Source organism: Cornus florida, unplaced genomic scaffold (genome assembly GCF_030987335.1).
Source record: "Cornus florida cultivar Cherokee Brave unplaced genomic scaffold, ASM3098733v1 CherokeeBrave_3.0.0_Hap2_Chr06, whole genome shotgun sequence".
In the NCBI taxonomy this organism is placed as follows: domain Eukaryota; kingdom Viridiplantae; phylum Streptophyta; class Magnoliopsida; order Cornales; family Cornaceae; genus Cornus; species Cornus florida.
Genome location: NW_026775576.1, coordinates 54,980,177 through 55,052,265, shown reverse-complemented (window position 1 = coordinate 55,052,265; position 72,089 = coordinate 54,980,177). Strand labels below are relative to the sequence as shown.

The 72,089-nt window shown below is 33.9% G+C and overlaps 4 protein-coding genes and 1 non-coding gene across 5 annotated transcripts; 2 read left to right on the top strand and 3 right to left on the bottom strand.

Moving 5' to 3' along the window:
- Positions 1-7,875: 7,875 nt before the first annotated feature.
- On the top strand, positions 7,876-9,106 carry LOC132314122 (protein FAR-RED IMPAIRED RESPONSE 1-like). The gene is made up of 4 exons (XM_059813022.1): positions 7,876-7,962; positions 8,086-8,742; positions 8,842-8,907; positions 8,978-9,106. Exons 1-4 carry the CDS (start codon positions 7,876-7,878, stop codon positions 9,104-9,106), a joined length of 939 nt encoding a protein of 312 aa, XP_059669005.1.
- A 5,839-nt stretch (positions 9,107-14,945) lies between these two features.
- LOC132311554 (F-box/LRR-repeat/kelch-repeat protein At2g27520-like) lies at positions 14,946-25,286 on the bottom strand. The gene is made up of 2 exons (XM_059809493.1): positions 24,854-25,286; positions 14,946-16,408 (listed from the first exon to the last, which is right to left on the bottom strand). The coding sequence occupies exon 2, from the start codon at positions 16,400-16,402 to the stop codon at positions 15,260-15,262; it is 1,143 nt and encodes a 380-aa protein (XP_059665476.1). The 5' UTR covers positions 16,403-16,408; positions 24,854-25,286; the 3' UTR covers positions 14,946-15,259.
- Positions 25,287-41,441: 16,155 nt separating this feature from the next.
- Positions 41,442-41,514, bottom strand: TRNAA-UGC (transfer RNA alanine (anticodon UGC)). Its single transcript has one exon. It is a non-coding gene; the product is annotated as a tRNA-Ala (tRNA).
- A 72-nt stretch (positions 41,515-41,586) lies between these two features.
- LOC132311553 (uncharacterized) lies at positions 41,587-48,621 on the top strand. Its single transcript, XM_059809492.1, has 13 exons — positions 41,587-41,738; positions 41,867-41,962; positions 42,210-42,287; positions 45,501-45,581; positions 45,671-45,890; positions 45,979-46,037; positions 46,544-46,593; positions 46,695-46,782; positions 46,962-47,222; positions 47,350-47,442; positions 47,670-47,774; positions 47,992-48,108; positions 48,183-48,621. The coding sequence occupies exons 1-13, from the start codon at positions 41,673-41,675 to the stop codon at positions 48,264-48,266; spliced, it is 1,398 nt and encodes a 465-aa protein (XP_059665475.1). The 5' UTR covers positions 41,587-41,672; the 3' UTR covers positions 48,267-48,621.
- Positions 48,622-49,529: 908 nt separating this feature from the next.
- LOC132311552 (cysteine desulfurase 1, chloroplastic-like) lies at positions 49,530-59,729 on the bottom strand. Its single transcript, XM_059809491.1, has 10 exons — positions 59,453-59,729; positions 57,206-57,339; positions 56,789-56,948; positions 55,957-56,143; positions 55,047-55,192; positions 54,897-54,969; positions 54,609-54,672; positions 51,801-51,900; positions 50,115-50,273; positions 49,530-49,961 (listed from the first exon to the last, which is right to left on the bottom strand). Exons 1-10 carry the CDS (start codon positions 59,702-59,704, stop codon positions 49,791-49,793), a joined length of 1,446 nt encoding a protein of 481 aa, XP_059665474.1. The 5' UTR covers positions 59,705-59,729; the 3' UTR covers positions 49,530-49,790.
- Between the last annotated feature and the right edge of the window lie 12,360 nt (positions 59,730-72,089).

Below are 72,089 nucleotides of genomic sequence, written 5' to 3'. Positions count from 1 at the left end.
AAGGACCAGTGCATTATTGGGAGAAAGGTGACTTGTATCTCATAATGAAAACGTGCATCATCATTCACAATATGATCATAAAAGATGAGCGTCACGCAAATGTTGGAAGATGGACTATGCCACCGGAGGATGCAATCCCGATTCCCACTTTAAGTCAATGCCCATCGGTTTTAATGGCACACATATTCTCTGTCCAACTTTAGATTCGCAATAGAGAGACAAATACACAGTTGAGGAATGATTTGATGGAAATTTTATGGAACCGCTATGGTGATGAAGATGTTTAATTTATTTTACATTTTGTTTGCTTTTAAGATGTTATGACATTTCGTGTACTAGAACTTTTATTATGTAATAGTTTTTAAGATTAAAAAAAATGAATTGGAATAAAAAAAAATAAGGATTACAAAATCCTATAGGAATAAGAAAATGAATTTTTAATTTGAATTGTTTTTTTAAAAAGTATTAAAAAATTGAATTTCTTAAACTTTTTTTTAAAAAAATTATAGCCATTAAGGCACTGTTTGTGTCAGCCAAACGGTGCCTTAATGGCCAAATGTACTGTTTGTGGCAGAAATTTAAAATTTAAAGTAAAAAATTTTTTTAAAATATCAAATTTTAAGGGGGGGAAAAATAATTTTTTTTAAATTTATTTTTGGCCCAAATCAATTTTTTTTCGACAAAGAGTGCCTAAACAATATATTTTTTATTTAATGAATTTTGTTTTATTTTTTAAAAAATAAATGAGCTCAAAATAACCTATTTTTGGATTTTTTTTTTCCAAAAAAAACCATGCTAAGGCACTGTTCCTGAGTTCTGAATTAGTTAGCCCAAAACATCGGCGTTTTGGCAAAGGAAAAAGATAGAAAATAAATAAATAAAAATACCCCAATCGGGCTTGGGCTCGCTGTATTCTGTGAGCAAGGTTGTAAGCCCATGTGGGCCCGCCCAATTACTATGAGCGTGTGTGGGCTGCCCCTCGCGGAAAGGCCCGTTTGGCCAGCGCGCTGCAGATGCTCTTAGTAGTTGATGGGTTTAAAAAAAAAAACCCATAACTATTCGTGCAGAGCATTGAAGAGGAGCATTTAAGGTGTCATGGCCACTCTTGACAATCATTTTGTTCTTTTGTTGTTCCTGTTCCATATAGTTGATTGTAAAACAACAAATCCCCCCAAAATCCAACCAAATTAACAAGAAAAAAAAATTTCTTTAACAATGAAAATTTTCAAATTATAGAGTTGAAAACCCTTTGAATCTCACCATTACAATACTTTTAAGTTGCTTCTCAGCTCAATAAAAAACTCAACTTGTTCATCGATTAACTCCGGAGATCAAGAAAAGATCAAGACATATGTCCAGCGTTATTGAAGTCCTTTATCCTTTTTTTGTTCTTTTTTTTATAAAAAAAAAATTATTTATCTATGGGCATATATGTAATTTTATCTCATCGTTTAACATCGTATTAGTCTCCTTTTAGCCAAAAGATGGTGATTTGCAACTAAATTTGAATATTGGAGGTGTTTGTGGTCCCCAAAAAAAAAGTAAAATGGTATCATGAACCAATTGAAACTAAGGGGTTTAGTACACAAAGGTCATTTTTTAATATTATTTCTTTTAATAATACACATGTCAAAATCTTATTGTGCCACATACCCTAACTGAAAAAAGAGTTATGGGCAAGTTGCCCAGAAGCATTTTCAAAAAAATATTGGGTTAATTTCACTCACCCCCCTCAGGTTTGGCCAATTTTCACCCTCAAATATCTTTCGAAAATAACTATCACTCACATTGCGAACTTTTGTTCCATTTTTCACTCACACCCCAACCATTACTTGAACTATTATAACACGATGTAAAATGACTTAAATACCCTTTACTTTTGTCACAACAACACTTTAACCTAAAAATTATATTAAATGACTAAAATATCCCTAACAGTTTTGTAAATTTACATATATATATATATATATATGTGTGTGTGTGTGTATATATAAACATATATATACACACACATACATATATATTGTAGTACACACCACCACTAACACTGGCGCAGGAGACGGCGGCGGGGCAGGCGTAGGAGACGATGGTAGCAAGCAACCCATCATGGTGACGAGATCCCGAGCGGCGACGACGAGGATGATTGAGCAGTACCTGAAAGAGCGCTGCTGCTGGGAGTTGGAATTCGGCCAATTTTGCCCTCAAATCAAAAGATGATGATGGAAGAGAAGACGTCGAAAGTGATGTAAAGGACTCCGGCGGCATCGACAATGACGGTCCAGGTCTTGCATTTTTGTCTCTATCTCTCTCTAAAATTTTCCCTATCTGGAAATTTCGGTTGTGGTGATGGCTGATTCGTTATTAGATTTGGGGATTTCGTGGTGATGGTTGATTCGTTCTTAGTTCTGTCTACAAATTTTGATTTGGTTATGATTCGTTCTTAGATTTGGGGATTTCGTGCTTTTGCCTCTTACGATTTTGGGATTTCGTGGTTGTGGTGATGTTGACGATTTAGGGTTCCGGTGATTATGAGAGGTGAGTTACTGCGGTGAAGGGGTGGAGATGGTTGTTTTGTATGGTGTTGTGAGCAGTGGTGGAGGTATCGATTGTGGGTGGTGGTGGTGGAGGTGCCGATTGTGGGTGGTGGCACAAGGTTAGAGAGAGATGAGAGGACAGGTGGTGGGCGGCGGCCATGGTGGTCACGGTGAGGGTGATGGATGTTATGGTGGTGGTGGTGGTTGGTGAGTGTAGGGGTGTAATGGTCATTTAAGCAACATGATATTTTGGACTAAATGGGATTAAAAAATTATGGGCAAAATTATCTTTTCTCATGTATTTAACGGAGCCTTTAACAGAAAAATAGAAATTGACCTAAGTAATAGTTATTTTCGAAAGATGTTTGGGAGGTGAAAATTGTCCAAACCTGAGGAGGTGTGAGTGAAATTAACCCTTTTTTTTAATAGATGCACCATTAATTTTTTTTTTCTCCCTAGAAATAAGACTTAACAACATTATGCCAAATGAGTTAACTTCCAAAAAAAACATTATGCCAAATGAGTTATGTTTATTAATTTTAATCTTATATTAAGAGGGCACTATTTTTAAAAACTTATTTTAAGTGACATTCATGATTATAACATCATTTTTGAAACAATTGAATTGATAATTCAAGGGATTCTACTGTTTGTGCCAAAAATTGGAAGTAGAGGGAGGTTTTGTATAATTTGCCCTTAGAATAATTTAGAATTTAATTATAAAGGAAATATTTCATTTACCGTTTTATCTTTTCTCATTAGAATTGAAATCTTATCTTCCACGAGAAAAGGCAAATTAAAAAATTGATTAAAAAAAAAAACTCATCAGATTACACAAATTTGAGACAGTGTATTTGGGATTCAAATCATATGAAATATAATTCCAATTTAAATTTATAATGCCGAGTTGGAAATAATGGATTCTGTGTTTTGAAATTAAAGTTTAAGAAATTTAGTTCAAATTACGTACTCCTATTTTAGGAATTCAAATTCCACCAAATTTAAATTTATAATGCTGAATTGGAACGAATGGATTCTGTGTTTTGAAATTAAATTTTTAAAAATTTAGTTCAAATTACATACTCCTTATTAAGTTGCAGATTTTGTGTTTTGAAATTAAATTTTAAAAAAATTAGTTTAAATTGCATACTTCTATTTTAGAAAGAGCAATGATAGGGGAACCGAAAGATATCCCCCGAAAAAACGACCGAATCTTTCGTGGCAAAGCCATGTTAGATTCTCACCCCTCTTACATAATGGAGTAAAAGAATCCATCACGTGCAGATAAAAGAAATAAAAAATAAAAAAGAAGAAGGGAGGGAAGGTGATTGTATATCGCGGGAAACTCAAGAGTCCCCAAAATTATAAAGAGCTCATGTTTAGAGAAAAACTCTACAAATCTTACATGTAATTCAGACCCTAAACAAGATTGAAGGTATGATTTACAATTTTTTCCAATCTATTTTTTGTATTTTGATTTAGTCTTATTATTCGTATTATTTTAATATGTCGATGAAAAAACAAAAGAAGAGTTGGGAAGATATTTTCTGTATTTTGATTTAGTCTTATTATTCGTATTCTTTTAATATGTTGATGAGAAAACAAGAGAAGAGTTGGGAAGAACATGGATTGTTCCACTTATATTTATCCTTTATGGACTTATCTTTATCTTGTTATATATGTAGTATAGTTTAAATTTTACACTGATACATCAAATTAAATCACTATTATACCTTACACTTTGCTGGAAGAATTCTTGCAAGAGTAACAATCTCCTACGCTTAAATTTTATGAACGAAACAGGTGAAAGAAACAGTCCAAATGAACTAAAACTACGTACCATAGACACTTTGTCAAACAAAAGTAATTATTTTGAATGTAATTTATTGGCTTACAAAGAGGATTGTAGATCCAATCTACAACAATTGCTAGCAAAACTCTGACCCTAAAGAATTATCTTATTTCTCCTAAATTATTTAGGGATTGTTTGGTTGTTTATGATTATTGCATTGTTATATTATGTTAAAATAGCATTTGAACGTACAACTTGTAGTGTGATATGTATAGATTTATTAAATTTGTTTAATGAGATTAGGTTATGAAGGATAAGTTTTAATTAAACAAATGTTGAGAAAAATAAAAAACACAATAAGACTCAATAGATTCTCTGATTAAAAAAAGAAAAAAAGAGGAAACATTACTATTTTTTTAATCTTGACTTAGAACAATGGGCGATATGAATCTAACACGACCAATGGATGTTTGTCCTTTTCTTGTCCCTTTTTATTTTTTGTTTTTTGTCAGTATTGTAATTATATGAATGTATGGTTTGGGAAATATTCATCGCCAAACTAAAAATATGTCCCTAAGTTAGAGGAAATGGAAACCAAAACTTGCATATAAAAGGACTTGAATGTTGCTAGTTCAATTCAGATTATTAGGTGTTTGGCATAAGCCTAATTTTTGTGATTTATTTTTGTTGGTACACATGTTAATCTTGGTCCTCTTTTTGAACAATATAATGATACTATTATAGTTAATTTCTCAAAAACTGTGTCACATTTATGTGAAACATTGTTAATGCTTCAAAACCATGTTAATGAATTATATTATTGATGGCTAGTGCAGGGCATTGCTCTTTCGCATTGTATGCAGTTATTTAGGTGATCAATTATTTCTTTGATTTTCATAAGAAATGGAGAACAATTCTCATGTGGCAATGCCATATGAAGAAGATGCATATATGCCTTGCAATTTGGAGAGTCCTAATAATGATAAAGTGAATGATCAAAAGTTGGAAAAGCAAATAGTTGATGATGAAGTGGAAATTCCCAAATAGGGATGACTTTTGAGTCTGAGGAAGAGGTTCGTAATTATTTTAAGAAGTATGCAAAGCATTAGGGTTTTGGTGTAACAAAGAAAAGTGCAAAAAATAGAAGTGATGGAAAGTCAAGTTACTTTTTATTTGTTTGTTCACGGAATGGTAACACAATATCAAAGGTAAAGGACCCTTTTCATCCAAGGCCTTCAAGTAAGACAAACTATAAGGCCAAAATCAATGTTATAGTTAAAGATGACGGAAGGTTCATCATTAGTGGTGTCTATCTGGATCATAATCATGCATTAAGTCCAGGAAAGGCTCAACATTATAGATGTAACAAAGTATTAGATTCTCATGTAAAAAAAAAAAAAATTGGAGTTGAATGATTTAGCAGGCATAACTCTAACTAAAAATTACCATTCACTTGTTGTTGAAGGTGGTGGGTATGAGAACTTACCATTTGGTGAGAGGGAGTGTAGGAACTACATTGCAAAAGCAAGACAGTCGAGACTTGGCATTGGAGATGCGGAGGCCCTTCTTAACTATTTTTGTCACATGCAAAATAGGAATCCAAACTTCTTTTACATGATTGATACGGATGAGGAAGGGCGCTTAAGGAATGTTTTTTGGGCTGATGCTAGATGTCGAGCCATATATGAATCTTTTGGAGATGTTATTAGTTTTGATACAACTTACTTGACAAATAAATATGACATGCCTTTTGCTCCTTTTATTTGGGTGAATCATCATGGGCAATCTATTTTATTTGGTTGTGGCTTGCTATCTAATGAGGATGCTGATACTTATATTTGGTTGTTTGAGTCTTAGTTGACATGTATGTCAAGTCGTGCTCCAAAAGCTATTATCACCATCAGTGCAAAGCTATTCAAGCAGCTGTTGCAAAGGTGTTTCCAAAATCTTCTCATCGATTGTGCCTTTGGCATATAATGCAAAAGATTCCAATGAAGTTGGGTGGACTTAGGGGCGGAGCTAGGATTCCAAAGTGGGGCAGGCTAAAGATAAAAAAAATTACCTATAGAGCTGGAGCAGGAAAAAGAAAAAAAAAAAAAAAAAAATTATTGAGGTCTGTATATTGTCAAAGAAATGAGAAACTTGTATTGAAATTTTATTTCAACTCACTCTAACTCACACACATACAAAACAAACAAATGTATGCAAATCTATCATACTTTTATATTATTTTCTCATAATTTGTCTCTATTCACAGAACTCATTGTTTTTCATTGTTGGGCTGTGTTTCTGTTTAATACCACCATTAATAAACATTCACCTTATGGCTTTGTGATCTTCTATAATCATCTATGTTGTGTTTGGGTGCACCAAACAAGGCTTTGAAATTGGAATTGTAACAAAAAAAAAAAAATTTATTATTATTTTTTCCTGTGTTAATTTCGGTGGACCTCTTGGTCTATGGGTTTGTGTATTAAATTATTAATCTCAATTAATCATCATCAATTTGGCTTAGGGTTTTTGGTTTCAAACTTTCATTGCATAGAATCTGAATTTCTCTCTCTATTATTTTGCTTTCATCTATATATATATATATATATATATGAAAGTATTTGAGTGGTTAGAACATTATTTTATTATAACTACACAATCTACACACAACATAGCACACGAGAGTCGAGACCCAATTCCAATTTCCAAACTATCTCATGTATAAAAGCCTAAGTTTCAATTCTGCCAAAAAATAAAAAAATCCCAAATTTAAAGTAACTGAAACCCTAGATTAAAGTATGCAAATCTATATATATATTAATATATATCTATTTTTATATTTGAAAGATAGATTTAATATGCACAATTTGTCAATTTCATATACAAATAACAAATTCATATATATATAAAATATATAGATGTATCTACAATCTAAATTTGAGCACTTACAAGATGATTTTCGGATTTTTCCATTTCAATCTGACTCTTCAAGTCTTCAATCCTCTGGTCCAATTCCGAAGCTCAAGTGGGTGATTCATGGGATTTAGGGTTTCAGTATTCAAACCCTTGTATATAGTTGTATGATTTGTTTCAGTTCACAGTTCGTGTATTCTGTATACATTCGTGTATGCGCTGAATAGTTACTTAGGTTGATATATAAGCTTCTGTTTGTTGAATTGTTGGGCTAGTGCCTAGTGGGCTGGGCCATTTATCATGGATTAGGAAAGTTGGGCTGGGCTATAGCTGCTAGGTAATAGTACTAGTAAATTTTTTTTTTTTTTTTGGACCTGGGCTACAGCCCAGGTTAGCCCACAGGTGGCTTCGCCCTTTGGTGGACTTGCCCAATATAAAGAAATGAAGAGCATCTTAAAAAGTATTGTGTATGAATCGATGAATTGTGATGAGTTTGAAAGGAGTTGGATGAAATTGATTGAAGAATACAAGCTTCAAAATAATGAATGGTTGAAGTCATTATATAAAGATCGTCATCGTTGGGTTCTAGTATATGTGAGATGCACCTTTTGGGCTGGAATGTCAACTACCCAATGAAGTGAAAGCATGAATGCTTTCTTTGATGGGTATGTTCACTCAAAGACATCCTTGAAGCAATTTGTTGAACAATATGATAATGCCTTAAAGAGCAAGGTTGAAAAAGAAAATAAAGCAGATTTTGCTTCTTTCAGTTCTGCCATTCCAATGATAACTGAGTTCTACATTGAGAAATAATTCCAAGATGTTTACACCCATGCTATTTTCAAACTTGTTCAGGATGAATTGAAGGGATTGGTTTATTGCAATACATCTCTTATTAAGAGAGAAAAGTATACTTCTACATTTGAAGTCAGAGAACAAAAATTTGGAACAGGTGGTGTTTTTTGGAAAGAGGTAACTTATGAGGTTTTCTACAACGCAATTGAATGTGAAGTACGATGCTTATGCCATTTGTTTGAGTTTCGAGGGATTCTATGTAGGCATGCGATCTCTGTGATAATGCAAGAAAAGGTATACGAGGTTCCATCTCATTACATACTAGAGCGTTGGCGAAAGGACATCAAGCGTGGATATACTTTTGTCAAAAAAAATTATGATGATTTCAGTAATAGTGAACAAAGGCAGCGAAATAATATTTTAAGGCCACTGTTATATGAATTGCAAGAGCTTGGAGTAGAGTCAGATGAGAAATGTGAGTTTTTATTGAAGCAATTAAAGGAGACAAAGAAAAAGCTCCTTAGCTTTGACTCAGGTTGCTTCAATAGTCAAGAAAGTGTTATATGTCAACCTGCAAATGAGTGTAGTAGTATGATTCATGAACTATCAGGTTCTCAGAAGAAAGTACTTACTCCTATAAAAGCAAAAACTAAAGGTCGTCCTCCTTCAAAGAGGATACAATCTGTCATTGAAAAAACGGTTAAAAAGGGAAAAAAGGTATGTACTTATTATTTTTTTGTAATATACCACCTTCATTAATTTTGTTGTTTTTTCATTAATCAATATTTAGTTTCTATTTGTATAATTTGTTTACAGGCCCTTAAAGGAAAACAAAAAGGGCAACTTGATCAAAATGATTTGCAAGTGCAAAAAAGGAGAAAGGTAGTATAAGATTATTAAAAAGTTATTGTCACGTAAATTAATGTGCAATCCACAAATATTTCACTTGCAGGCTCTACAAAGCATTCCAAGTGTTGTAAATGATGTTGTTCCACCAACCATAAGTCCTACCGCTTCAAAATTTCTTGATAAGATGGCAACCCAAGAAATTCACGCTGTAATTGAATTGCTCATATCCTAATAATTTTAGATTTTATACATGTATACATCTAAATCGAGGAAATGAAAGTTTGTATTTTATTTATTAAGATTTACCTTTTTTTATTAAATAGATTAATCCATCTCATCATTGGAATGAAATGTTAATGATTTCTCCAACCTTTCAGAGCAGTCATTTGAGGTAATTGAACTTGTATCACCCTTTAATGACCTTTCAACATTGTACATTTTAGTGTGGATGATTTTTATTTTTTATTTTTCAATGTACTAGATACATCCAGCCCATTACATGCATATGAGCAATTCACCTTTGCAGAATCTTAGCTTTGGGCAACTTCTACAGGTTTTTTTAATGTACCTGTTAATTACATGTATGCTTATTCATGCATTTTTTTTTTTTTTTTTTTAAAAAAAAATTATACACCATCCATTGTGCTTTACAGAATGGAGAAAGATTTGGGTTCAATAGCTCAACTTATGGTTGCTCTTTTACTGGAGAAGTTAATATGGACCCAATGGTTTAGTTTTAAAGGTATAATTTTATGAAAAGCTTTAGTTATGAATAAAAAGTAGGTACTTATCAAATGCATTTTAACTTATTAAAACTACTTTGTTGTCAATGCTTTTGCAGGTTCTCATACCTTCACAATTTCATGCTTTTGGATATATTTTTTGAAGTGCTTCCAAGGACATCCATTTTGATACAAAAATTTGGAGAAATTGATACCCCACAAGTTGTTTTTCCTCTCCTTTTTATCCCTTTTGTTTTCTTCTGTACTACATTGTGGTGGCAAATGTATTTTTTTTTAAGTTACTTTTTTTAATCTTTTGAGTCGCTTTTAATATAATTGAGATTTTGTAATGCAAGAGTTGGTGGCTAAATATTTGAGCCATTTGGATATTCTGTTCTCCAAAAGAGTCTTTGTTATATTATTTATTTGGTGAAGCTTTGATTTCCAACTTGACACCATAATAGGAGGTCAGAATCTATCCTGACAATTGGCTTTTAGTTCAGCAAGCTCAAACCAATCTGTTTGGTTGTTTTTGTCATAGGAAGCAGAAAGATGGAAACTTAGTAAACAATTGATGATTCAAACTGGTTGCCTACAACATTTTATGCACAACTTAATTTGAACCATTGAAGCCTTCTATACATAAGTGATGGTAGTTTGAATATATTACACTTTGGTTAGCAGCTCCTCCCTGTAAAGGAGAAAATTCCATTATAATATAGAAATTTCAGTGAAAATCTTTGCCGGATCAGAAAACATAGGTTTAAGCATAGTTTTTAATAAAGTGACATTGTTCAAATTTCAATATAATGAACTTGAAAACGAAGATTAGGCAATGAGCTTATCAGGTTCGGAACTCGGATATATTCCGAACCAATGTATGATTCAACTAGAGCAAATTTATCCCCAAACTTCTAATATACCAAAACAAAAAAAGGATCTTGATGTTGTAGTAGATCTCTGAAAAAAAAAAAAAAAAATCTTGTAGCAGATGGTGGAGGAAGCTCTATCTCAAGAGTAAATCAGTCTCTCTCCGAAACGATTGTTTTTTATGACGCACCGAACTATCATCCTAACATAGGCGATCAGATCCATTGCCATGAACTCTCAACCCTATAAGCTTTAGAGGATGAATTACCCAACGATTTATTGTCTATGCTGGAAAGGATGCAATTACCTAACGATTTTACTGGCCAAAGACTCCGCAATCAGGATTCAAAAGAAATTCGATTAAGGGCCTCTCTTCAATTGATCGCGGAACATCTTCTCTTAGAAAACCCAGTGAACATTAATTACAAAAAGAGTTCCGGCAGGCACGGGAGGATCAGAGAAGGGCCGCCATCCAGCGGTCATCACTACTAAACCGCCTTCATCGTATTCTTCTCAAACAATTTTTCTTTTTCAATTTATTTTTTGGGGTGAGGTAAGCAGGTGGCTATTTTACTCACGTGCAAAATCGACATAGCAAATGAGGTTGTGTGGATTAGTTCAGGAGCTACACTAGGTGAACTTTTCTATAAAATTACTGAGAAGAGCAGAGTTCATGGCTTCCCATCTGGTGTTTGTCAAACAGTGGGTGTTGGGCATGGGAATCTGATGAGAAAGTATGGACTCTCGATTGATAATGTCGTTGACGCAATTGTTGTTGACGTGAATGGCAGAGTTTTGAACAGAGAATCAATGGGTGAAGATCAGTTTTGGGCTATTAGAGGTGGAGGCGCTACTTTTGAAGGCAGAGCCAACCTTTTCAAAGCTTGGAATAGCGAACTTTTAAATAAAGAAAATCTTGAAAAGAGCAACAGGTTTTATAGAATCTGATATGGATTTGCCACGAAAGATTCGGTCGATTTTTCGGGGGTATGCTTATTCATGCATTCGTTCTTAGTTTTGTCTACAAATTTCGATTTGGTTATGATTCGTTCTTAGATTTTGGGATTTCGTGCTTTTGCCTCTTTATGATTTTGGGATTTCGTGGTTGTGGTGATGTTGACGATTTAGGGTTCCGGTGATTATGAGAGGTGAGTTACTGCGGTGAAGGGGTGGAGATGGTTGTTTTGTATGGTGTTGTGAGCAGTGGTGGAGGTATCGATTGTGGGTGGTGGTGGTGGAGGTGCCGATTGTGGGTGGTGGCACAAGGTTGGAGAGAGATGAGAGGACTGGTGGTGGCGGCGGCCATGGTGGTCACGGTGAGGGTGATGGATGTTGTGGTGGTGGTGGTGGTGGTTGGTGAGTGTAGGGGTATAATGGTCATTTAAGCAATATGATATTTTGGACTAAATGGGATTAAAAAATTATGGGCAAAATTATCTTTTCTCATGTATTTAACGGAGCCTTTAACAGAAAAATAGAAATTGACCTAAGTAATAGTTATTTTCGAAAGATGTTTGGGAGGTGAAAATTGGCCAAACCTGAGGAGGTGTGAGTAAAATTAACCTTTTTTTTTAATAGATGCACCATTAATTTTTTTTTCTCCCTAGAAATAAGACTTAACAACATTATGCCAAATGAGTTAACTTCCAAAAAAATAAATTATGCCAAATGAGTTATGTTTATTAATTTTAATCTTATATTAAGAGGGCACCATTTTTTAAAACTTATTTTAAGTGACATTCATGATTATAACATCATTTTTGAAACAATTGAATTGATAATTCAAGGGATTCTACTGTTTGTGCCAAAAATTGGAAGTAGAGGGAGGTTTTGTATAATTTGCCCTTAGAATAATTTAGAATTTAATTATAAAGAAAATATTTCATTTACCGTTTTATCTTTTCTCAATAGAATTGAAATCTTATCTTCCACGAGAAAAGGCAAATTAAAAAATTTACAAACTAATAAATTGATTAAAAAAAAAAAAAAAAACCTCATCAGATTACACAAATTTGAGACAGTATATTTGGGATTCAAATCATATGAAATATAATTCCAATTTAAATTTATAATGCCGAGTTGGAAATAATGGATACATATTCCTTCTTAATTTCTACAACGTAAACCCTAACTCTAACCTTGCTCTGATACCCATTGTTGGGTTTTGATAAAATAATTTACTTGTAGAAATCAGGAATACTACAATTAATTAAAGAGATAATTTAGACTCGTACCTGATTGATGCCACTTGCAAATAATCCAAATGGGGGTATTTATAGAAATAAAAATGCCTTTCCGATTGGGTGTATCTCTTTATTATTAGACACAACCATTGCAATAGGTTGCAAAGATCTAAGAAGTATAAGATACATGTTCAAAACATCAAGTATTGGATACATGTTCAAATTTAAAAACATATATATATATATATATATAGCACTTGTTGGCTTGGACGGTTGACAAGTGTAGGCTTAGGATTAAGCCTAGGAAGGAGCCATGGATTAGTGACAAGTGTAGACTTAATATCAAGCCTTGGATGATTACTTAGGATGGTGACAAGTATAGGCACCATATTTTGTCTTGCATTTATGTGTGTATGAGAGGTAGTACAAGAGCACATAGTGAGTGGAAAATCCCACCACATTTGTGTTTTGAAATTAAAGTTTAAGAAATTTAGTTCAAATTACGTACTCCTATTTTAGGAATTCAAATTCCACCAAATTTAAATTTATAATGCTGAATTGGAACAAATGGATTCTGTGTTTTGAAATTAAATTTTTAAAAATTTAGTTTCAAAACACATACTCCTTATTAAGTTGCGGATTATGTGTTTTGAAATTAAATTTTAAAAAAATTAGTTTAAATTGCATACTTCTATTTTAGAAATTCAAATTTCACCAAAAGTTTTTTTTTTTTTTGGTTGAAAAACAGAGTTTTAATATGTCGCCTATTTTTAACATTTCATCATTTAAATGATGGATTTTGGGAAGATAGAATTAGATGATGGGAATGTTTGGCTGGGGTTGTGTCTAATGGTAATAGAAGGACACTATGGTCTTTTGACCTTTTAGGCGGGCTGTATGGTCATTTAATTAAGTTTGGGTTGCTTAACGATCAAAACTAATCCCCAATTGCCTATTGGTTTGGCAGAATAGACGTAGTAGTCCACGTAAGCAACTTTTCTTTTTTGTTTCTTCGATGAAGCGGGTAAAGCTGCCAAACAACTAAAAAACAGGAAAAGAAAAGGGATTTTGCTGGACTAACTTGTGGGCTTGATTTGCTTGAAGAGGAGCAGAGATTTTGCTGTGTTAAACTGCCATAAGATTTTTTTTCTTTTCCGATCTTGATATTTCAGATCGCCGTGCGTCGGCGAGCTTGGGTTGCGATTCAAAAAAAAGAAAAATTGCAGAGATCGCGTTATCGCTGTTTGCCACCGACGGAGCCATCACGTGTTGTTGGTTGTTTTTTGTTTGGGGCTTCGCTGTTTAGTGGCCTCAGTTCTCCATATTTTTCGTCTTTGTTGTCATTCGGATCGCCTCAACAATCTCTCTCGTAACAGAGTTGTTTGCTCCAAGAGGAACAGAGTCGATTGCCAATTTTTTTTCACCAAAGACCTTCAATTTCCGGTCGCCGAGAAGTCTGCATGAACTAATAGTCCTGTTTATCCCATCGACGACCCCTCTGCTGCTGTCGCCAGTTGTCGTCGCCTGTGTCTTCGTTTGGTGACTGAAATTGTGAAGAAGATGAAGGGTGTTTGACTACACGCGCATTATTTTTGCCAGCTAGACGCCACTGATAGGAAATCAGCCAAACCGATCGACATAAATATCATTTTCCAAAAAATAATTTTGCATTGACACGCTACGTTGACTAACGAATAACATTTTGAAACCCTAAATTTCAGGTTATCAATAAGTTCAACAACCTCACCAGCTTGTTGGGAGATAGTCAGATAGATGATCACCCTATACAACGTGTGGTTAGTGGGGATGAACGCAATCCTCCAAAAATCATCTTATCTTTAACTTATGCAAATCACGAGGTATGTAAAAGTGTACGTAAAAGTTATTGCGATTCATCGAATTCAATACCTTACAACCGTCAGAATATCCTCGGCACCACACCAACCCAACGCGGGTGAAATAATCTCCATTGTTTGGGCAGATAAATATCACATTAGGTGAAATAATCTCCATTGAGTAGCTTTCCGACAAAACCTGATAGATACAGGTCTCTTTTAAACAAAGGTTATTATGGACATGTCCAAATTAGTAGCAATAGTAAAGAGAAAGAAACCAATACATGTTGAAAATACATTGTGAAACTAGTGGTCAGAGGGTAGAATAACCATTCAAAAGTTAAGTCTATTTTGTATTGTTAACCTAGGTCAATTGAACAAGGTCAGTGTATTTATGCTCTAAAATGAAAACTAGCATAATAAAACTTACCAATCAATGACGTATTCCAGAAACAAATGAATCCATTATAAAACTGAATCTTTTTAGAATTTATGGAAGTAGAGAAATTGTTTCCGATGAGAGATAATAGCTCTTGGAAAAAAAAGAGTCATGACATATATAAGAGGACCCACAAATAAGCAGGGTAACTATAGATTTCTCCTCAAGATACCAGTACCCATCACATTTGGGTAACAAATGTTCAAAAAAATAAATAAATGAAAATAAAACAAAACTGAATCCCTAACCATGAAGAAGGAAGGACAATATATAGGACCCTTGCATTTCTGTGGAGATCAATTAATCTGCTTTCCAAACCTAGGCAAAAGACCGGAACTAAGAGAAATCCAATGAAACCAAGCTGTTGACATGGCATCTATATGTGTTATATCTGTCACAATTTTCTACCACAAAAGAAGAAACTTCTCCTGTCTTGAGGTTGTAAACAAGGTATGTCTTAAATAGATCTACACCACGGAAGATCACCAACTCCCCATTTTTTAACGAGGCAATAGGAACCAAACAACGATCCAGAGACCATTCACCATTCGGGACGTCAAATATTTGCTCAATCATGCATCTTTGACCTCTCAAGTCAATGCTAAAAATCCTGGTCCACCCTCCTGTATTCAATTCCGTCAAGGCCCAAAGCTCCCAAACAAATCCAGCACAATAAGCTACTAAAGCTAGAAAGCTTTTCCACACTATATAAGTGCATCTTATTGCCTTGTGGTAGACATTTGGAACAAGAAATTGATGAAAAATTTCAGCTTCAGCATCCAAAGCAAAAATATGAGAAGCACCATCACAAGTAAAATAAAAGTACCCTCCAGTAGAAAATGATGACTTAGAATATAACGCATAGTGATCAAAGTTTGGCAAATGTTTAGTCTCAATCAATCTCCAAGCATTATCAGTACCCACAGTTGATATTAAACAGACATCGTGCTTATTTTCATCAGGGCTAATAAGCATCACTTTGTATCTCCCAATAGAGCGAACATATGTTAAACGAGGAGAACATATACGATTTGTCTTAAATAAAGGCGGGAGGGTCACTACTTGCTTCGTAATAGGATTCCCAACATACAAGATACGCTTATCACGGCAGTTAGACAAAACTAAACCATCACAACTACCAAAAACGTGCAGAGGAAACCCGTATCTTAACTGTCTTATCTGAATATCACAATTATTTATCTCCACAAAACAAACTGAATCTACAAAGTTGGAACTATGGATTAAGAGGCCATCAGTTGATTTTTGAAGATGTGCATTAATGAAACCAGGGTCATTGATCACATTATACCACTCTCGGCAAACATACCTCATCACATTGTATAGAACCTCAGCAGGTAACCAAAGCAGGATGTTGAATATGATCTCTTCAGGAAGAAAAGATGCGCTGTTTTTCAACTTTCTTCCACTTGAACAAACAACCACCTTGAAATTATTAGAGATATGATTAACTCCAGCCATCTGCAACTTTAGAAAGGAATTTTTTTACCCCAAAAAAAAAATGCATATTTAGATAGGATCTAAAAGAACAAATTCATAATACGAAATTCACAAAAATATAGAATCTAAAAAAATAAATAAATAAACCAACCAGGGAGAACTGTACTATTTTAAAAACAGCACACATAAGACATTTGTAGTAGAACATCTATACTTGAAGAAAGCAAAGAACATAGATTTAAAAGGATATGCCATTCTAATAAAAAAATCTTCTTCAACCAAAATCAACAAAATAAATCTATGCACACAATTGTATGGAAGCCAAAAAAGGATAAAATTCTTTAGCTATGGTCTTCACCAAAGGCGAAGCCTAAGTCTTTAAAAAAAATTTACACTATTCCATTTCAAGAAACAAGTATTGAGCATACTAATTCAACATTCAGGTAATTTAATTTCTATACGTGTTCAATCCAATATACAACTCTGACTTGGATGCTTCAATTGAAAATCATATAGTGAATCCTAAATACCAACAGGCAAGTGGCCTAGCGGTACCAAGCTTCTACTTCCCAAAGGGAGGTCAGAGGTTCAAGCCTCAGTGGAGGCATGTGTGTGTGAGTACCAATTAGGAAAAAAAAAAAAGTGAATCCTGAATATCGAAGATAGTAAAAATACATTCTATTTACAACTTCTTAGAACAATGCATTTAGTTTTTTCCCCGGAAATTAATGTTGTAGAAGGATATAATTATTAAAGTAGCATCTCTCTAATAGCTTAAGCTTTTGGAGTATATGGTTGTTAACATGGTATCAGAACCAAAGGCCTCGAGTTTAAACATCACCATCACCCTAATAAAATTAAAAAAAACATGTGTTGGACCAAAGAGAAAGCCACACGTGAGGGTGGCGAGTTGAAAGATATAAATATTAAAGTTTCACCCTCTCTAATAGCTTGAGCTTTTGGAGTATATGGTTGTTAACAAATGCAATAAATAGGTTGGGAATTGGTCAAATATGGACATGGTGGATTGTTCTTATCATCCTTATTTAAGAGGGATAGGCTAGCGAAGTTAGTTATTCACAGGTCATAATGTTTAAAGGCGAAGACAGTGTCAACTTCCAGAGCATCTAAGTGACTCAAATTATGTAAACTCAACTGTAGTAATATTACCAAAGTGCTTTCACAAGGATCTATTCATATTGCGGACAATGAATAACACCATTCTTAAACTTTTACTTTGGTATGGTAAAGTGGGATCACATGTAGAATGCGCAAATAAAAGAAACTGCATAGCAAGTTTTTTAACACTAGCTCGCTAATTAACCTGGATTACAAAGTCAGAATGTCTAGCATTTTTCCCAAGAAACAATAAAACTCCTTAAAATATTCTTAAATCCCACATAAAATTTAATAACACAATTATCTTCAAGGGTGATAAGAGAATTTAAGCTGTGAGGTGCTTTGAGTTGGGGTATGTAAGAGTAATTGATGTGTGAGGTGTAAAAAGTACTTGAGTTATGAGCTGTGGAAGTGCTTTTAAGAGAGAATTGTATTATCCCCTCTACAAGAAAAAAAATAAAACAAGTGCAATCCAACTCAGGAGAGATGCCATTGCACTTTCCTTCTTGCTTTCATTTTTTTAAGAAAATGATATTCAAATTTCTCCAAAGCATTTTTACACTCCAATTAATTTTTTAATGAATAAAAAGATGCAAATAATCCTCAAATTTGAGATGTATTGATAGGAACAGAAAGGAACATAAGATCACAATTAACTTAGTGAAAGCCCTTAACTAAACCAAAAATGGTTGAGTTGTAATCATAATGACATTTCCTCTTCTCAAGCAAAGCTAACATTAACATTACATCACATCCACCACAAAAAACACAATGTGAAGAAAATCAAACCTCAATTAACATTACAGAATATATATATATATATATATATATATATATATATATATATATATATCAAGTAATTCAACTGACCTACGTAATCTACTATGAAGAGGTAATTGGTGTTGGGAGCAGCACCACTGATTCGAAACAGCTCAAGTTGGTCATGGTACTAGCTGGCCATGGATGTCGCCACATATGGTGACCGGACACTTCACCGGCTGTACGTTCCATACCTCAACCAAGCTGTTGTATCATTGCTTGAGTTTTAGGGATAAATGTTTTTTTCCCCTGTATCAATTCCAGGATCCACCCACCAAAAGAATAACCTTAAAAATGACAGTCTATGTAACTACATCCCAAGAATCCCCAACCCTTCAGTTGGGCATTTAATTGAAAAGTTAGTTTGCAAAAACCAAAAATTTTACAATTTACGCAACATTGTAACAAAACCTCTTTTAAACTCATCCTGATTGATACAGGTTCTTTTAAATAAAGGCTAGTAAGAACATGTCCAATTAGTTATAGTAGCAATAGTAATGAAAAAGAAACATATGTTTAGTCAGTATAATAACTATTCAAAAAGTCAAGACTGTCTATTTTGTAAAGTTAACCCAAGTCAATTGAACAAGGTCGGTGTATTTATGCTCTAAAATGAAAATTAGGATAACAAAACTTATGAATCGATGAAGTAATCCAAAAACAAATGATTCCATTATAAAACCAAATCTTGCTAGAATTTATGAAAAATAGAGCTATTGTCTCTAATGAGAGATAACTACTCGGGAAAAAAATAAGTCATGACATATAAAATTCTCCTCAGGACACCAGTACTCGTCACCTTTGGTTAAAAAAATAAAATTAAAAATAGAAAAACAAATTTGAATCTAGGTAAAAGACAGGAACTAAGAGACTTCCAAGGAAACCAAGCTGTTGGCATGGCATCCGTATCTATGTCTCTCACAATTTCTTACCACAAATGAAGAAACTTCACCTGTCTTCAGGTTGTAAACAAGGTAAATTTTAATGGATCTACACCACGGAAGATCACCAACTCTCCATTTTTAAACCAAACAATAGGAACCAAACAACGATCTAGAGAAGTTTTTTTTTTTTTTTGACAAATAATTATTTAGAGACCATTCACCATTCAGGACATCAAATATTTGCTCAATCATATATCTTTGACCTCTAAAGTCAATGCTAAAAATCCTGGTCCACTCTCCTGATTCAATTCCGTCAAGGCCCAAACTTCCCAAACAAATCCAGCACAATGAGCCCCCAAAGCTAGAAAGATTTTCCACTCTATATAGCTACCACTTAGTGCCTTGTGGTAGACCCTTGGAACAAGAAATTGGTGAAATATTAAAGCTTCAGCATGCAAAGCAAAAATTTGAGCAGCACCATCACAAGTCAAATAAATATACCTTCCGGTAGAAAATGACTCAGATGGTAACAAACAATGATCAAAGTTTGGCAATTGTGTAGTATCAATACATCTCCAGGCAATATCAGTAACCATAGTTAATTAAACAGACATCATCACTATTTTCATCGAGGATGATAAGCATCACTTTGTATCTCCTTGTAGAGCGAACATATGTTATACGAGGAGAACTTATCCACTATGTATTAGAAAATGGTGAGGAGGCCACTAGTTGCTTTGTAATAGGATTCGTAACATAGTAGATACGCTTATCATTGCAGTGAGAGAAAACTAAACCATCACAACTACCAAAAAACATGCAGAGGAAACCCTTATCTTAACTATCTTATCTGAATATCATAATTGCGTATCTCCACAAAACAGACCGATTTTGAAATGTTGCAACTTCCAATTAAGAGGCCATCAACTAATTTTTGAAGGTGTGCACTTTAATGGAACAGGGAATGATCACAGTATAGCACATTGCATAGAACCTCAGCAGGTAAACAAATCAAGATGTTGAATATGACCTCTACAAGAAGAAAAGGTGCACTTATTTTTTCATCTTTCTTCTACTTGAACAAGCAACAACCTTGAAATAATGGGAGATACTATTAACTCTAGCCATCAGCAACTTTAGAAAGGACTATTTTTTATAAAAAAAATATGCAACTTCAAAAAGGATCTCAAAGAACCAACTCATAATATGAAATTCACAAGAATATAAACGAAAAAAGTAAGAAGAAAAAGAAAAAGAGACCTATACTATTTTTAAAAGAGCTCACCTAAGAAATTTGTAGTAGAACATCCATAATTGAAGAAAGCAAAGAACAAAAATTAAAAGGATATGCGTCTCTCATAATAATTTTTTTTTTTTTTAAAAAAGGCAACACCTTTAACCAAATTTTAAAAAAAAATAAATAAATCTCTATGCAGAAGTGGATGCTAGTCAAAGATGGGCAAAATTCTTTAGCTATGGTCTTCACCAAAGGTAAAGCCTAAGACTTTCTAAAAAAATTACACTATTTAATTTCAAGAAATAATTATGGAGCACACTAATTCAACATCCAGGAATTTTAATTTCTATACGTGTTCAGTCCAATATACAATTCTGACATGGATCCCTTAGTTGCAAATCATACACTAGTACAACTAGTTTTACATAAAGAAAATTGGATCATGTATATCTAATCTAAGATAATAAAAATGTGTTCCACTTACAACTTCTTAGATCAATGCAATAAGTAGTTTGAGAATAGGAAAAATATGGACATGATGCATCGTTATTATCATCCTTATTTAAGAGGGTTAGGCTACCAGTGTTAGTTATTAGTGTGAGACGTTTATTTTTAATGTTGGCAAATTTCGGTATCAAAACTTGTTGATCGAGTTGCAATTTTAATTTATTTTGGGTCTCGATCGTGGAGCTGAATAGCAAGCATCTCAATACCATGGAATTAGAGGAATACATCATTTAGATTAGGTATGTATGTCAGTATGTGAGTGAGGACACAATGCACAAAAAGTTTGGTTGGATTGGGACTTCGAAAAAAATTGTTTTTAAATATTATTTTTCATTTTTTCTGTAAGTCCAACGGGTTGGTAAATTACCAATGCATTGGAGTTTCTCAGAATTCGCAATAATCCATAAAAGTCAAACAGGTTGGCAAATTACCAATGGATTGAAGTGCTCTCCAGAATTGTACACTTTTACCTACCTGTAGAGTCCTACGGGTTAATAAATTACAAACGGATTGGAGTGCTCTTGGGAATTGGGCACTTTTGCCTACCTGCACAGTCCAACGGGTTGGAAAATTACCAACCAGTTGACTTATCAAAAATAAATAAATTTACTAACCAGTTGGACTTAACCAGATATATGCGGGATTCTATGTTTTTTTTATAAAATTTTGATTACTATTTTCACCAAAATTCTAGGACATCAAATTGGATTTTAACATCACTTTTTCCACTTTTATTTGTACTACCTTAAGTATTTCAACTTTTGTCCAGCACATGTAGAGACTTTGGGGAAAAACACATAAAATATTTTACACACCATTGTTGGAGAAACAGTTGATGAGTTGAGGGAAAAACATTTTTATATTTGAGAGCACACACATACATGTGAGAATTTTAGGTGATACTCTTCATCTGATCAAAGGGATTTTCAAAGTCTATATCAATTCAATCAGAGCAGCAGATTTTCCCTTACATATTTGCATTAGTGAGTGATAGGAGGGCAAGATCATCGTGAGGCGATTACGTTGGCATGGAATGGTGTTTCGGATTATTTCCAATGCATTACGAGTGGGGAACAGTTTCGAAGGAAACGAAACTAGTTGTACTCTTTCTCTAACACAGTGGAATGATTTGCCAGAGATGGCTAGTCTCCATGGTTTTTTCCTTGATGAGGTTTTTCCACATTACAAAAATATAGTGTGTTCTTTCCTTTACTTGCTTTACTTTATTGTTTATTTTGTGATTGGTTTGGATATAACTATTAATCGGCGTGGGTTATTAATCAATCATAAAAATTGAGCAAGAAAACCTATTCACCCTCCTCTAAGTCTTAGGAACATCTAATTTCACTAAATTAACAAACCACTTCTGCACCGCGCAACTCACACTTGACATGTAATACTGTTTGGAGGTGAAGGCATTGTCAACTAACAGAAAACCTAAGTGGCTGAAACAGTTAAAACTCAATTGTAGTAATATTACCAAAGTAATTCCACAAGGATACATTCATATTGCACACAGTGAATTACCACTCCATCCTCCAAACAGATATGCACCTTATGGATTAATCTCATATCATAAATAGCATATTACAAAATTGATTTTTAAATTTGAAGCCTTAGTGCGCTTAAACTCTCAAGAGTAACCTTGAAAATGATGATGAGCAAAGTAACTAAATCACTATCTTCCACAAAGCCCCCTTTTCTTTTGAAAAACTAACAAATCGCCTATTGACATGAGAACTAACTGTGTATTTATTCAAGTTCTTTTTCTCTATTTTACATGATTTTCCCTTTCTCGCCCCCAATCACTCTATACACACACATGTATATACTTTTCACTTGTTGAGTCAAAAGCCTTCCAATTGATACCATCGCATTTCTCATATTATTTCTTCCAATTTCTTTAAGGAAGAGTTGTGGTATACATATCAAAACTGTAAGCAGACTACACTTAAAATTTCACTAATTGGTAAGGAGGGATCACAAGTAGAGTCCACTAACAAAAGAAACTGCATAGTAAGTTTTTTAAAACTAGCTTGGTAACATACCTGGATTACAAGTTGGAATGGTTAGCATTTTTCTCAAGAAACGATATGTACCCCCTTAAAATATTTTTTAAAATCCACTCAAATTTTAATAGCACGATTATCCTCAAAAGTGTGATAAGAGTATTTACGCTGTAAGGTGATTTGAGTTGGAGGATGTAAGAGTGCTTGACATGTGAGGTGTAAAGAGTACTTGAGTTGTCGGATGTTGAAATGCTTTTGAGAAAGAATTGTATTATAATATCTAAGCAAGAAAAAAATAAAACATGTGAAATAGTGAACTGTGATGATCTGAAAGAATAATATTGCGCATTCCTTTTTGTTTTTATTTTTTTTTAAGAAAATGACACTCACATTCTCCAAAACTTGTTTACTATCCAACTAATTTTTTAATGAACAATATGACACAAATAATCCGCAAAAATAAGATGTAAGAGCACATGAAGTACAGTTGGAATCCATGAATTCTGAGTTTTAGGTTACATTTTAGAATCTTTTGACTTTTATGGGAACTCAAAGGATTGCAGATGCTAAATATCTAATTTATAACACTATGAAGCTATCTTTCATAATAGAATTCAGAATTACAGTTTTTCAAATAGGCTCAGACTGTGACAAAGCTCTCTAGAAGGCTGGTTGTCAATTGACTATTTTGGATCACATCCCAATTGATTTTTAATTTTTGATTTTTCTTTGTTGCCTACATCCCAATTGATTTACCCTTCTAAGTTATCACATTTTAGTTGATTTAGGAGTTTATCTTGATCCTTATTTATCATTTGATTTGTTATTTGCTAAGAAAATAAATAAATTAATACTATATTTGAAAGTACTGAATTAATATTTGATGTGACATAAATTTAGAATTAAATAAAAATTTAATTAATTATAAAAAAAGTTTAAATATGAAATACACTACAATTTTTCAAATTTCAAACATTGTCCAATCAGGCTATTAATAAGAGGAAAATAGATGTCGATTTTTATAAATGGAGCAGGTAGTTATTGTTGGGTGGCCCAATAAAAGCCAAAGCCCACAACCTTATCGTTCTATTATGTGCATATTCTATTATGAAAGAAGAATGTTAAATATGATTGCTCCATGAAAAGAAGATAACAACCTTACAATTCCCAGTAGTATAATTGCTTCAGCTATTTGCAACTTCTTTAATGGAGAACATATATAGGAAAACAAATGATAACATGAATTAAAAATAAAATACCTTTCAAACATTTAAACATCATCACTTTCATCAAAAACCAAAATGATAGGAGTATGCACACAATCAGAGTTGAGTAGTACATGGTTAAAAGGTGTCACCAAAGGCTTTCACCGAAAACTAATGTTTTTAAGTAGTATTGACCCGAAAATCACCATACCCATGTTTTAACTCCTCAAATAATTAAAGAAGAATTAATATGAATAACAACTAATACATAAAAAAAAAATTAAGTTGCCAACTTGCATTAGATATGCTTCGAACAAGTTTGCTTATGCACAGCACCAAAAAGTACCATAAAATGTAACCTAAAGGATTTGGTTAATCAATTTCAGGAACCTAACCCCCCAAGACAACAACTTTAAAAACGGCAATCACCTATGTAACTACATCCCAAGAATCCCCATCACTTCAGTTGGGCATTTATCCGAGCAGCTTGTATGCATCAACCAGAAATTTTACAATTTATCCATACATAGACGCATCAATTTAACAAAAAAAAAGCCTAGTGCTTCATAACATAAACTATCTAGAATAATCAACAAAATATTCAGCAAAAAGATTCACTATATAATCAAAATCAAATAAAATATGTCATGATTATAATATGTATGTGTAGGAAGAGGGAAAGAGAAAGTTACCTCTTTTAGCTTAGGAGAATCTGCGTCGCCATCAGTATTTAAGCCAGAGCCAGTCTGACCCTTGCAGATGATGGCACGCTAAGCAATTCGAGCAGATCTTCTGCGTTCAATTTTCATCAGCATTTAAGCCAGAATCTACTCGTGAATATTGTGATTTCTTTGGCTTTGTTTGGAGTTTCGAATGTCAGACCACTCTTAAAATAATGAAATTTTAAAAATAGGCGCTATGCGCGTTTTTTTTTTTTTTGGTGAAATATTAAGACTGTGTTCGGAATGCCTAGATTTGGGGGAATTTGAATTTCTAAAACAGGAGTATGTAATTTCAACTAAATTTTTAAAATTTAAATTTCAAAACACAGAATCCATTATTTCCAACTCAGCATAATAAATTTAGATTCAGTGGAATTTGAATTCCTAAAATAGGAGTATGTAATTTGAACTAAATTTTTGAAATTTAATTCCAAAACACAGAATCCATTATTTCCAACTCAGCCTTATTAATTTAAAATTGGGATTATATTTCATATGATTTGAATCCCAAATATATCGTCTAAAATTTGCATATATATATATATATATGGAAGCTCTCTTCTAAATTCCTAATAACTAAAAAATAAGGTTATGTGTGCATCTAAATTCCTAATATTTAAAATTCAGAATAAATTGTTTATATATATATATATATATATATATAAACTCCAAAATACCCTTAATAAAACCCCCAATATTTATTTTATTTTAAATATTTATTACAAGGGCTTTTTAAATATTTAAACCTTCAAATTGAAAAAAGAGAAATGTTTATTGCAGTCGCGCAAGCGACTATTCATTCATAGTCGGAGTTAGGATTGTATGTATGTATGTATGTATGTATAATAATAATTAATGTGATGTGAATGGATGCTAAAAAAAGGCGAAAAAAAAAAATTAGATAAGATAATTCATTCACAAGAAATGAATTCTGAGTAAAAAAAAAAAGGGATAAAAAAAAATCGAAAAAGAAGAAAAAAAGAATAAGATAGATTTTGAGATTTAAAAAAGATATACACAAAATTAGTTTTATATACGTATATATTTCTTTTTTGGTGAATAAATTATTTTCTTTTTTTTATTTTTTTTGTTTTCCTTAAAATTCAGTTATAGAAGGATAGTTATAAAAATAAAAACAAAAAGAAGCACATATATATATATATATATATATAAAAGAAAAAACAAAAAAGGAAATTAGATAATTTAAAAGAACTTTTTTTTTTTCGTCTAAAAAGTAATATTAGTCGAGTCCTATAAAAATTAAAAATTAAAATAATTAATACATTTAAAATTAAGACCTATCCTAATTGTAACAGTCAATGAACAATTGTTTGCGTGACTGCAATCAACGCACCTCAAAACAAAAACAAAAAAAAATTCTCCTTCTTTTGTAGTGTCCTCGTACACAGGCGGAAAGATTAACTAAACAGAATCCATGTGCGTCCAGCTGGCAAAAAAAATTAATCCTATACGCTTACATCATCACTCCGGCGTTACAAGTACAACGGCAACTATGGTACACCGGCGGGTAACCAAAGCACACGGCGACAAGCTTGACCCCAGCTGTAACAACCTACCACGAGGAAGGACTACTTGGAGTCGAGAATCGGTTGCAGTTTTCCATGAATAATTTTTTGTATAAATTTCTTTCTTTTAGACACAAGCATGAAATTGAGATCTATTTTATTTTCTTTTTCTTTTCTTTTTCCTCCCAGAATTCAGTAGATGCACAAGAACTTAAAATTCCATATCCGTGGCTAGTTTTCAATGAAACAGTGAAAGTGAATTCAGCGTTTCTCCGTTATTTAACACACCGTCAACAACACCTAAACTCTTCAGTGATTATCGCCAATCAGTCCTTCCCGACTCCAGCCACCGCGAAATTAATACTTTGGAAGAGAGATCTATTGGATGCAAATCGAAAGAGATAGAAAGATCCGATTTTCACTCAAAGGATAGGATTCCGTCACCGAACAAACCTCTGGCGCCGACACCACCATCAATTGATCGGAGTTCTGCTGCCGACACCACCATCGATTGATCTTTGACACCCCTGATGAGCTCAAATCTGGCATTATGGCCACCATTGTTCGCACCAACATCATCCAAAGACAGCCACCCGTTGCTTGCACCTGCATACGCCGATGAAGCTGGAGATAGAGAAAGGGGGAAAATAAGACCCATGCGCCGTTGTCTGACCTGAGAGGTTTTAGATAGAGAGTGGAGAGAAGGGAAGATGAATTGATCGCAAGCAAATTTTTTTGCCACCTGGACTGCCACCTAGGATTCTGCCTAAGTAATCGGCCAAATCCACGGGTGGATTATTTTTACACATCTTTGTATATAATTAGGTTTCTTGCACTTTGCCATTGTATTAACGGTTGGTTACTTGCATTTGCCTTTACTGGTAAAAGGCCGGAATGTTTTGTAACTTATTTTATTATTTGATAAATTATTTTATTAAATAATTATTTACTTTATTTATTTTTTAGTTATTTAAATAATAATTTGTAATTCATTTTATATCAATAAATTCTTTACACTTTTAATAATAGTATGAAGATATAGATACAGATATATACACTCACAAATATATGTTTTATTTATAGATCTTTGCATATATAACGATACATATTTGTTTGTTTGTGTGATATGTTTGTATTTATTTTAGGAAAAATTACATATAAATGGAGTCAAAGTTCCATATTTACTTAGAGACGGAGTCAAAGTTCCATATTTCTCTAAAATGGATTGCTGAGGTGGCACATGGTTTTTTACGGTTTAAAAAATTGTGGTGCCTAAAATGCCATTCCCTAACAAAAAAGTAGTACCTTCAGTTCAAAAAAGTAGTACCTTTAATTCAAAAAAATAGTACATTCGGAGAAAAAGTAGTACATTCGCGGGTGTTTAAAAAACATGGTACCTGGACGTCAAAAAGTAGTACCTTCAGTTCAAAAAAGTAGTACCTTCGAAGAAAAAGTAGTACATTCGCGGAAGGGTATTTTAGGCACCACAATTTCTAAACAGTAAAAAACCATGTGCCACCTCAGCAATCTATTTTAGAGAAATATGGAACTTTGACTCAGCCTCTAAGTAAATATGGAACTTTGACTCCATTTATATGTAATTTTCCCTTTATTTTATGTATAAAGTAATAAATTCTTTTAGATTTTATATTAATATGGAAATACTGAATTTTGAAATTGGTGGTAGAGTTTGAGTTTTGTAAATTTCTAAATTCAATTAATAAATATTTTATATATTAATAATTCTTTTCCAATTAGATTTTATTTTATTAAAAAACTCATAATAAATAGATAATGAGACAGATTTTTATAGAAAATAAAACAGCTAATTAGTGGTAGATTTTATGTAAATTTTTTTATTTTTTTTAAATATATTCTTGTTTAATTATATCTTCTTTAATTAAAAAAAACTCATAACAAATAGATAAATAGGTAATATATGTTACAGTTTTATATAATAACTTTTAAAAACACTTTTTATATAAATTAATAAATATCTTTATATATTAATAATTCTTGTCTAATTTGATTACCTTTTATTAAAATAAAATATAAAAAAACTCATAATAAAAGATAATTTGTAGTAGAGTTTTAGAAAAATTACTATATTTTGTATATCAATTAAAAAATATTTTTATATTAATAATTTTTGTCTAATTAGATTTTCTTTTATTAAAAAAGTCATAATAAATAAATAAATAAATAGGTAATTTGTGTTAGAGTTTAATAGAAACACTTTTAAAAACTCTTTTTGTATCAATTAATAAATATTTTTTATATTAATAATTTTTCTCTAATTAGATTTTCTTTTATTAAAAAACTCAAAATAAATAGATAAATAGGAAATTTGTGTTCGAGTTTTATTGAAACTTGTTTAAAACATCTTTTTTATTTCAATTAATAAATAAATTTTATATTAATAATACTTGTCTAATTAGATTTTCTTTTATTAAAAAACTCATAATAAGTAGATAAATAGGTAATTTGTGTTAGAGTTTTAGAAACTCAAGAAAAATGAATTTTATTAGGTAATTTGTAATTTGAATTAAACTCTTTAAATAATTTTTAGGTAATTTTTTGTTTATAAAAACTCTTTTATATATTAATAAATAAATACTGAAATATTGGGACAAGAGAAATGAATTTGATTAGGTAATTTTTAATTTGAATTAAACTATTTAAATTAATTTTTATGAATTTTATTAGGTAATTTGTAATTTGAATTAGACTCTTTAAATTATTTAAAAGGTTAGCCAAAAGGCCGAAAAAGTAAGACTACGCTTGATCTTAGCCAAAAGGCCGAGATAGTTGTTATTATTATTTCTTTAGGTCTATAATTTTATAAGAGGCTTCTATTTAATTATTTATAACTCAAAACCGATGTTGGACAAGAAAAATGAATTTTATTAGGTAATTTGTAATTTGAATTAAACTCTTTTAATTAATTTTTATGCTGTTTAAATTCATATTTATGAATTTTATTAGGTAATTTGAAATATATTTCGTGTTAGGGTTTTAATAAATATTTTATTTGAATTTATTTAGGTAACAAAATTTTATATTTTATTTGAATTTTTTTAGGTAATAATTTTTAGAGTTTCTATAATTTGAAATATATTTCATGTTAGAGTTTTAATAAATATTTTATTTGAATTTTATTAGGTAATAATTTCTAGAGTTTCTATAATTTGTGTTAGAGTTAAAATATATTTTGTATTAGAGTTTAATATAAACTCTTTTAAAATCTCCTTTTATATCCATTAATAAATATTTTTTTATATTAATAATTCTTGTCTAATTAGATTTTCTTTTATTAAAAAAACTCATAATAAATAGATAAATAGGTAATTTATGTTAGAGTTTTATTGGAACTCTTTTAAAATTAACCTCTTTTTATATCAATTAATAAATAATTTTTATATTAATAACCCTTGTCAAATTAGATTTAATCTTATTAAAAAAAACTCATAATAAATAGATAAATAGATAATTTGTGTTAGAATAATTTTTAGACTTTTATGTTACTGTTTTAATAAATATTTTATTTGAATTTTATTAAGTAATAATTTTTAGAGATTCTATAATTTGAAATATATAATTTGAAATGTATTTCTTATTAGAGGTTTATTAAATATTTTATTCGAACTTTATTAGGTAATAATTCTTATATTTTATTTGAATTTTATTAGGTAATAATAAGGCCAAGAAAGTAGTACTACACTTGATCTCAACCAAAAGGCCGAGAAAGGTTAGCCAAAAAACCGACTCAAAAAAAATTAGTACTTCACTTGATCTTAGCCAAAAGGCCGAAAAAAGTTAGTCAAAAGGTCGAGAAAGTAGTACTACATTTGATCTTAGCCAAAAGGCTGAGAAAGTAGTATTACACTTGATCTTAGCAAAAAAGACTAAGAAAGGTTAGTCAAAAGGCTACACTTAATCTTTAACAAAAGGCCGAGAAATAATAGCCAAAAGGCCGAGAAATGTGTGATTATTATTTCTTTAGGTCTATAGTTTATAAGAGGCTTCCATGTAATCCTTTTTACTTAAAACCAATGTGGGAAATGTGTGATTATTATTTCTTTAGGTCTATAATTTTATAAGAGGCTTTCATGTAATCATTTTTACTTATAACAATTGCGGGACAAGAAATATGAATTTTATTAGATAATTTGTAATTTGAATTAAACTCTTTAAATTAATTTTTATAAATTTTATTAGGTAATTTGTAATTTGAATTAAACTCTTTAAATAATTTTTAGGTAATTTTTTGTTTATAAAAACTCTTTTTTTATATTAGTAAATAAATGCTGAAAGATTGAAACTATTTTTTATATCAATTAATAAATAATTTTTATATTAATAATACTTGTCAAATTAGATTTTATTTTATTAAAAAAACTCAAATAGGTAATTTGTGTTAGAATAATTTTTAGAGTTTTATGTTGGAGTTTTAATAAATATTTAATTTGAATTTTATTAGGTAATAATTTTAAGAGTTTCTATAATTTGAAATGTATTTCTTGTTAGAGTTTTAATAAATATTTTATTTGAATTTTATTAGGTAATAATTTTTATATTTTATTTAAATTTTATTAGGTAATAATAAGGCCGAGAAAATAGTATTACACTTGATCTTAGTCAAAAGGGAGAGAATGGTTTGCAAAAAGGCCGACCCAAAAAAAATTAGTACTTCACTTAATCTTAGCCAAAAGGCCGAGAAAGGTTAGCCAAAAGGCCGAGAAAGTAATACTACACTTGATCTTAGCATGATTTTAGCCAAAAGGCCGACACTCTTGATCTTAGCATGATCTTAGCCAAAAGGCCGAAAAAGGTTGACCAAAAGGTCGAGAAAGTAGTACTACACTTGATTTAAGCCAAAAGATCAAGAAATGTTAGCCAAAAGGCCAACCCAAAAAAATTTAGTACTACACTTGATCTTAGTCAAAAGGTCGAGAAAGGTTAGCTGAAAGGTTAGCCGAAAGGCCGAGAAAGGTGTGATTATTATTTCTTTAGGTTTATAGTTTTATAAAAGGTTTTCATATAATCCTTTTTACTTAAAACTAATGTGGGACAAGAAAAATGAATTTATTAGGTAATTTGTAATTTGAATTAAACTATTTAAATTAATTTTTATAAATTTTATTAGGTAATTTGTAATTTGAATTAAACTCTTTAAATAATTTTTAGGTAATTTTTTGTTTATAAAAACTCTTTTTTTATATTAATAAATAAATACTGAAATACTCAAACACTGAAAATCTTTACACATTTTTATTAAAATAATTCTTGTCTAATTAGATTTTATTTTATTAAAAAACTCATAATAAATAGATAAATAGGTAATTTATGTTAGAGTTTTATAGAAACTCTTTTAAAATTATCCTCTTTTTATATCAATTAATAAATAATTTTTATATTAATAATCCTTGTCAAATTAATTTCATTTTATTAAAAAAACTCATAATAAATAGATAAATAGGTAATTTTTGTTAGAATAATTTTTAGACTTTTATGTTAGAGTTTTAATAAATATTTTATTTGAATTTTATTAGGTAATAATTTTTAGAGATTCTATAATTTGAAATATATAATTTGAAATGTATTTCTTGTTAATTTCTTTCTCTGCTGTTTGTCATTTTGTCTCTGGAAATGTAATTTCCTTAGCTCGCCCCTAGTTATGACACTATCATTATTGGGATGAATATTAGAGGTTTACTTTAGTTTTTACCACAAAAAAAAGTTTAAAAAAAAGTAGAAGTATCCAGGTATACAATTCACGTAAGCAAACTTCGTACTATAAATGCGTACATAAATATCTTCACAAAACACATGTACTGTGAGGCATTATAAGGCTTCAAAACTATCACCAACTGATTAACAGGTTTAATAAATATTTTATTTAAATTTTATTAGATAATAATTTTTATATTTTATTTGAATTTTATTTGGTAATAATAAGGCCGAGAAAGTAGTATTACACTTGATCTTAGCCAAAAAGATTAAGAAAGGTTAGCCAAAAGATCGACCCAAAAAAATTAGTACTTCACTTGATCTTAGCTGAAAGGTCAAGAAAGGTTAGCAAAAAGGTGAGAAAGTAGTACTACACTTGATCTTAGCATGATCTTAGCCAAAAGGCCAAGAAAGTTTAACCAAAGGCTGAGAAAGTAGTACTACGCTTGATCTTAGCCAAAAGACCAAGAAAGGCTAGCCAAAAGACCGACCCAAAGAAATTTAATACTACACTTGATCTTAGCTAAAAGACCGAGAAAGATTAACCAAAAGACCGAGAAATGTGTGATTATTATTTCTTTAGGTGTGACACCCTCGGATTTTCGGATGCGGTTTGGTCAGGCCCACGCCCGAATACCCGAGGATCTCAAAACAAATTGATAATAAACGAACACAGAGTACAATTTTAAAGTAAATAAGAATAAATAAAATTTGCTGAATAGAAAACTAAAATGATAATCTATTGAATGAAATCCCGAAATAAAATTTCATTAGTAAACAACCTTTACGATACAACTGATCCTCCATATACAACTCGGGAATCCATCTAGTGGACCCCTATTCAAATCCCAACTGTATTCAAAAGAACTGGAAATAAAACTCAATTCTACCACATGAAATACAATCCTATGCCAACAGTGGAGTGAATGACTGTATCTGCTCAGCACGATCCAGCTCTATGACTGGAGTTAACGAACACCTGAAAAAAATAATAGAAGGGTGGGTCAGGCCCACGAGCAAGTTCTAATCTAACTACAATCCATACAATGACCCGATATGCAGATACACCGTAGATACCTTACAATATCTATCTAGTCCATACATATATATATCCACACTATGGGACATTCACTGAACTACAATAGGGGTCTCAACCTGAATAGAAGGTAACATGCGAAAACGCACCCAAAGGTGGGCATGAATACCTAGACCTAACAGGGTACACCTCAACCATCATATCCAGCTATGCATCCCAATGCATATACGCTCCCTAACCAACGACTCTGAGACTCATGCCCATATCGTGGTGCCATAACATATATATAAAGTCCGTCTAACCCAAGGTATGCCATTTTATTGTTTATTGAATTGACATAAGAATTTTAATCCAGTTTAGTCATTCAACTTAATCAGTCGATCTGACTCAAACACAACCAACATTTAATCCAGGTAGTCATTCAACTTAATCAGTCGATCCGACTACACACAAACACAATTAATCCAGATAGTCTTTCAACTTAATCAGTCGATCTGACTAAACAAGGTTTAGGATTCAATGTTTTACAATCCTTCCCTTAAATCCAATAGGTTAGGTTTATGCGTTTTGAGCTAAACCATCCCTAGTATGACACCGTCCCATACCGGTTCATACCATCCTCCACAACCATGTAATTGATGGAATATATTAATTCAGCAATTAAAATTCCACATATATATAATCCAAAACCAATATCCAAGTAATTGCAGGAAAACATTTAAAGTTCAGCAATTAAATTCAAGCATTAAACCATATAGTTGCAGGAGATGATTTAATAAATCAACAACTAACATCCAGAGCCTGCATAGATCACATCTAACACATCAATGACCCTATAATATATTTAAAACCATTTTATAAATATATTAAATCCCACTGGAATGCCTAAAAATAAGCTTAAGTATTTAAAATTTCATCTATCCACTAACCATATACAATGTACATAAGTGTTATACAGTTTGATCCGTTAATTTAGAATTAACCTTAAATCAATTTAGGGTCTTAATAACACCCAAAAATTAACTATTTAATCCCTCCGTGAAGTCTCATTAAATTTCTAAAATTTAATCAAGCCATTTAGTTCCTTTCTTCTGTTAGTAGCATACACTGTTGTATATTTTTACACTGCTACATCCTTTGTCTTAGAGACTTAAACTATGCAACAATAAGTTTAATAGCACTTAGAATTAACTACTTAGATCCTCTGTTAAGTCCCTACAGTTCATTAGAATCACTCAAAAGCTCAAACACTGCTCAAAACACCAAACAGAGCCCTAGAAAACACTTTCTGGACGTAAAACAAATTGGAGCCGGCTCTTGGAATGGAAGAGCCGGCTCTTCCCCTATTGGAGCCGGCTCCAATTCCCTAGGAGCCGGCTCTTGCTGAAGGGGAGCCAGCTCTTGACTTTCTAGAGCCGGCTCTCTCCCTCTTGAGAGCCGTCTGTCCGTCTGTGACTTCTGCGACCTTCTTCTTCAACGCCGGCCGCTTCCCACCCGTTCTATTTAGTTTTAGACTGTTCCCAAGGTTCCTAACTATGTCCAGTATAATCCCCATGGAGTGTTTACAACAGTTGAAATCAAAAACAAAAATTACAAGTTCCACAGACAAATCATGCTTAGGAAAAACAACTACTGTAATGAACTTTCAAAAACCCATCACCGAATTTATTCAAGGAAAAGATAAGGTTAAATTGACATATAAAAACATGCTTAATTCAATTATTGATCCATTAAAACCCTATAGTATATCTAGGTGCACAGAACACAGGCCAACGGGAAGGAGGAAGAAAAGAACTTGCCTTTACAGTTTTGGATTCAAAACCATGTCGCCGTCTCCTAAGCTTTCCGACGATGTCCGAGTACTGTCAACTCCACCCTCTACTGCTCAGCCTTCCCTTCCCCTAAGTTCAAACCCTAAACCGCAACCAAAACTCTCACCTAGGTTACTCTGTTTTCCTCAAACCCTCTCTCTGTTTGCACTCTACAACTCTCTGTATTTTCACTGTACGTGAATAGGGTTTGAAAATAGGGTTTGTGTTTATTTTTCCAAAAACCCTAAGAAAATATAATGATGTATTTATAGAGGTTTAAGGAAAACCTAAATAGAATTCTGAAATTCTGAAAGGAGCCGGAAAAACTCGTGAGAATAAAACAAAACCCTAAAACTATAATACATATTAAATTAGGATTGATAACACCAGTTTAATTATTAATAAATACTAACAATTAAACTAACCCTATATACAGATATACTCAAATATACATGTATATACTTCCATGGGTAATACTGTACCCATACCCCTCTTATCCGAATAATCCATGAGACCTAAACGGTTGGTCCATCACTACTATCCAAACCCAACTTCCATTAATCAATAAAACTTAAATTTACAAATAATTCAATTAACATTAATCCAAATAAAACATATATAAATACATATTCAATTTAAAACAATTTAAACATTAAACAAATAATTAAACATTAATTCAAATAAAAACATATATAAATACATATTCAATTTAAAACAATTTAAACATTAAACAAACAAAACACACATAACTACAATTAAATCAATTAACAAAGTAAAACAATTACACACTTAAATAACTAGTCACATAAAAAAAAAAAATGTAATAAAAGTAATTTTATCCAATTTTATCCTTTTTAAAATTAGGGGTATTACATTAGGTCTATAGTTTTATAAAAGGCTTCCATGTAATCTTTTTTACATAAAACCAATATGGGACAAGAAAAATGAATTTATTAGGTAATTTGTAATTTGAATTAAACTTTTTAAATAATTTTTAGGTAATTTTTTGTTTATAAATTTTTTTTATATTAATAAATAAATACTGAAATACTAAAACTCTTTACACATTTAATATTAGTATAGATATAGATATATTTAACCTATGGCCTCTGTGACCTCATCCATCATCAGTGCTTTAGTTCTCGACCTCGTTAGTCACCAGGTTTGTTATTTTGCTGCTTCTTGAATACTTGTATTCTTCATCTTTATTATTATTAGGGAAAAGTGCAAAAAATCCCCCCGAACTATTGGGGTGTTGCAACTAACCCCCTTGAATTACAAAAAAAACCCCTTAACTAACAATAAGGTGCCAGAAAAGCCAAAAGACAACATTACCCTCAATTAGCCAACCTCTCTTTATTTTGGGCCCTCATTTTTCTGCAAAGAGACAGAGAGAGAAGGGGAGGGGGAGAGAGAAAACACTGTTCATCACCGAACCCAACGCAGCTCTGTTCATCACCTCCTTCCTCAATTTTGGAACCATCAATGCCCTGGTTCTCCACCCACCACTACCATTTTCACTGTCGCCAAACCCTTCCTCTACTAGACCACTGAGTGGTCAATTTTATAGTGGACGGATCTCAATGTCGAGCAACCTTATCGCCGAAATTGCGCCATATCCTCGCTGCCTCATGGTTTCCCCTGCCCCTCATTCACAGACCACTCACGATCCCATTCACAGACTTTAACCCAAAAAAAAAAAATCAAACCCAGATCGTTTCCTTATGATCTTAAATTCCCATATATATATATATATACACACAAACCCAGAAGCTGGGATGTCATTATTTATGCCTCCCCAATTGATGTCTCTGTTTTCCTGTTTCCAATTTGTAGATATACCCAACAGAGGTGGATGAGACGGCCTTTGACGGGCTGTGCTCGGCTCGGCAAGGATGAAGATGGGCTCGGCCGTGAGGAAGAAATCCGGTGGTGAGCTCGGCAGGACTGAATCGGTGAAATACTGCCCGGCAAGACGTGGACTGAACGGATGGCAGGGACAACACAACAGGAAGCTCCGAGGACGGTGATGGCTTCACAGAGAGCATGGACTCAAGAATCATGCACCGAAAACCCCTTCTCTCTCTGGATCGACTAAACCATCTCTCTTAGCAGTGAGCGGCAACGCCAACAAGAACTCCCACCATCACACACCATCAAACCACACCCACAAACCCACTATCACCACCCACCGCCACCCTCATCAACCATGGCATTCCCCAAAAATTAAAAAATTCGTAACCACACAAGGTCAGACCTATTGCCACCACTCCCCTCCCGCCACAACCATCGCCGCTACCTCACGCATATATACACACACAAACACACACATATATACGTTCTGTTCCCGAACCCTAACAACCTCGATGCCTTTACTACTACATGTCACGGCCCGTGTACCTTTTCGTGCTTGATACAGTCATGATCAAGGTGGGATTTTTGAAATCGATGTTCAAGTGAACCCATTTCCGGCGAGCTTTAGTCAAGCATAACAGTTCCCGCGATTGGGATAAAACGTGTTGGTGTCAATGGTAATTGGGGTTGTGGTTGTGGTTTAGGGTTACATCTCTTTCACTCTCTGTGCATATATATATATATATTCGTGTCCTGGACTAAGTCTGCATCTCCTCTCTCTGTGCCTATATTTTATATATCTTGCTCATGTATTGGACAATTTGGTATATACACATACATCTATAAATGTATCTGTGTCTCTTCCCCTCTCTCTGATTAACCAGGTTTTCATGAGAATTTTTCCAATCATTGGTATACAAACATAAGAAATCAAAGAAACCATCCCTTTGGTTCCTCCAAATCATAAGAAATCACCCCCAAAATCACTTCAATTCAGTACCAGAACGTGACATCGCTCCAACCCCTATTCTCAGCAGACATTTTCTCGAGAAAATAACGCAGCCAAGCTCAACCACAACCACCATTCAATTATGCGGACCATTAAATCATCACCTGAATGTCTGAAACTGATCCTCTCATGCCACCATCACTCTCTCTCCTCACTACTCCCTCACACCCACCAACCCTAACCCTCGTCCTCAAGGATTTTGTTCACTGTGGCGATTAGTTGCAATCCATTTGTCTCTTCAAGTACGTGGTCTGTTATGAGGTGCATGTTTGGGTATGAGGGTAACAAAAAGGGCATTACTGTCATTTCACATTCATAAGGGTATTATGGTCATATAAACTTAGAACTTGCATCACGTGACAGCACATGGGGTTTTTAACGATAATATTTGGCCGGCAATTCCCCGGATAGGGTAAACTGCAACAAAAGTGTATATTTTGGGGTTTTTTTTTTTTTTTTTTTTTTTTGCATTTTTGGTAGTTTAGGGGGTTAGTTGCAGATTTTATCTCAGTTCAAGGGTTTTTTTTGCACTTTTCCCTTATTATTACTCTCTTTTCTTTTGAGTATGTTTCTGTTGACCCAATTCATGATATGCACCAACAAGTTGGAAGGATCAGAAGTGTTTATATATATATATATATATATATATCCAGTTCAGTACCATCGTTCACCTTCTTTCTGGTAAGGGTTTTAGAACAATTGAAACTTGAACCCTAAAAATCAAAATCATGCTCTGAAATTACGTTTGCCTTTCGTTTCTATTTAATTTTAGTTTTCATGCCAAAACACGTCAAAGCTTTGGTTCTACTATTTTTTAATTGGATCGGTCAAAACAATTTGCCCTGCTTTTTTAAACTCATCAAAATTCAAGTTTAAAGTTTACAATAAGAGTGGAGTTCTTCAATTTGCAAAACCTATGGTGTGAAATTGCACTGTTAAACTGCATTTACCGCGCAATGTGCACACAATTAATTATATACTGGAACATAAAAAGACAATATATATATATATATATATATATATATATATATATATATATAGGGTTTAGAGTTTTAGGATTGTACACGTATTATATACAAAAATAGTCTTTTTTTTTTTTTTTTTTTTTTTCATTGATCAGAAACACAACTCACATCCTCTCATCTTTGAGGATGGGGAGGTTATAAATTAATGGTTTATGCTATGAATTTGATGATTTGATACAGATGGTATCAACAATCTAACAATTTCCATACTTAACAGTGGGATATGATTTTTGTTTGTGTGAACTTTGGTTTCTATGTTTTGAGCTGGGTTTGGGTCTTGTCCTTTTCTTTTGTGCTTTGTTATCTATTATTTACGTACTTTTGTTACCTGTTGTTAATTACATCTTTCACACACACACACACACACATACACACACAACACACACACACACACACACACACACATATATATAGTTGTTATATATATTGTTTTCCATTTCTAGGATAAAAATGGCAGATCCTTCTGCTGGTGAAATGGAAACCATTACAATTGAGTGGACTATCAACAAGATGCAAAAATTAAACAATTTTTTTGACAATATGATGACGGAGGAAAAAAGGTTTAACTTACCGATGATCATGCATTTACTCAAAACTTTTGGAGTTGATAAAGCAATAGAACTGTAGCCAGAAATTGGAAAAAGTCAAATATTCGCCTTGGCACAAGCTGAGGGCCTCTGGGTTGGGAGTTCTGATGATGATATTGCTTCTACCCCTGCCCCTGCCCCTGCCCCTGATGTTGTTGTTTCGGACCCTGCCCCTTCTTTACTTCAACCGGCTAGACAAACGGATGTTGTTTCTCACCCCGCGCCACCTTTAACCTAGATGTAGACGGAGGAGGGATCATCGTGATTTTGAAAATTTTGTTTTGAAAGATTTCATCCTGATGATACCAAAATTTTATCTTTTTAAATGCCACTTTGGATGTCATGTTCAAGTATTGATTTTCATTTGCAGTTAAGTTTTTGACAATTTGGAAGATAAAGTTTGCATTCATTTGATCTTCATGCTTAAACTTGAAGACATATTCTACTTCATCATGATCACATTAATGTTCTAACTTATATTTATTTATTATTATTTAAAAAAATTTATAATTAACTCAGCTCCTAACAGATTTTCATGTTTGTCCTCAGTAGTTGGCATGGTGGTCTTATTTGCTCAGTTTCTTTGCATTTGACTCCCAGTATATGACATTATTTTTATGGTGATTACAATTGTGATATCCTAAAAGTCTTCATAATGATATGCATATAAACATTGTAACATCAAGTACATGCCCAAAGCAGTCTTTCACAAGCTGGTTGCTCTCAATACAGAAAAGCTTGGATGGTTCTTAGTAGGTACATATATTCACTAAACATAACAATCAAAAATTTATACTATATAATTGAACAACTAAAGAAAGTGCTCGTGTTGATCATAATGTATTCGTGTCATAATCGTGCTGTGTTCGTATGATGAAGCTTAACTTATTTAATCCGATTAGAGCTGTTATGGTGTTATGTTCGTATTATGAAACTCAACCTATTTAATCCGATTAGAGCTATTAAATTAATCATGTAAGGTAAACCCGATTAATTTGTAACTTGTTTTAAACCACTTACTATGAACATTTCAATATCAATCCAATATGTATGTTGTATTTGGCCCTTTTTTTTTTTTAAAAAAAAAAAAAAAACACACACACTCTCTCTCTCTCTCTCTCTCTCTCTCTCTCTATATATATATATATATATATATATATATTATCTCAATTTATATTATTTTCATGAATTTAGTCATTCCTTATCTCAACTTTTTATTATATTTGCATTTTATACTTAAATTGACAAACGGGTTACATGACCTATTTAAATTAACGGGTTAAACGGCTCATTAACCGAGTCGTGTCATTACATGACCCGTTTATTAAATAGGTTATACGAATTGTGTAATGTTACTCATTTAATAAATGATCATGTTCATGTCAATGGTTCCTGACACAGAGCTGTGTTCGACTTTACTTGTTAAGAATAGTTATGAATTGACATGAAGCTATTATGACCCGCCAATACAAATTGTCACTCCCACATAATGGGGAGGGTATTGGGTTTATAAGAGTAGGTATATAATATCGCCCAACAGTTTAAACTTTGAGATCGGATAACAAGTGCCCGTGCTCATTACAGTGGTATCAAAGTAGAACCAATCTTTGATATGGTGTCACATCAAGTATTTGGCACAATGGATTGGGTTCATGTTGTTATCGGTCCTTTTATCATTAGGATAGACAAGTAGGCGTTACGAGTTTGAGTGATAGAAAGTGTTAAAGATTGGCATTAGGCTTCGAATCTGAAATACCAACCAACAACTTAATTGCATGTGTATATATTTTATACAGACATGATATGTGAGGAGACAATGGCCTAAAATATACACACATGCAAAAGGCCTATACGTCAAAGTGATATGCTAAAGGGAAAATTGCAAAAAAAAAAAAAAAGTAAATAAATAACTTTCATGAACTACACCTGTGGCATAAAGACTCATGATAAATGGCAAAAACAATTGCCACACCTTTTTTTTGGAGATGCAGGGTATCGAACCCTGTGCCTCTCGCATGCAAAGCGAGCGCTCTACCATTTGAGCTACATCCCCTCTTTGCTACACTTCTGCAGATAGAAGGTCAAGTTTTTTTTTCTCATAAAGCTGAAAGCCCAGTGCTTAAACTTCCCAGAGAGAGAAGCCCCTGAAACCCCAGTAGCTCTTTTCCCCTCTCTCTCTCTCTTAAACGCCCGCACTCTCTCTCTCTAGAAATGGATTTTCAGGTGGTGGTACTCGCCGGAGGCGCTTCAAAAAATCTCGTGCCTCTGGTTTCCAAGGTTTTCTCCTCCTCTCAACCTCAAAACAACCAGTACACACACACATATACATATACACCTTAGTAACTACGATATCTATATATATGTATGTATAATATATCTATAATATTTTCTGAAAATTTGTACAGGAGGTTCCAAAAGCGCTACTTCCTGTGGCGAACCGGCCGGTCCTCTCCTACGTTCTCGAACTTTTGGAACAAAGTAATCTCAAAGATCTCATTGTTGTACGCCTCTCTCTTTCTCTACTGTGCCCTAATTACTTATCGGTTTGGTTTTCACTGGAACTATTTTGTTTTTTGTTTTTGTAATTTGCGAGTGATCGATTGAATTTTTATTTTTTATTTTTTATTTTTTTTTATTTTTTTTATTTTTAGAAAGGAGTCTTTAATGCTATGCCTTTTGATTTGTGAAGGAAAATTATGATTCTGTGCAAATTAATGTTCTTGATTTGCTCAATGGTGTGCTGTGTAGGTAGTTGAAGGGCAAGACGCAGCTCTTCAGGTTGGTGCTTGGATTTCGGGGGCTTATGTTGATCGTCTACATGTTGAGGTAACTATCAACTATATTAGAGAATTGGCTTGTTAAAGCTACTCAAGTGGTGATTGACCTCTATGATTGTAACTTCTGGAATTCTTACTCTTTAGAAGTTAGGAAGAACTGAATGCATGTGCTATGGCCATAGATTATGTCTATTATGCATCTATGCTGGGTTTTATAATCCTGGTTTTTTTTTTCTCTTTTAATTGTCTTGAATATAAATCACGAGATTGCATGTTTTTCCTTGAATCTCTATTGAGAGGTAAGGGATTAAATCCTTCTAGGAAATAAAGTTTTTGAATGAGGTTTCCTCTACCTACATTTGCGAAGGGTGGATTTTGATGTGAAAATTCCCCGCCCCCCCACCCCCCGCCCAACCCAAATTATTCACCGTGTCTCAAAAGTAACTTATATTAAAATGCCCATAAGGGAGGCTGGCCTCTGTACAACTGAATGCACTAGAAACTACAAAACATACCAAAGGCATATTCTCATTTCCTTTGAAAGCATTAAAGAAAATCTACACACAAGGAAAATGTTTGTGTGATTGATTAAAATGGATCTACGTATAGCATGCTTAATAGGCTAAATAAGGGCTTAGCCCCTTTGAATGATCTTCTATCTCTCTCATTGAAAATACTACACTATAGAGTATATACATAATGGATTTGCTTCCCAAAGTGTTGACTCTCTTCCCCACTCTACGCCCTTTCTAGCTGTTAAGCACCTTGTTTGTTAATCCATGGATCAACCAGTGAACATCAAATAGATTGAAAGAGGGAGTCAAGTAATTTCTGGATTACTAATAGGGGTGCACACGATTCGATTTGGTTTGGTTTAGAGGGTAAAGAAGAACCAAAGCAACTGTAATTGCATCAATAAATTTGGAACTGAACAAATGAACCGTCTAAATTAAACCAATCAGAACCATATAAGAAAGGTTTGTTTCAGTCCAGTTTAGTGGATTAAGCTTACTTTGTAATATCTTTAATAAAACTAAATTAGTTTAACTTAAACCTAACTTTGATGACCTAAACAAAAATTTCCTCTATTTACCTACTTGATGTTGCATTTCTATATCTAGAATATGCTAGTAACATAGCAATAATATATTCATTTCAAGAACTGAAAAACTATTTTGTTAATATATTTATGAGAATGAGGATCAAGATTAAAGGACATGTATATAATATATATATATATATATATATATATATATATATATATATATATATAACCTTTATATAAGCCACACTGTGTGCGGTGCTAATGTTCGTACATTTTACCCTCCCTTTGTGCACTTGGCTGCCCTCTTTTTAATTTTATATTTTTTTATGTAAGCATATGGTTAACTAATTTATCAAGTAATAAAATGAAAGCAAATATATGTATGTTTAAGTTTTTCGGTTTGGTTTTTGTGACATCTAAACCATGAACTGAACCAATCCCAACTGTTCTGCTAATCTTGGAATTGATATCCATCCGTTGATCCACAGATGACAAAACTGAACCAAACCATACAGTTTGGATTGGACTGACGATTTTAATGGATCCATGTGCACATCTAATTACTAGGCAATGCACAAATAGATGATTGAACATCTTCTCACCCCTCTGCATATGCAGGATCAGTTAATTACTGCGTCCTCTTCATTAGATTGTTGAGATTTTTGGAGAACTAATATCCGTAGAAAATGATTCTTTTGAAAGGGGCTGTTGTGTGTCATTAAGCTTTTCAAGGGAATCTTGCCAACCCTCAACTGCCGTAGAAAAATCTCATCTTAAAGGATCCTCACATAACCAAATCTATTTCAAAGAATTGACCCCGCACTCCACAACAAGAACCGAGAATAGATTGTTGTATACTCAACTCACCTTGTCTCAACTATTTGGCCTTTTTTGCCATTCCGCTCTGTCTAGGGTTAGGCTTAAGTTAATCCGAACACTACTGTGTTTTCCATACCATCTCATGGTAGTGTTGGTATTCCCTTTTACCTTGCACTACCTTCAAATGTTGATGTTGTCACTCTTTGTTACAAGTGCATTTTTTAATCTTTGTTTGACATGGACAAATCTCTTAGATGTCTTCTCTGGTTTTATAATCAAAGGGTTGCTAGTTCTACGTTCTCAAACTCCATCTCTTAGTTATCTGAAAAAAATTATTCAATTAATGGTCTTTGGGTTCAAGGGGAAGCATTTCTGTGTAAGTAGTAGGGAAATACATGTGTGAAGGGCAAGAATGATAATCAGTGGTGAAATCTAGATTGATTATTTTCTATATTCCATGTGTCATGCTGTATCAATAGCACCTCCAATATCAAATTTAGATTGTCATAGTATGCTATTAAGTGATGGGTATGCTGTAATGAGAGTCCCCTTATTCTCATTGAACAATAAAGCTCTTTCACTCAACTTATTTGAAGTGTTAGATTGTTCATCACCCGTTAGTAGAGTCATTGCTGTTAACTCTTGAAAAAATCAATATCTTGTCTCTCTACTTTCAACGAACGGGGAAATGGTCACTGTCAATATCAATGTACATGTGTATTGGTTGAAGCAAGGACCTGATCCCGGATGGTAGAGAAAGGACCCTGTAACGACTGTATTGGTTGGAAGCCAGGACCCTGATCCTGATGGTAGAGAAAGAACCCAAGAGAGCCAGTAACATTAATGAATCAAATGGAGTTCTAATATATAGTGGCTGACAGCTTTCACTGTATAATGGGTAGGGGTGTTTTTTTCCCCCCCATCATCTAATGGCATAATAGTATTCTTATAAAATGCTTAACTTATGCTGCAAGTGACATTGATTAAAGAAAATGTGGTGGATTATAATATAAACATAGTATTTGTCCTAGATAGCTAGATGTTAGATGTCTCAATATCAGGGGAGTATTGGCAAGCAGCTTCTGTGTTGTCTTTATGGAAAATGTAGAATTTGGAATTTGTTTTGTTTAACAGAACTCTCATTCCACTTCTATGAGGAGCACAAGAAGCTCAATTTTTTTTTTTATGCAGATTCATAAGTTACCCAAAATTAATCTCTCTCTCTCTCTCTCTCACACACACACACACTGTGCAGCCCTTTCTTAGAGCTGGCAACATGTGCCTCATTCATATTATGTTGTGCAATTATTCATTGTTAATATTTGAGGACGCTTCATCACTATGAAACTCACAAGTTCTTCTAAGAAAGAGTTTAAGTTCAGTTTTATATGTTTGCAGGTAGCTGCTGTCCCTGAGGATGTTGGGACTGCTGGTGCTCTTCGGGCCATTGCAGGTCATCTGACTGCAAACGATATCTTGGTTGGAGTTCTCATCTTCTATAGTGTTTGAGTTCAAGTGAAAAAAAAAGGTTATTCTACTGCAACTATTAGTTCTTTATGCTTATGCAGGTTGTGAGTGGTGATCTTGTTTGTGATGTTCCTCCTGGGGCAGTGGCGGCTACTCATAGACGACATGATGCAGTGGTTACTTCAGTGCTCTGCTCTGCTCCTGTCACTGGACCATCAGATACGGGTTCCTCTGGAGGAAAGGACAAAGCCAAGAAACCAGGACGATACAATATTATAGGGCTGGACGCCACGAGACAGTTTCTACTGTATATTGCAGCTGGTGAGATGACTGAGGTCCTCTAATTTCTAAAATTAGACATGTAATCTGAAATGTTCCCTTACTTTGCATCATGTGTTACTCTTGATAGGAGCTGAAGTCGAGAAAGATGTTAGAGTTCAAAAGAGCATTCTCCGGGCAGTAGGCCAGGTAAATGGATTTCTTTGCGTCACTCTGTTATGTTACTTTTGAAAAATTCCTCTTGGAGTGACAACTGATGCGACAACTGTTGAAAATTTTCTGTCTGTTGGTGTTTTTCCCCTTGTCATTACTTGTATTTTTTTCCCCTACTTTGGGATGTATTGTTTGCCATTGGGAGGGGTAACTGAGAGCATTTAATTGCATTTGCTTATTGAATTCTTTTCCCATCCCCTAGTTTGTATGCCTCATTAGTTGTGAATGCTTTTGTGAAAAGTTATTTTCTACCTTTCTCTTCCTGGCGTCTGCCTGCCAATGAAATATATTAACCATCAATTTGAGAATTTTCAACCATTCATACCTTTTCCTACTCCCTCTCCTTTTCCTATGACTTTTGACTTATCTTGTTTTCTCTGTTTCTTTTCCTTTAAAAAAAGATGAGCATCCAACTGGAAAATATCCCAAAATATTACAAATTTGCCCTTGGTTCTCAGGCTCTATTTTTCATCCTTGTGTAGATGGAAATTCGTGCAGATCTGATGGACGCTCATTTATATGCATTCAAGAGGTTTGAAGTTTCGTTTTTTGCTTCCAAGTATTTTTTACCTTCAGTCATCTCAAATTGTTTTTGCTTTGTCTATTTCTCACTACTGTTTGAATCTCTTGCAGATCTGCTTTGCAAGAAGTTCTTGATCAAAAGGGGAGTTACCAAAGCTTAAGGCAAGATGTACTGCCTTATCTTGTCAGGAGCCAGCTGGTTAGTTTGACATGACACCTGCATGATCTCTCTCTCTCTCTCTCTCTATATATATATATATATTTTTTATTTTATTTTATTTTATTTATTTATTTGTAATTAATTTTAATTTTAATTTTATTTATTTAGTTTTTGGGTGATGACTCTCAACTCATTGATATTTTTTGATAAAACATCAGAGGTCTGACTTATTATTGAATGGAGCACAAGCAGAAGAAAATGGGAATGAGAAGGTTGCTTTCCAGAGCAACAAAGTAATGCCATCTCAACTGCTGGCAAATGCATCTACCCCAAGTTTTCATCAACTCTATGCCTTTGGTGACAATGGTTTGTCTCCTGCTCTGAGGAAAACCCATAAATGCTGTGTTTATATTGCCAACAAAAGCAAGTACTGTGCGCGCTTGAATTCGATTCAAGCTTTCAGCGACATAAATCGAGATGTGAGTTTTTTCAGTTGAAACTTTTTGTGAGTGCTTAGAAGTTTGTTTTACTTTTGTGTTGCTTTTTTTTTTTTCTCTTGCATTTGTTTGATCAGGTGGGGCTGATGGTCATACTTAAGTGTGTCAGGTCATAGGAGAGGCAAGTCACCTGTCAGGATATTCATTTTCTGCTCATAATAACATAATTCATCCTTCAGCGGTTCTTGGTTCAAAAACAACAGTGAGTTGCTCTCTCTCCACAAAATCTTTGTTTATGGAAAACTTGTTGGTTTATTGTAATTGGTTTATTTACAAAGGCAATTATCAGACAAAAAAGGTTTAGTGATTAAGAGTACCTGTGAATAGCTTAAATTGGTGTTTGCATCTGGCTAGATTAGAATATTTGTGGTTCACTGACTCCAGGTCATTCTCAGTATGCTCATTAAGTTATTTGCTTTCATTAATTAGGTGGGCCCACATTGTATGTTGGGGGAAGGTTCACAAATGGGTGACAAATGCAGTGTGAAACGATCTGTTATTGGCTCTCACTGCCGGATAGGTTCCAATGTAAAGGTAAAATGAAACTTACTATAAAGAGAATGTTATTATGAAGCATCTACCTCCAAAGAATAAAAAAGAAAACCATAAAGGATTTTCATCTATATATTATTTGTTGCAAAGAGCTGCAACTTTTATTATTAACTAATGCTGGACTTTATTTATATCTCAGACTCGTTGCAGAACTACAGTTGAGATAATTGCAAATTGTTTTGATCCCTTGTATCCGCAGGTTGTTAATTCAGTTGTGATGAACCATGCTACTATTGGAGATGGTTGTTCAATTCAAGGTTCCGTTATTTGCAGTAATGTACAGCTCCAAGAGCGTGTTGTTTTGAAGGACTGTCAGGTTCTCTCTCTCTCTCTCTGCGCGCGCGCCTGCGTGCATGTGGTCACTCATATGTGCTTTGTGTTTCACTTCAGGTTGGAGCAGGTTATGTTGTTACTACTAGCAGTGAGCACAAGGGGGAATCCTTGGCGAGGAAAGAGAAATTCCAATCTCAATGACCTTCCCTTTCACTTCCCTTGTATCTCCTTGGTTTTTTCAGTAGTTGTGCTGCTGTTCAGTGAGTGAGTCTGGGCCTCTGTATTCTTTTTTCCTTGGGGAGGAATAGAGCAATATCAGTTTTGCCAGTTATTTCCTTAGTTTTCTTAGGTTGATTGGGATGCCACCTTCATACTCAATGAATGTGTCTGTCTAGATTAAGTTCGTAGTACAATCATAAGCTCCATGAATAATTTTTTGTAATGAGATTCAAATAGTCTGCAATATTTTCCATAAAAACAGCAAGGTTGCATTTGGTTTGCTGATATCCAAACTGGATAAAAGAAATTGAAGATTTCCTTTACAATGTTTCTTTTCCTTCATTATCCATGAATCAAACTGAATCTAAATGATAATCATGTTGGTTTGAAAACCAAAATCAGTTGGCAAGTGTCTTGCATTCCAGTATCGGTGGAAGATACAAGGTGTTATTGGAAATTTTGTTGTGGCTAATGATAAACTTGAAGATTACACTTGCCTCGCGGGACTGTCTTGTACAAGAATTGTAGCCTGGAATTGCTTTGTTTGTTGTACTTATAAACGTTTATATCAATTTTAGGTGCAATGTCTATAGCAATTTATCAGGAGGAAAACATTTTTGTATTTCTGCAATCCATGTGCTTTCAATGTGCAAGGGTTTTATACTCTATTTCTGCTATCTACGTGCTTTCAATGTGTAAGGGTTTTATTCATCCCGGTTAGGTTCGAGTACTTGGCCTTTATTCATCCTGGTGAGCATTTAGACGGGACCTTTTTTATTCGACGCGAAGGCTTTTGGCACCCGCAGAGGAATGGTAACAGCTCTTCCTTCTCCCTCTTAGTCTGCAGATTGATATGGTCAGCCTATCAGTAGGGAACAAATGTTTCTAGCAAAGAGAATTGGGTCTCAAACGGGGTAATAAAGTCAATGTTTATCTGAGAATACCAATTGTTTATTGGCAAATCTAGAAAAGCCAATTCCAGTTTTTGAGGATAAGATGGACAAAAACATGTGACTGGAAGCCTAGGCTCTCATTTTATACTGAACTCTGGTTTAGTTTTCGCAAGTCTGCTGAGACTGACAATTGAAGTTGCAAAGCAAGGACATCCGAAGAAAATAATTTTTGTAACAAGCCTTCTTTCCAACTTCTGTAACCCCATTCTCAATTCAGAATTTTGCACTTAGGCGCCTGTGACGACCATCTTTCATTAATATACCAAAGCTTATACACCACAAGACAAAAAGATCATGCCAACCGTTGATGTACACGTACTCATTAATCATTTACTGACTCATGAATAGCTCTTATTATGATTACAAAAAGAAAAAAAGAAAAAAGGAAGAAAGCGGATGCCATTATACATCATCATCCTTGCCTAAATCCCATATGAGTGGGTTCGGCCACATGAATTCTCCAACCTCCATTGTACAATATACTCTTCTCTCATAACATAAGCAAAGTAAAGAACCCAATTTAAACGCGTCCAGCATTCACAGAGGATCTCGGCTACTTGAAAGATGTGAAGAAGCTGACCGTGTCATTAAGAGCATGAATGAAGTCATCAACGTCCTCTTTTGTGTTGTAAAAGTGAAGGCTTGCCCGTGCACTTGCATTGATTCCTAAAAATCGATGGAGAGGCTGTGCGCAGTGGTGACCAGATCTAATAGCTACTCCATGCTGAAACAGAATATGCTCCTTGTCACAAAATCCATTTTCCACAACATTTCAAAAGTTTCTTGGGTAAATTCCACTTACCTCCCCTGAAACATTAGAATAATATGCAACACATAAATCTACCGCACTGGAAAGGTCCTGAATTTTTGTAGATACCTGTTGATCAAGAAAAGTTGCAATATCTGTAGGATGAATGTCTTTAACGTTGAAAGAACAAAGCGCAGCTCGCTGGACAGTTTGAGAAGGTACTGGACCATATATTTGTACGTTGGGGACTGATCGTAGGTTTTCATATAGATAATTAGACAGTTCTACCTGGAAACACAAAATTGGAATAAAAAAGCCATCGAATCATACAAACATCCCTCTTGGTATAGCATACCTTTAGAATTACTAACTTCTAAAGTCATATTCACTTGGTTTTATATTAATGTAATGCACCTAAAAATAAGAACTCAGTCATATTCTTGCTCAAGTTTTCCCTAATTTCATATTGGAAGGTGAAAGCTTAATCAGTAACACCTAAAATTCTCTCGTAAAGTAAATTATCTAGCAGAAAATGTAAAGAATAATGTAAGAAGTTTCAAAATGCAAATAATAGGGTAATAAGGATATGCCAATTGACAAGTAAAAATAGCACATCAGAAGAAAACAGCTCCAAATTGGCAATAGAGTAAAGCAGGATCCACCTGGAACTTGAACCAGCAGCCCCCCCAACCCACCTAAAAAATAAAATAAAATAAATAAAGGAAAAGAAAACCTGTGTTTTCAGGCTCCTAAATGCTTTCATAAAGAACAGTTGCCCTACACCCAAAAAAACAAAAAACAAAAGAAGGAAAGAAAACCCTATGTTTCAGTAATTTGAGTGATCAAAGCTGGGTCGGGTTTCACTAAATTGGTTTATCAGGTTTGAAAGGCCAGTAAGTATCCAAATGCACATACAAAAAGTATTGAGGCTTGCAAGCATGAGCCTACAAGAGTTAAAACAGTCGTACTAAAGTATCACGATAATTTCAAGCAGGGCACTTTAAAAAAGAGGCTGCAGCTGTGCACCATTTACTATGAAAACTCCATGAGAAATTCGTGCCCTACTTGAATGAATTTTTCCTAGGGTTTGGAAGCATCACTCATTCGAGCAGGGCACTAAAAAAAGAGGCTGCGGCTGCACCATTTACTATGAAAACTCCCTGAGAAATTTGTGCCCTATTCGAATGAGTGATGCTACCAAACCCTAGGACAAATTCATGAAAAAAAAATTGTGTGATACTAGGTTTCTCATCATTATTCTACAATTTGCTGTTTTTAACAAGTAGCCATTGCAGGTCTCAATTGTAAAGGTTTCTAGATGGCTGTACCACTGTCTTTCACTAATCCCGCCTTGAATTGACGTCGGGGTTAAAAAGAATCTGGGAAATCCATAAAAATTAGGGAGGGCCATCTTTAATGGACCCACCACACCAACGGGCCAGTGGCCTAGCGGTATCAAGCTCTTACTTTCCAAAGGGAGGTCCGGGGTTCGACTCTCAGAAGAGATGTGTGTGTGAGTACCAACTAGGAAAAAAAAAAAAAAATGGACCCACCACCTAGATGAAAAATATATATATGAGAGAGATGAGTGAGTAACCGACTAATTGAGTACATGCAGAAATCAAATATGTTATATATGTTGTGTCCACAGAAGAACGAAGGCCATCAGATTTGAACTCCATTTCTCTTTATATCCAAATTTAGATACATGGATTTCACACATACAAGTGACATATTCTAACACCTTACCTGACCTTTAATTTAGAGCTAGCTAGCTGATATTGCATTTCATTAAACAAGAGGCAAAGGACTCACCTCATAATCATGAATGTTTTGCATGCCAATTCCAGAGAGATAATCAATTGCTGCTCCTAACCCAATTGCTTCTCCAATGGCAGGTGTCCCAGCTTCAAATCTGACAAATTGAAGAGTGGATGTACAATGATTTAAAAACTCGCATATAAAATGAAATAAAAAAGTGGAAGGCAAGTGCCAAAAAGGATTCCCATTTATAAACACTTACAGGGAAAATCCATAATACACGCCCATTAAAATACTTGATATTAATATTAAATTTAAGGCTGCTGAAATGGTGTAACACGGAATACTTTATACTTGAATGAAGATGTAAGCCATCTTTTCAAACCATGAGGAACAAGGAAGCTTTTCATATAAATTCAGAAAACAACATGTGTGCATAATATAGTAAAAAGTTTTAAAACACCAAGAGGGGACAAAATCAAGGGGGCATATTTAGAGCAAGTGAAATAAGATGATTTGGTCACGCATAGTAGAAAACAATGACTACCCCAATTAAGTCACTTGTGTGAGTCTTAAGGGGTGGAATACCATGGAAAGGAGAAAAAGGCAACAAAGAGTAATTGAGATAGTAAGAGATAATGTCACAGCCAACAATTGACAGGAAATAAGAATGTAGTATGAGATTCATCCAACCGATAGTACTTGTTTATAACAGGAAAAACAAGCTCATTGCTAAAGCATTCAAAGCACATTGACAAAAAGTAAGGTCTATGGATCTTGATCAAATAATTAGACCATTGAGTTAGGATTCAAGTTTACTAATGGTTGGCAAAGTGAGATTTCTTACTTGATTCCTTAATTAGCACAACAATCCAAACAAAGACTAACACAACTGCCAGAAATCAGAAAGAAACTTGCCAAGTAATCTCCTTTAATTCAAAGGTCAGATATGGTAAATAGAAATTCCAAAGGTAACTTTTGAAGCTAGGAAATTTAAAATGATAATGTACCCATTAACCATATTGCACAAAGGAACACTTCTTCCTGAGATTAAACATAGTCTAAAAGCATAAATTCTAAGTTCGGAAGGGAAAAAAAAAAAAAAAACAAGTACCATCAGTGACGATTCAATATCTCTAATTAGCTGGGAACTCGTGAATATGCCAATATTTGCCTCTCAATTTAAAGAATAATGTTGTACATGTAGAGAAACATGACTCGGCCCCTGCACTAATGGATCACAAAAAGGAGATGATTCCGTAACTTGGGAAAGAACCATAACATAAATAGTCCATATTTGCAGAGTTATTTGGGAAACCCTCACTAGCTTTTAGTGATCTCTAAAAAGTAATCCCTCCCAAAATTAATGTCCCTTTTAAGGACTCCAACTTTCTAAAGAGACATCCACTTAATGAAGAAAAAAGGAGCCTTATGAAGAGTATGTTTTCTTTTTTCAAACCCATGACCTCCAAGTAACAATGGAGCAACCTTACGTTCGCCAAGGCTCGCCCTCATGCACTTAATGCACATATGCCCTTAAAATTTCAAAACTAGCCCTCCAAAAGTTTTAAGGATATATATTATTGATTAGGAAAGTTTTTAGAAGTCAGGGATAATTTGGAGAACTACAATTGGATTACATTTAACTTTCAAAGAAAACCTATTTTGGGACATCACAAAAAGGAATGAAGGACAAAAGTATGAGGTACTGAATCTTTTAAAATAGGGTAAAATATGAGAACTGAAATTTTAAAAAATAAATAATTAATTAAAGGGAAAGCAGCTAAGAGGAATGAATGGAAAAACAATATTACTCGGGAACATTTCTATGCCTCAGTCTGTTAAACTCCCACCATCACCCATGTGCTTTCTAGATGTTTCCCTCGCATTGCGAAAAGCGGGATCCCCATTGTCAGAGGAACACTTGAAACTCATTTCCAACCAATATTCCCAGAAATGCCAATATTTAAGAAATATATGCTTAAATATATATGCTTTCTGCTGGTTCAAACAATCTAATCAATCCGACTTTCTTCTAAGTAGGGCAGTATAATCAAATTCTGCCATCAACCAAATGCACATGCACCTAATGCAAGAAAGAACAAAGCTAGAGGGGTGGCAAAATTCGACACGACTCAAACACGACACAATATAAGCGGGTTTGGGTTTACCTTAATTAGGTTTAGGTCATAAACGGGTCAACAAGATTTACACGTTCAATTAATTGTGTCGTGTTAGGGTTGAGGGGTTCAACACGTGTAACACACTTAACTAAAAGTTCCATAATCATGTTAATATATCACTTGTGTAACTCGTTACCTGTTAAGACCCAACAACATAAATTCTAACAAAAATGTACATTAGCTCCTTAGCTAATGTATATCTTTTTGTAGTATTTATTGTTTGATTGAGTATTATAATAAATAGGTCACTAGTTAGGATAGTGTTGAGGGTTCCTGACACAATTATAAAATGGGTGGTGTTCGAGTTGACCTCTTTAGTAGAATACCCATAGGTTGACACGACACGATTGTGTAACTCGTTACCTGTTAAGACCCAACAACATAAATTCTAACAAAAATATACATTAGCTCCTTAGCTAGTGTATACCTTTTTGTAGTATTTATTGTTTGATTGAGTATTATAATAAATAGGTCACTAGTTAGGATAGTGTTGAGGGTTCCTGACACAATTATAAAATGGGTGGTGTTCGAGTTGACCTCTTTAGTAGAATATCCTTAGGTTGACACAACACGATTATGACCCACAAGCATGAATTGCCACCCCTAGCTAGAGGTGCTTCAAAATTTTCCATTTATTGATCAGATTGAATCGTAAACAAGAAGTAACAAAGCCACTAACCTGGATGGAGGTTCAGCATAAGTTGAATGATCTAAGAATACATCAGAGATCATTTCACCGCCACCTGCGAATTAGTTTACATGAAAAAGAGTAGTTTCAGGAAGTGTTCTAAAGAAAGCTCTTGTCAAAAAATTTCCATTACTACTAAAAAGAATATATTTGATCTTTACAAGAAATAATAAAGAAATTGGTGCAACAGAGAGGATATATATGTGTATGTATTCAATAGATAAATTTATAGACAGGATGTTTTTCTAAATTTGTGAATATAATAGCAAAGAGACTTACCTAAGAAGGGAGGCATGGCAGACAAGAGCTCGCTCTTACCATATAAGAATCCAATGCCTGTAGGCCCACACATCTGAAGCATGGTTATTACTTAACTTCAAGAACTCATCCACAAGGCTTTAATATCATAATATATGGCAATAACCAAACCTTATGAGAAGAAGCAACAAGAAAATCAGCATCAAGGTTCTGGACATCAACCACCATGTGTGGAACACTTTGGCAAGCATCTACTACCACTTTTGCCCCAACATCATGTGCCCAAAGCACAATTTCATGAATTGGAAGAACAGAAGCTACAACAAAGTACACCAAAAGTCAGTAAAAAAAGTTTATGATATTATGCATATCATTGATCTTATTCCACATTAGAACACACTAGACATACATGCAATCCTAAATCTTATAAGCAAGAATTAATATAAGTTTGTTTCAAATAACTACAATGAGGCCCAGCTTTTAGAATGTTACATGCCTAGAATGTTGTCTATTGACACAAATGCTAAGTTTCAGATCTATAAAATTCGGTGCAGTAAATTCTCCAACTAACCAGGGTACCAGTAATTTATATCACAAAAGGAGATGGACATTCACCCAACAAAAACAAGTGCGCTAGAGATGCAATGATTTACCTCAGAAATTTATCTAGATATTGTAGTAAGACAAGATGTGACGCACTAACGTGCCAGAGTACAGTACATCACTTGAGACAAGAAAGCTAAGGCTTAGGCCCAAGATAATGATTTTTACTCGTGTTAAGACCTACAGATTCGGATCAAACCCTACCAATAGTAATACTTATAAGCCATATATCTCAAGACTCATCCCTACCTCCAATTCCCTGCCCCTCCCAAAATATAAAAAGAAAAAGAAAAAGAAAAAAAGGGACCAAATGTCTATGTATTGGCTGGTAATTTCAAACAAGTCAACTCTATGTACTCCAACCAGGATGCTGGATAAAATGCACATAACCTCCTCTGACACACTTGGATGAAGTGGAAGAAAAAGAAAGGTTATATTAATGTACAAAAGAAAATTTCAAAGCGAGCAATTAACTCACCAAGCACATTTGAGATGTGATGAACAACCACAAGTTTTGTCTTCCTTGAGAGTATCTCTCTCAACTTCCCAGTATCTGGAACTTCATCTCCAGTTAAGCTTACAAACCGTAAAACGGCACCAGTCTTTTGAGCTACAAGTTGCCAAGGGACAATGGCACTGTGATGTTCAGCAACTGTCAGCACAATCTACAAGAAATGTGGCATTGAGCAATGCTTTGAGCAGGATATGCGGATTTAATTAACCATTTTAAGATGAAAGTCCTAGAATGAGGTTGGAATAGACAGATCCGCAAAATTACATAAGAACAGGAAGGGTAGTGATCATGAATAGGTTGTGAGAGAAAATGCATATTTTATAGTGATTTATAGTTAAAGTATGAAGTGAACATAATCAGCATCAAGAGTTACTGAGTTAGATCCAAAACGTTAAATTAATAAAACAATTTCTCCATGCATAATCAAACTCAACGTTGTAACTGCTCTAGAATACAAAAGAAACCAGGTATTAACTAGTAACCCAGAAATAAACCACCAATACAGATTGCCTTCTATTTCAGATAGTGCAAAAAAGTTTATACACCATATTCACCCAGTAGAAAACTTTGCAATAAAAATATCTGATATTAGGTGAATATGGTGTAAAGAAACATCTAATAAACATTTTGAATACAACTTGTAATTTACCAGAAACATGGTGATCCACCATCAATGAACAAATTGAAATGAGTAAACTTTATTTATACTCAATTAAACATTAGAAGAATGACAATTAGCTCAAATTGTAACATTGAGTCAAAAACATGAATTGAACAAAGCGCAACAGAAGCACACCTCATCTCCTGATTTTAAATTTGAAAGGCCCCAAGAGTAAGCAACTAAGTTGATAGCTTCAGTAGCATTTCTTGTAAAAACAATCTCACTAGAGTCAGATGCATTGATAAAAGTTGCCACCTTTTTTCTTGCTGATTCATATTCATCCGTTGCCTTTGCACTAAATTCAAGAGATATGATAAGAAGGTATTATCAACATAATTAAATTTGAATTTCAAACTCCAACCCCACTGGAAAAATACAGATAAGCAAATAAATAAAAGAATAATTGAACAAATAAAAATCACATTGAATTATGGCTTTGAAAAACCTCACCCCATTAACAGCATATAGAGAAAAATCCATACGATCATATCTAATTTTCAAGTTAAAAATGCTTATCTAAAGATACTATATTATCAATTTAATATTGAATACCTCAAGAAATGGATCCCCCGGTGCACATTTGAATTGTATGCTTCATAATAGTTTTGTAAAGCCTTCAAAACAACATTGGGTTTTTGAGAGGTTGCCGCATTGTCCAAGTAGACAAGTTTCGAGCCATTTACCTCCTGCGAACCACATTAAGGCTCATAAAGCGAGATCATACAATACCATAAAAGGGCAAAACTACTTATGGGTGACAACAATATTCTTCACACGACATAAAAGAATTATGTATATTTATATTGGGACAAAAAGTGTTTGAAGTTGGCATATGGATTTTACAGTCACTGGAAAGAAGGGTAACAGGAGGGGTGAGCCGCTGCAGATGGCGTATAACATCACTTATAGAATTAAATGCTATGTATTGAACAGATTGATTCTAAAATGGATAGTTGACAATTGTTTCGATGGAATATAAGTCTACATCCAACATTTTCTTTTCTTTTTTTTTCTTTTTTCTTTTTGGGAGTTAATATCCTGATATAGTGATTAGTGGATAAGAGGCATAAAGGAAGAGTTTTCTATTGAAGAAAAAAAAGTTGGGGAGTTGTTTCATTTCAAGACGGGACCTCTTGGGACCTTACAAAATCAAATTTTAACTTATTAGTTTATATCTTTTCTCTTTATAATAGCATGTCGCTGGTTTAATCCCATTTGCAGTTTCCTAAGTTTCATCCTGTAAATGATGTTGAGTGAATTTCATATCTTGAAAGACTAAGACACCCACAAATTCTATTTTGATAATGATAGTGAGTAGCTAGGCCTTTAAATAGGAAACAACTAAAGATCAATATGAATATCTACCAATTCATTCGATTTCAACAGAGAGCAGTTGAAAATATTTTCAAGAAACTCTCACGTGCTGTCACCCCTCACCCTAAACCGATGCCAAAGGATATTAGGCATAATTCTATTATATTTATTCTTCGAAAAACAATTCATTGTTCCGATCGAAATTAGCACCTATTTCTTGAATTTTTTTAACATTAAAGAATACTATTCAAGCCCTCTTGGCACATTGGGATGCAAAAGTCACCCTAAATGTCATGCCTACAATTTTCATAATTCCTATGACATTCTCATAGGAATTCTGAGAATGTCATAATTCCTATAACAATCATGTCTTCCTTTTTTTTTTGATAAGTAAATATTTACTATAAAGCGTTCAAAAAAGGGAACGCATCCCGAAAGCTACATTCTTGTCCTCCTTTTTTGTTCAATGAAAATATAATTCATTGTCCAATCACAAGCAGATGCCATCTTTTGTTTTTCCAGCCTAAAAGTAAATTTTCCCAATCCGAGCCCATTTTGGTACCTCATAAACTTTTACTTTTAAGACCCGAGACCCTTAAAATCATTGCTGCCCAAAATCCCTCAAACACATCTTCTAAAAATGCTACAACAAGCAACAAAACCCAAGCCCATTCAAAACGTTTCCAGCCAACAAATATTTCATCATTTCTTTCACTTTTTAAAATCCATAAACCCCTCAACATCACAACCCGACCAAACAACAACTTGTGAACAGCAATATGTAGCTTATTAAATGCTTTTTTCCATCAAAAAATCAACTCGTGTTCATCCTAACTCCAAAATGAACTCATGCTGCCATTTTTAGAATCTTTGGGTACACAAAAACACAACATCTACAACCAAAAAAAATCGCAATTTCAATGCCTTAATGGCACTTGACTATGTAAAATTGACTTTAAAGAACCCAATCACCCTAGAAGGTCAGTAACTCTAAAATCTTCTTATTGATTCCTTGGTAGATTTTAACTCGAAGAATCCAAGCAATCCTATTCCTTCCAAGAACACTTAAAAAAATAAAATAAACAAAAGAAGGAAGAAAAAAACAAAGCCTGTTCCTTCCAAAAATAAAACCATTCCTAACCTAACCTCATTTCCGACCTAAAACCTGCATCCACTGCTAACATGACCTCAAATTTCAGTCTCTCAACATAAACTCCTACACCAATCCAAGTTGATACTATCCTCCCAGCAAATCCCATAGCAAATTAACCACCTATTCAAAGATATATGTATATGTATATATATATATTTCCAAACCTGTAACAGAATTTGCACAACAAAAAGTAAATTTATACACTTAACAACAGGAAAGGAAAAATACAAAATAATTCGTACAGCTTCTGTGACAACTCTGGTTTATATACTGGAATTGACAATCCGTGTATAGAGAGATATAGAAAAGAGTGAGAAGTAATACTAGTCTACCTGGTGAAGAATGGGAAAATCAGGTCGGGTGGTGTGTCCAAGCGAAATGGTTTCAATTTTTTTCGGATGGTGGTAGTTTTCGTTGACGACGAAAGAAGCTGATGCTGAGACTGCGGTGAGCACAGAGGAAGACATTATCGGGGACCCGAACCGGACGGCCGTGGAGCTTCGAGAGCTGAAATTAGGGTTTCTGAATTTGAAAGAAGGGACTTTTCTGAGGACCATGCCTTCTTCCATCATCATCGTCATCATGGACCCAGAGAGAGAGATATTATTATTATTATTTTTATTTATATTTTTTAGCTAAAGATATTATTATTATTTTTATTTATATTTTTTTAGAGAGAGATATTATTATTATTTTTTATTTATATGTTTTTTACAGAGAGTTATTGGCGTCCGTGATCCAGAGAAAGAGAGTTGATGATAAGAAGGGAAATTACAGTGACATCCCTCTAGTTAGTTAAATATACTGTACATGGTTTCCTCAACTTTTGAAAATATCAAATTTATCTTCCCAACTTTGTACATATATAAAACATACTTTCAAAGTCAAACATCCTGACTGCAAACAAAACTTTCAAAAATACGATCAGAAAAACCAAATCCGATAGGTCAGTTTGGTTTAATTTTTCTATAATTGGACCCTGTTCTAAAAATACCAAACAGTTATATTATTGCTCAATTCTAATTTGGTCTGATAGGACTGGATCGAATCAAACCGTTAACATCTACATTAATTTAAAGATATTAATCTATAATAATTCTTTTGGTGTAGCAAAATCTCATAATAAAGTACGCGAGAGTATTTATATTGCATTCTAATTTTTTCTTTTTCTTTTTCTTTTTCTTTTTCTTTATATATGTTTTTTCTTTCACTCAATATTTCAAGGCTAAAACTGAGAAACCATTACGGCTACGGTTGGGTTTAGTTTCACTTTTTGTGAAATCGTTTAGAATTGTTAGTTACAAAATACTTCCAAATCGGTTCAATCAGCAATGTGTGCATCCATATGATCAATAACCCAACCTCACTTGAGGCATGAGTGTATATGTGATTGCTTAACTTTTCAAACAAAAAAACAAAAAAAATCAAAATTTCAAAAAAATTTGAAGACAGGTTTCCTATTAGGACTTGGATCCTCTTGCTCTTTATCGAGTAATTTTCTTCTGCATGTCTAAAAAGGCGTTTATAACTTTATGAACTTTAAAACTACAACAATGCCAATCACCTAGATATACCCTTCCAATTCCCATGCCTTTCTGTACGTATTCATTTAGATTCTTTTTTCCCCCTTTTTTGCACTGTTATCTTTTTATTAATCAATTATTTTTTAGTTGGGTGGAAAATTAATCAATTGTTTTGGTTATTTAGGTGTTAATTTTCTTTTCCTTTTTTTTTTTTAAAAAAAAAACAAAATTATCTTTAATTTTTGTTCATTTCTATTATTTGTTTGTCCAATCAATTAATTTTGCCTCGTTGACAAAAGATTCTTGTTTTTGACAAGCACAAACGTAATTAAAGCACAATTGTCCATAATTTTAATTCTAGTGTACCAAATACACACAACATAACACTACCATTATGAAATAATTTCTTGCTATATGCATCAATAAAACAAATTTTTTTTTTTTGAAAGTTAAAGTAAATTGTGGGCCCGTTTGACAACTGCAGTTACTTTGTGTTTTTGCTTTGACCCGATACTTCTACTTCATAATGTGTTCAACACTATTTCGAAGGTTGTTTGGTAACGTAAATTTGTTGCAAAATTTTTGAAAGTAAAAACATAAAGGCATGTTTGGTAAAAAATGTTGCAAGTATAAAAAATTGAATGGCTAGTTAAAAATGTTGTATAATTTTTTTTTTTTTGAACAGTGTTTTGCTACAGTATGGCAGCAAACAAAAACAATTTTTATGCTTCTGATTTTGATCTCAATTTTGGAAGCGCTTCGGTACTGTTCAAATAACAGTAAATGTTACCAAACATGCTTTATGCTTTTGATTTGCTACAACATATTAGCAAAAGCAAAAAACACGAAACAAAAACATTAACCCAATGGGCATTTAGTACTCTATCTAATTTGAGTTCTACATCAAGCTGCATTGTACATTTTTGACAAGATAGTTGCGCAACACCAAATTTTATAGTCCTATTAAAAACCTGATTTAATTTGATGCTGAAAAGTTAAGGAAAAAAAAAAAAAAACATATTCTTAAACTACGGATACATTGAGTATAATTTAAAAAATTACGAGTTTAGAATTGGTTGGGTTAAAATTGATTTTTTTTTTTATTATGAATGTTGAAAAGGTACTGCTCATATTTGACTATAAAAAAGCAGAGTATGAATGTAATTCTTGACACAGGTTTTTTATTCTGGAGAAATTTGGCCACCTAGAGATACATTTTTTTTTTTTTTCCTTTAGTCTCTAATGAATAATTATGCAAATAGTTCTTGTTTTGTCTCCAACGTAGGCCGAGAGTTTTAATTAGAAACTATGGAATGTGAATTTTGCTAAATATGAAAGAGAGAAACTCTATATTGTATTGATGTAAGAGATATCAAGATACATAGGGGTTTATATAGGTGACAAGATGTGTGGAGAGCAAGAAACCTAAACTCTACGTGATAAACCTATACATGGTTAGAATATATTATACAATATAGTAATAATATATTCTACAATTCTAATAGCCCACTTAAAATCAAGGTGGATTGAATGAAACCATCTTGAGTTTGGAAATGAGATATTGAAAAGGGCATGGTAAAAGCAATTTGGTAAAGATGGGTTTTTGTTGTGGTTTTATGGAGTCTGACTAAGTGAAAGATTTTTAGGAAGATTTAATTATATAAAAACTTCAAGACTACTGAATTTTAGGAAAAAAATCAGTTTATTGATCTGTTTTAATTTCTTTATTGGTTTTAGATTCTAGCTATATATATCAACTCTAATCAGATCTTAGTGTGTGGTAAAAAATAGAGAGAAGAAAAAAGAGAGGATCATTATACGTGTTGTGTGATTGATTAATTTGTGTCAATACAAGAAAGAGTAATTGAGAGAAAATTCTTCGTTGTAGTTCTTCGTCTTCTTCATAGGTAATTTGTTCGGTGTGCTCCATGAATGTAGCCCTAAGATTTAGGTGAACCATGTATATCTTGTGTTCTTGTGTGTGATTTTATTTTTGTAATTACTTGTGATTATTCCTCGAACAACATCGTTTATTTTGCTTTTCTTCCACAACAACTAGTATCAAATCCGGTTGATTATGCAGAGCAACTCCAACAATTGGTATCAGAGCCTTTGGTTGAAAACCTTGGGCACAGAAGGTGTTTGACGAAATTTCAAAAGTTTTTCGATCAGATCTGTCCGTTCGAGTGGGAGTAATGGCATCAGAAGATAAGACATCTACATCTATGATCGAGAAGTTCGATGGCACAAACTTCGATTTTTAGAAGATGCAAATTGAAGACCTCTTGTTTTAGAAAAATCTATATCAACTTTTGGGAGAGAAGCTAGAGGAAACAAGGAATGCAGAATGGGAATTATTTGACATGAAGGCTTTTGGCACCGTCAGATTGACATTATCAAAATCAGTCGCCTTTAATATCAAGAATGAGAAGATGATGAAGTCTCTCATGGCAACCCTTTCTAGTATGTATGAACAGCTTTCTGCAGCGAACAAGGTGCACTTAATCAAGAAGTTGTTCAACATGAAGATGGTCGAAGGTGGTAAGTTCAACGAACATCTAAATGCGTTTAACAAGATAGTTGGGCAATTAAAGTCTGTTGATATCGACTTCAAAGACGAGGTCTGAGCACTGCTACTTCTAGAGCAGTTACCTGAGAGTTGGAGTGGCACAATTACAGCGATCAGTAGCTCTGCAGGGAAGACCAAGTTGAAGTTTGATGAAGTTGTGAGCATGCTTCTGACTGAAGAAATCAGAAGGCAAATAGCAGGGATTTCCACAAATGGTTCGACATTAAATGTTGAAAGTAGAGGCAAGGGTTTAAATAAGAAGAAGGGCAATGGTAATAGAAACAGAGGCAGATCCAAGTAAAGAAATGGAAGGACACAGTCCCAAAATTTCAGAAATTCCACACATTTCAGTGACATTGAGTGTTGGAAATATGAAAAGAAGGAACATTATCGTGTTGATTGCAGACTTCAAAAGAAGGGAACTGAAAGAAAAATTGAAGCAAATTTTGTCTCAGAAGAATCAGATGATGCATTGATATGCTCTGTGGAGAGCAAGGCGAAATCATGTGTTTTAGATTCTAGCGCATCGTTTCATGGCACCTCAAACAAAGAGCTATTTAATAGCTATGAACCTGGTAACCTTGGTAAGGTGTATCTTGGTGATGATCAGCCTTGCAACGTCATTGGCAAGGGTGAAGTGTAAATCAAGTTGAATGGGTTAAACTTGGAAGTTGAAGGATGTGAGACACATCCCTGACTTGAGGAAGAATCTGATTTCAGTGGGACAATTGTTAGAGGAAGGTTTTGTTACAACCTTCAATGAAGACTTGTGGAAAGTTTCCAGAGGCGCTATGACTATTGCACATGGTAAGAAATATAACACTCTCTACACAACTACCAGTGCTTGTGGGTCTATAACAGTTGCAGAAAATAAAGAAAATCACAATCTTTGACACCAGAGACTAGGTTACATGAGTGAAAGGGAGCTCAAGATTATGCACTTAAAGAGAAAACTACCAGGTATACGTGTAATTGATATTGACTTCTGTCTGAGTTGCGTGATGGGCAAGTAGAAGAGGGTCAGTTTCAAGAAAAGTGGCATAGATTTCATAAAGGAGAAACTTGAGCTAGTTCACACAGATGTCTGGGGCCAGCCACTGCCTCATCCATTGGCGAAAAATCCTATTTCGTGACTTTCATTGATGATCACACGAGGAAGGTATGGGTTTATTTTTTGAAGCACAAATCTGAGGTATTTGATGTGTTCAAGGAGTGGAAGGCTATAGTGGAGAATGAGACATGTTTGAAGATCAAGAGGTTAGGGTCAGACAATGGTAGTGAGTATGAAGACACTGGGTTTAAGAAGTTTTATTTTGATAATGGGATCAGATTAGAGAGGACCGTGCAAGGAACCCCACAGCAGAATGGGGTGGCAGAATGGATAAACCGAACATTGATAGAGAGAGCCAGAAGTATGCACATACATTCAGGTCTACCCAAATAGTTTTGGGCAGAAGCAGTCAAAACAATATCCTACCTAATTAATCGTGGACCATTGGTGCCTTTAGAGCATCGAATACCAGAAGAGGTATGGAGTGGCAAAGAGGTATATCATTCATGGTTGAAAGTTTTTGGTTGTATTGCATATGCGCATATTAGTGACCATGCTAGGGGAAAGCTTGACCCTAAGTCACTGAAATGCATCTTCGTTAGGTATGGCGGAGATGAGTTTGGTTATCGACTCTAAGATAATTAGAACAAGAAAATCATCAGAAGTAGAGATGTGATTTTCAATGAGAAGGTGATGTACAAGGATAAAGATGCAGCACAGTCAACTAGTCCTATACAGAGTCAGCCTGAGTTTGTTGAGTTGGATGATGATCCAGAGTACATTAACGCGGAGCAGACAGATAAGGGTTTTTGGCTAGAACTCACAGAGCATAGTTCACCGTGGATTCCAACTCCTAAGTCTGCACCCAAAAAGTCCACGCGACCTCATGTACCGAATCAAAAATATTTGGATTATATGTTGCTCACAGATGATGGTGAGCCTGAATGCTATGATGAAGTATATCAGGTTGAAGATGCTAGCAAGTGGGAGCTTGTAATGGAAAATGAGATGAAGTCCCTAATCTCCAATAAAACATGGGAACTAGCCAAGTTGCCCATGGGGAAGAAAGCTCTTCACAAAAAATAGGTGCACAGGGTAAAAGAGGAACACAATGGTTCCAAGAGATACAAGGCGAGATTGGTGGTCAAATGCTTTCAGCAAAAGCAAGGCATTGACTACACATATATTTTTTCCCTGATTGTGAAACTGAGTACCATTCACTCAGTTCTTAGTATAGTTACAGCAGAGGGGTTGCACCTTGAGCGGTTAGATGTTAAAACTACTTTCCTCCATGGTGACCTAGAGGAGGAGATTTACATGCAACAACCGGAGGGTTTCTCAATCAAATGGAAAGAGAAATTAGTGTGCAAGTTGTAGAAAAGCTTGTATGATTTGAAGCAAGCCCTGAGGCAGTGGTACAAGAAGTTTGATGGTTTTATGAAGCGACATGGCTATAACAAGTGCAATGCTGACCATTGCTGCTACTTCAAGAGGTTCAAGTCAAGTTTCATTATCCTTCTACTTTATGTTGATGACATGTTAGTGGCAGGTCCTGATTTTGAAGAAATCAGCAAATTGAGGAAGCAGTTGTCTAGCAAATTTGAGATGAAGGATCTTGGTGCAGCAAAGCAAATCTTGGGATGAGGATTAACAGGTATAAGCAGAAAGGTACTTTGCAGTTGTCTCAAGCTGAGTATGTTGAACGGGTTTTGAAGAGGTTCAACATTAATAATGCTAAGGCAGTGAGTACTCCCTTAGCTAATCACTTCCGATTATCTCAAGATCAATGCCCGAAGACAGAGGATGAGAAAAACTTCATGGCTAAAATTTCGTATGCCTCAGCCATTGGAAGTTTAATATATGCTATGGAGTGCACAAGACCAGACATTGCATATGTAGTGGGAGCAGTAAGCAGGTTCATGAAGGATCCGGGCAAGCTACACTGGGAAGCAGTGAAGTGGATATTGAGATATCTACGGGGTACCACAGACAGATGCCTATGTTTTAGAAGGGGCGAGGTGAAGCTACACGGTTATGTAGATTCAGACTTTGCTGGTGAGGTGGACCAAATAAGAAGTATTACCGGGTATGTGTTCACAGTGGGTACAACTGCAGTTAGTTGGGTTTCGCAAATACAGAGGATTGTAGTGTTATTTACTGGAGAGGTAGAGTATGTGGTGATGACAGAGGCCAGTAAGGAGATGATTTGGTTACAAGGTTTGTTGAAAATTAAGATTCGAATAGGTGAAGAATGTTTTGCATAGTGATGGTTAGAGTGCGATACATCTGGTAAAGAATTCAACATTTAATTCAATGACCAAGCATATAAGACTTCTGTATCATTTCATCAGATCTTTGTTAGAAGATGGGGTGTTGACACTTGAGAAAATACTTGGCACTAAGAATCCGGCTGATATGTTGACCAAGACAGTGACCGTGGATAAATTGAAGTTGTCAGTCTTCTAGCTTGAAGACAAAGAGAAGCGCACCGACATGTAAGGGACATCTATGAGAAGTAGATGGAATGGGTTTAACAGTGCTCTAGCCTTCAAGTGGGAGATTATTGTGGTTTTGTGGAGTCTGATTAGGTGAAAGGTTTTTAGGAAGATTTAATTATATGGAAACTTCAAGACTGCTGAATTTTAGGGAAAATTCAGTTTCCTGATCTGTTTTAACTTCCTTATTGGTTTTGGATTCTACAAAAGGTAATTTCTGTGAGTCGTACGCAGCGAAATGTTTTAGAAGTTTTGATTATTTTGAAAACAGATCTTGTGTTTTTCTAACTTTACTTGTTTTATTAATTAAACAATTTATATCATGCAGTATAAAATAAAGTAAAGTAAAAGTTAGATATGACACCAGGATTTTAGCGAGGAAACCCTAGTTGATAAAATACGTCAACTGTTTGCGCAAGAAAAACCTCGTGGACTGTTCAGTCCAAAGTAAACCGATCCACTATGCTTGAAATAAAGTACACTGAACTTTGACTCTGGCTCACACCCTATCGTTCTACCAAACACCAATTGCTAACAATCCTTTGGCCTTGCGACTCCCCGTCCAACAACAACTTGACTTTAGGCTTATGCTTGATCTTTGTAGAAGAGTAGCAGGTAGATTAGACAACACTCCTCGAATGCTCTAACCCTTTCAAAGTGTGATTGCTTTTACTTCTTTTCTCCAATGTCTGAAGTACTTAGATGTAGAAGTAGATCTGCTTTTGTCTGATCGATGTAGATGCAACTATATGATCACTATCAGGATTCGAACAACACAACTCTAAATTTTCAATAGGTTTATGTGTATGTGTTCTAGAAAAATGATAGATAAATCTCTTGGATTTTCTTCAAAAATAATATTTCTAAGGCTTTCAAATATAATGAAGTTGTAGTGCTAAAGCCATGAATAACCTAGATGTGTATCAAGGTTTATATAAAGGTTTTCAAAGTTCTATTCCTTCTGAAAATAAAGGAAATTTCGTGCATAAGACTTGAAAGGAAATTGGAATAAAAAAAGGAAACCAACAGAACAAGGAAACTGAAAAACCTGATGCTGTCAGGACTTCTGGAATCGGTTCCCAATCTGTGGTACTGGTTCCTAAAGGACATATTTGATTTCTCTTGAATCTCAGCTTCTTGAACTAGTTCCCAAATCCAGGTACTGGTTCCCACTTGACAGAATCCAATTTGAACTTGGATTTTCTGTATTTGGTAATTTTGGAAAATATACCATATAGGTATTTGTGTCCTTAGTGGGAAACAATTTCATAATGTGTTGTTCTTTCCTTTTCGATGATCAACAGTACTTTCCTCTTCTGAACAACCTTCCAATTCCGCAGTCGATGTCAAATATAATAAGGTAACTGAAATTACAACTTGACTAGGACTTATTTTGACATCGAATATTGTTAATTACAAAAATATATCTCACAATCTCCCCCTTTGGCAATTTCATGACAAAGCCCTAAAATCAATTTAATAATCTACCCAAAGCAAAAAAGTAAATTACAACTGTTTAAGGAATTACAGAATTTTGAAATCTCTATTCTCTTATTCTCTCGGACAAAATCTCACTTAATTTTCGGCACATGGATCAAACAAAAGTACCGGTGAAAGCTTAATAAAACAAGTTATAAAAACAAGTTAAAAACTCCCCCTGAATTAATTATCCAATTTTTTAGAATTTCTCCCCCTTAAATTAACCTTGTTTTCCCCCTTTTGGAACAAAATTGACAAAGCAAGCAAGTTATTAGAGTGAAGAAATAACTAGAAGAGAAACAATCATTAGTTTATTACATGTTGCAGTCAAAAGATATATAAAAAAAATCAAGTCATGACAATGTAAAAATTGAACAAAATATGATGCGTGCATGATATGAACATAGAATTAAGCATCAATATCTTAGCAAACGAAACAATAGAAGTCGGTATATCCTCATCATCATCACCACCACTGTCACTACCATCCTCATCTTCCTCTGAATTATCATCCTCATCTCTCTCATCCTCAGCAACAAGTGACGGATCTGGAGGGGCTGCTCTATAGACATCTTCTGAAGTATTACCCGTCCTCTGCTCTTTAAGAAATCTAACCTCGGCCTGTAGATAAAAAATAGCATCAAGTATGGCATTCTGATGGAATCAGAAGGCCATACTTGATGAAATTCCATTTAGATGGAAAAAATCTGAGAAATCTCTGGAAAAGATGAAGAAGCGGCTGAACCCCTCCTAACTTTCCTAGCTGTAGCCTTGGCAGATTTAGACTTATTAAAAGCCCTAACATCCATCTCAGACATAATCTCAATATGATGAGCTCGGGGTGGAAGTGGAATCTCAAACTTCCAATGCAGACCCTTGATGATCATAGGGAATGGAGATGATTTCTTCTTGGTGTTGCTTTTGTAGTGTGCAACCATTAACCCATAGATAGATGTTGCAAGATGAATATGTGCATCAATAGATAGAAGATATAATACCTCTGCATGATCTGAAGAGATAACGTTCTTCTTCCTAAAGTAACCAAGATTTGAGATGGCAAACAAATTCAAAAACGCCGCCTTATCCGTGAGATAACGGGATGGAATGTAATCGGGGTATCTTGGTGAGTCTGGAACACACAAAGCACTGCAAATATCATCCCATTTTAGCCCTAACTTGTCAAGTGGAAGACAATATCCCATTGATGTAAATCTTTTGGCAATACCCAGAATTTCCTGAATAGCTTCTTCATTGACAACAGTCTTTGCCAAATAATAACACTTCAAAATATCCAGAATCATGAAATTTTTGGATATTTGAGTAAAAACCATTTCGGGACTATAGGTATGATCCATCTTTGCGAAGAAGAGCCAGCTATACTTCTTAATGTAATCAACAAGCTTTTTCCCCGAACTATCCTTGAGCTTCTTCAAGTTCACATTCTGTTCTGACTTAATCGAGCCATCTTTATACACTTTAGTGTACACCTTACATGCATGCTCATTGTAGAAATGTTCTTGAGCAAACTCGACCTTTCCAACGTCTGAAACTGAAGGATACCCAGGTGGTATTTTAGTAGAAGGCGAGGAAGAATGCATGGGAGAAGTCGGTTCGTCCCTTGGAGCGTTTGAACCTTCATGTGGTTCACAGATAAAGATTATCATTCTAGCTCTCTTGGGTGGTAGAGGTTGTGTAATACCTTTGCCTTTGGCTTTCCGAGACAATTTTGGAGACATCTTATGTTCGAAAAATTTTGGTTTGAGGCCCCGAACTTCACTTGGTAATTTTATCGAACACTTGGTATGCGCTTCAACTCTTGTTCTTGAACAAGCTTGATTTGAATCTTTAAAACACCCAACACTCAACAATAATTCAAGCAAAGATGATTATAAGGTTCAAATCATGAATCTTCAAGCTTAATCCCAAAGGATCTTAATTTACTCAATCTCAACCAAATCCACTAAAAAATTTTTAAACCCAAACTCCTCTTTCAAACTTCAAATTTCAATCTTCAATCCAATGCTTAAGGAAGTGTTTGTAATGTTATGAAGAGACTTATGCAAGATTGAAACAATATCTGAAGATATATATAATGTATATATGTATAGAGTTATGTAGAGAGAGAGTGTGCACAATATAGAGAGAGAAAGTGGTTATGAAGCAATGCCTAACACTATGCAAATAAAGAGGCTTTAAAGCCAAAATCCGCTGCCAGGAACTGGTAGCCAAAATGGGAACCGGTTCGTAATGGGCATTGATATGGTCGTAGTTAGGTGACCACTTTCGAACCGGTAGCAAACGTGTGGTACCGGTAGCCAAGCGCCAGAAGACTTTGGCCTTGATACTTAGCACCCTGGAACCGATAGGGGGTTGTAGGAACTGGGCAGATCTTATTTTTAGACTTGATTTTTTAGAAAAACTCTTTTTCTCTTCAAAAATTTTTGTAACACTTAATGATTCAAGCAAAAAATCTACAACCTAAAATCAAAAAACAAAAAATCTTTTTGAATTTTTCATAATTTTTCAATTTTTTTCCTTCTTTTTTTAAAACAAAAATAAGAATAAATCATTGAGTAATCAGTCAAATTCTTTCAAGTCCACACATGATCCAAATTTCTAGTAAATTTCAGAGATATCCATGAATGCAAAAATCGACTCCATAGAATATTTAATCAATTTCAATTCTCAGGAAATAATCACGACACGAATTTTAACTTGCGAATTTTAATAAGATATTTAGAAATCAATCTAGCAAGTTTAAGTGTGTGTGTGCAATCCATCTCATCAATTTTCTATCAATTATCAATAAATCATTGTTCAAAACGTATTGATCGAAAAACATTAAGATAAAATTGTCTATGAGCAATTTTTTCTAAGTAAGGTGGCTTTCACTCTAAAGAGTGGATGGTAATTCTCTAATTCAACTTGTCTCCACCTTTCTTTTTACTCATTTAGCTCCTCTTTAAAGTCTGATGGGAGCTTTTGAACACATCTCAATAGGTAGCCTTTTCCTAAACAAAGAATTCAGCAAATTTCAAAATTTTAATTTCTTTTCATGCTGAATATTACGTTCCAATTTTGCTAAATATATCCACTTTGTTGATTTTGTATTATAAATTTCAAGTTGATAGTTTTGAGAATTTATACCTTGTTGCGATATTTTGGACGTTTCAATGTTGTTAAATATATCCACTTTTGTTGATTTCGTATTTTTAATTTCAAGTTGATAGCCTTGAGAATTTATATGTTTTTGCATTTTGTTGGATGTTGCAATGTTACTTATTTGCATAAATATTGTAATTTGTGTTGAATTATTCTAATGTAGCATAAGAATAATCCTATGACTCATTTGGAACATAAATGTTAGGTGGCGTGAACCAATTTAGTTGATTTCGCACTTTTATTTCCAAGTTGATAATATTGAGAAATTATAACTTGTTGTGTCGTATTAGGTATTCTAATGTGGTTTAATTATGTTAACCTTGTGGTTTATGTAGATGATGTGCTAAAGTAGCTTAGGATGATCCCTTAATCTCACTTTGGACATAGACGTTAGGTGGTATGAACTACATGGATCGATTTATATTAATTTGCAAAACGATTAAAACTTTAGGTTATACGCATGTCCATTTCCTACAAGTAACTCGTTTACTCACCCTAGTTGTTAATGATATTTTTCAGGTAAGGAACCATTACTTTGGGATGCACCACATCCTTAGATTGCTTTGATAGCTTGGATTATTTTTGAGCCTTGTATTCACGCACTTGTTAGCATGATTTGCCTTATTTTGGTTTTATATACTAAAACTTGTGTCTTTTGTTTTAATTATGTAATGTGCACATAAGTGCACC

Bases quoted from the DNA above. Each gene is read 5' to 3' on its own strand.
- LOC132314122 (XM_059813022.1), top strand. From the start codon at position 7,876: ATGAATGCTTTCTTTGATGGGTATGTTCACTCAAAGACATCCTTGAAG. The intron at 7,963-8,085 runs GTTGAAAAAGAA...AAACTTGTTCAG, and splicing joins ATAATGCCTTAAAGAGCAAG to GATGAATTGAAGGGATTGGT. The intron at 8,908-8,977 runs GTAGTATAAGAT...TTTCACTTGCAG, and splicing joins AAGTGCAAAAAAGGAGAAAG to GCTCTACAAAGCATTCCAAG.
- LOC132311553 (XM_059809492.1), top strand. From the start codon at position 41,673: ATGGATTTTCAGGTGGTGGTACTCGCCGGAGGCGCTTCAAAAAATCTC. The intron at 45,891-45,978 runs GTGAGATGACTG...TACTCTTGATAG, and splicing joins TCTACTGTATATTGCAGCTG to GAGCTGAAGTCGAGAAAGAT. The intron at 47,443-47,669 runs GTGAGTTGCTCT...TTCATTAATTAG, and splicing joins TTCTTGGTTCAAAAACAACA to GTGGGCCCACATTGTATGTT.
- LOC132311554 (XM_059809493.1), bottom strand. From the start codon at position 16,402: ATGGCTGGAGTTAATCATATCTCTAATAATTTCAAGGTGGTTGTTTGT.
- LOC132311552 (XM_059809491.1), bottom strand. From the start codon at position 59,704: ATGATGACGATGATGATGGAAGAAGGCATGGTCCTCAGAAAAGTCCCT. The intron at 54,673-54,896 runs GTAAGTCTCTTT...ACTAATTCGCAG, and splicing joins TGCCATGCCTCCCTTCTTAG to GTGGCGGTGAAATGATCTCT. The intron at 49,962-50,114 runs GTATCTACAAAA...ATTCTGTTTCAG, and splicing joins CAACTTTTCTTGATCAACAG to CATGGAGTAGCTATTAGATC.